Raw genomic sequence first — 72,089 nt, 5'->3', positions numbered from 1 at the left:
AAGGGCATGGAATACAATATTCCAGAAGTCAAAGGAACTATGACTAAAACCAAGAATCACTTACCCAGCAAAACTGAGTATAATACTTCAGGAGAAAAAATGATCTTTCATTGAAATAGAGGACTTTCAAGCATTCTTGATGAAAAGACCAGAGCTGAAAAGAAAATTTCACTTTCAAACACAAGAATCAAGAGAAGCATGAAAAAATAAACAGGAAAGAGAAATCATAAGGGACTTACTAAAGTTGAACTGTTTACATTCCTACATAGAAAGATAATATTTGTAACTCTTGAAACTTTTTTCAGTATCTGGGTAATTGATGGGATTACACACACACATACACATATATGTACAAACACACACAGAGAGAGACAGAGAGCACAGGGTGAGTTGAGTAAGATGGGATCATATCTAAAAAAATGAAATTAAGGGGTGAGAGAGGAATATATTGGGAGGAGAAAGGGAGAAATGGAATGGGGCAAACTATAACATAAAAGAGGCAAGAAAAGACTTTTCAGTGAAGGGCAAAAGGGTAGAGGTGAGAGACAAAACATGAAGCTTACTCTCATCACATTTGACTCAAGGAAGGAATAAAATGCACTCTCATTTTGGTATGAAAACCTATCTTACAATACAGGAAAGTCAAGGAGAAGGGGATAAGCAAGGTGGGAGGGGCATGATGGAAGTGAGGGCAATGGGAGGAGAGAGCAATTAGAAGTCAACACTTGGGGAGGGACAAGGTCAAAAAAGAGAATAGAAGGAACGGGGGGCAGGATAGGATGGAGGGAAATATAATTAGTCTTACACAACATGACTGTTAAGGAAGTCATTTGCAAGACTATACATATATGGCTTATATTTAATTGCTTATCTTTCCAATAGGGATGGGTGGAAAGGGAGGAAGGAAGAGAATTTGGAACTCAAAGTTTTAGGAACAATTGTTGAGTATTGTTCTTGCATACAACTGAGAAATGAGAAATACAGGTAATGGAGTATAGAAATTTATCTCGCCCTACAGGACAAAAGAGAAGATGGGGATAAGAGAAGGGAGGGATGTTAAAAGGGAGGGCAGATTGGTGATAGTGGTAATTAGAATGCTTGGTGTTTTGAGGTGGGGGGAGGGGAGAGACGGGGAGAAAATTTGGAACTCAAAATTTTATGGAAATGAATGTTGAAAACAAAATAAATAAACTTAAAAAAATGTCTTGTCATGAAATGGTACTCATTCCAATCTAACACTGTGTCTTTATGACAGGACCAAACCATCACTAGGACAAGGTTTTTGTTTTTGTTTTTGTTTTTTTTGACATTCTTGTTGGAATACAAAATATGTGAATGAGGCCTGTATCCCTGCGCCTCTTCAAAAGAACTTACATTAATTCATAGTTGGAAGGAAATCTCCCACTGATGTATTGAATAGGAACTCTATGGAAAGTTTCTTACCTGCCTTCTTTATTGCTGTCCAGTTGTTTTCATTCATGTCTGATGCTTTGTGACCCCATTTGGGTTTTGAGGTGTATGTGTGTGTATGTTTTGTTTTTTGTTTGTCTGCTTTCACAAAGGTACTAGTGTGATTTGCTATTTCCTTCTCCAGCTCATTTTGACAAATGAGGAAACTGAGATAAACAGGGTTAAGTGACTTGCCCAGCATCCACATAACTAGTATGTATTTGAGGCCAAAACTGACATCAGGAACATGAGTCTTCTTGACCTCAGGCCTGGCACTCCATCTGCTATGCCCCCTTCTTTGTACTTTACTGTAACCTATATATTCTTCCATATTTCCACTTCACTGGATACTGTTTTTCCAAACTGTTGTATAGCACTATACACCAATGAAGTCTTCAAAATAAACTCTAATCCCATTCTGAGTAGTAATTTCTTCAGGACTATCTTCAAGAAAATGTAACTTTGCAACAAAAGTAATATTAGACAAGTTAGTTCAATAAGAGTGATACTGCAAATGGGAGATACCTATTGAAGCAGTCAAAAGTTGGATTCTTAACAGAAAGAATATCATAAGTCAGCCAGCACAAGATGGCTTGGATATTCTAACAAACCCGAGGTGACGTGCCAAGTCATCAGTGAGAGCCCTGAAGCTCTTTTCTGGCTGGCAGGAGAATAGGGTACTATTAAAAAAAGTCAGATGGGGAGGGTATGGAGGGAGGAAACAGGGAGAATAGCAATTAGAGAAACAATAGAAACTGTCCTCACCAGGAACGTCCTGACCTCTAATTTAAGATCCAGCTAAAGTAGAATGATGTAGTTCAGGAGTGTCATACTCAAAACAGAAATGCTCCTTGGTGAGCCACACACTGACTCAGAAAACAAGACATTAACATATCCATATTGTATTTTTATTTATTTTATTAAACATTTTTCAATTACCTTTTAATCTGGTTCCACAGGATAGGAGAGCAAACAACCATTGGGCTGTATTTGACACCTCTGGTGTCTGAACTTGGAGTAAGGAAGACCAATGTTCCAGTTCTACCCAATACCCTTAGTAGTTGTATGAATTTGGAAAAATCAATTAACTCTCTAGGCCTCAATTGCTTTATCTGTAAAATAAGGAGATTGGATTCAATAATCTCAAAAGTCCCTGACAGCTCTAAATCTATGATCCTCTAACAAATTTAAAATAACTTTGGACATGGTTTCTTAGAATAAGATAGAATGTCTACATCTGGGGAAAGTACAATCCATCAACCCAGAGAAACAGACATTTCTGAGCTTTAGTGCAATGTGTGGGAGGAAGAGGATAATTGATTGGAGCTAAAACTTGGAATTTCAGAGAGCAAATTTCCCTAATTCCACATTTTCAAAATAGGAGCAAGTAAATAAGATGCTGAAATGGAATTTGCAGGAAATTAGCTAATTTTTTAAAAACTAGATTGAGTTAATTAGAATTTGTATCTGTTTTTCTTTCTTTTGTATTACAAGAGTAGCTAGATGGAACTATGAACTTGGTGCTTTCTTTCGTGAGGATAGGGCTACTTCTGATAAGGTGTCAATATCAGAAGACCAGTTTCTCTCCATTACAAATATTTAAACAGCCAATATAGAACAAAAAATCGAGTTAGGTCTAAAGGCTGAGCTGCACTCTAGGAACTGGCTAATGGACATTATGGTGGAGAACTCTGACTTGAGGGTTAAATTAATTATAATGAATTAATTATCTATTGAATAAATAATAGACAAGGATAAAAAAAAAATACTGACAGAATTGGAAGGGACCTCAGAGGCCATCTAGTCACATCCCCTCATCTTACATATGAGGAAACTGAGGTCAAATGACTCGGCCAGGTTTACATGGGGTATTTCTGTATCTATAACCAATCTTTCTATAGTTGACCAAATCACTCATGTAATCCATTGAGATGGTAGAAAACATCAAACAATATGCACAGTGTAGAATTTGTGGCTATATAAATGTAGTTTCATGAGACTACATAGAATTCAGATCCTAGTATATTTCTCTCCTATTCTAAAGGCCCTATCTAGAAACAAAGTAAAGCAGATTTTAGCACAAGAAAATGTCTCTGAATATTATAAATGTCATATGTGCTTGCATATAATCAGCTCTTTATATACGGCTGCTAATTAGATCAGCTAGATTTGCATGATGGATGCATGATGGTAGTACCATTTAATTCTAATTTGTCTTCAGTGTCATTGCGAAACACAATTCTAGGACTGTCTTTTCTTGGTTTCAGAATTATGGAATTTTAGAGGAAGAGGGGACCTCAAAGATCATGTAGTCCAAGCCTCTCATCCTGTAAATGAGGAAACTGATTGCTAATGGTGTTAAGGTATTTCTCATGGATTTGCTTCCTGGAAACTGAATCTTTAGTTAGCCAAGAGGAATGAATCCCTCCTTATCATTAAGCATTAACTTTCAACCAATTGACTAACCAGTTGGTTTGGAATATTTTCCCCTTCTGTTTGAAGTGATTTAGTGATTTTAAAAAATATATATTCTTTTTGAAGGCTTACTGACAGTCCCCTCCAATCTCAGGATAAAATAAGTCAATAAAAGTAAGTAATATCTATCCTGTTTTAGCTTTTTGACTTAACCATTCTGAGTTTCAGTTGTTTTTGTTTCGTTTTTAGTAAAATAGTAAAATGAATTATAGTTGCAGTTTCCTACACATGGTTGATATGAGGAAAATGTTCTGTGAAACTTAAATGTGAGTTGTTATAATATAGTATAACATAATAAAGGAAATTCAATCTTTCCTTGGAAATCATCATTCTGCATATCAGTTAAGATTATGAGACAACATTATGTTGGATTTAGTCAGCACATCCTATTTCAGACACTTACTCATTGTATAACAGGAAGCAAGTCTTAGTTCCTCAGGTTTCTCACATGTAAAATAAGGATGAGACCTGTGATGAAATAGTGTAGCCTAGTGAAAATTGGAGGCCTCCCTTAGCCTCAAAACAAACAAAACAAAAACAGGTTCAAGTTCCATCTCTGAATACGTCATTTAAACTTTAAGTGCCATGAACTGCTCCATAAGACTATATATTTGAGAATAGTTGTTGATTTGCACTGGTAGAAGACATTTCTTCCTCTAAAAACTACACTGTATAAATCACAAATACTTACCACTCCTTAAAAAAAATCCTGTAATACTTCAATTCTTAACTTACAAGGAGTGGATCAAATGAGATTATATATGTGCATGTATATATACACATATATCTTTATGCATCTATTTATCTACATGTATATGTAACATATATATGTATGTATGCATGTGTGTATGTATATGTGTATAGCAAGTCCTCAAAGTGATGGGAGTACCAAATCATCTTACTTGTCTCCTGAGCAACCTGTACACAAACTAAGAAGCAACAGTTAGAACCAACTATGGAACAACTGATGTGTTAAAGATTGTGAAAGGAATACAACAGGGATATAGATTGTCACCTTATTTATTTAATTTAAATACAAAATATATCATATGAAATGCCAGGCTGGATGAATCAAAAACCAGAATTAAGGGTTGCTGGGGAAATATCAACAATTTCAGATACACTGACGTTCCTACTCTGATGGTGGAAAGTGAAGAAGAATTAAGAAGTTCCCTGGTGAGGGTGAACAGGAGAGTCTAAAAGGTGACTTGAAGTTTAATATAAAAAAACCTAAGATCTTAGCAACTGGTCTCATCACTTCTTGTCAAATAGAGGGAGAAGAAATGGAGGCAATGTCATATTATACACTCTTGGGATCAAACATCACAGCAGATAGTGACTGCAGCCATAAAATTAAGACACTTGCTCCTTGGAAAGAAAGTTATGGCAAATCTGAACAATATAACAAAAAGTAAAGAAATCACCTTGCACAAAAATGTCCATAGAGTAAAAGTTAAGGTTTTTTTTTTTTCCCCAGTAGAAATGTATGGTTGCAAGAGTTGAATTGTTAAAAAACAACAAAAAACAAAACTAATTGCCATAGAATCAATGCTTTCAAATTGTAGTGTTAAAGAAGATCTTTGAAATTTCCTTGAATAGCGAGGAGATTGAATCTGTCAATATTAAAAGAAATTAATTCAGACTACTTGTTGGAAGGACAAATGCAAAAGCTGAAGCTTAAATATTTTGGCCACAAAATGAGCATACAGAGTCATTCCCAATGTCAGGAAAGATTGAAGGCAAAAAGAAACAAAAAGAAGCAAAGAACTGAAGCAAAAAGAGCAGCAGAGGATCAAATGGATGGATAGTGTCACAGAAGCAAAGAACATGAGCTTGAACACAGATTTCAGGAGACAGTGGAGGACAGTGGGTGGAGGATAGAGGTGCCCTGGCATACGATGGTGCCTGGGGTCATGAAGAGTCAGACATAACTAAATAAATGAACAGCAGGAACAACATACACACATGTAACTTTATATACAAAATGAGATTATATCTATTATAATCTAATATCTAATAATAATCTAATAATAATCTAATCTAATAATAATATCTAATATAATAGATATGATCTTATTTGACCCACTAAATAGATCATTAGATCCACTAAATCCACCAAAAAATCAAGGCATTATCCTCTTAAGGGAAAACTTTGACTTTACAGCCATTTATCACCAAGATAATACACTATTACCAGGTGGGATTTATGGCACAAATGCAGAGCTGGTTCAACATTAGGAAAACTACCAGCATAATTGACTATATCAACAACAAAATTAATAGAAATCATATGACTATCTCAATAGATGCTTTTGATAAAATACAACACCCATTCCTATGAAAGACATTAGAAAACATAAGAATAAATGGAGCTTTCCTTAAAATGAAAAGTAGTACCCTATCTAAAACCATCAGTAAACATTATCTGTAATGAAGATAAGTTAGAATATTTCCCAATGAAATCAGGGGAAAATAAGGATGCAGATCATCACCATTATTCAATGTTGTATTAGAAATGTTAGCTTTAGCAATAACAGAAGAAAAAGAAAGTGAATGAACTAGACTAGGCTAGGAAACAAAACAATTGCTCTGCAGATGATATAATTATATACTTGGAGAATCCTAGAGAATCAACTAAAAATCTACTTGAAATAACTCATAACTTAAGCAAAGTTGCAGGATATAAAATAAACTCACATAAATCATCAGCATTTCTATATATTATCAGCAAAGTCCAACAGCAGGAGACAGAACAAAAAATTCCATTTAAAATAACCACAGACAGTGTAAAATATTTGAAAATCTACTTGCCAAAACAAACTCAGGAAGTATATGAACACAATTACAAAAAACACTTTTCACACACATGAATTCAGATTTAAACAACTGGAAAAATATCAATTGCTGATGGGTAAGTTGAACTAATATTATAAAAATAACAACTCTACCTAAATTAGTTGATTTATCCAGTGCCATACCAATCAAGCTCCCAAAATATTATTTTATAGAGCTAGAAAAAATAACAACAAAATTCATCTGGAAGAACAAATAGTCCAAAATATTAAGGCAATTAAGAAAAAAAAATGCAAAGGAAGGTGTCTGAACTGTACTAGATCTAACACTACATTATAAAGCAACAATCATCAAAACTATCAGGAACTACACAGTGAAACTGAGTATAATCCTTCAGAAAAAATGGGCTTTTAACGATATTGAGGATTTTAAACATTCCTGGTGAAAAGAATAGGGTTGAACAGAAATTTTGATTTTCAAATATAAGACTCAAGAGAAGCATAAAAAGGTAAACAGGAAAAAAGAAATCATAAGGAATAAAATAAGGTTAAACTGTTTACATAAAATCCATACATGGGAAGATCATACTTGTGATTCTTAGGGTACTTAGAATGAATATGCATAGACAGAGGAGATGAGTATGAGCTGAATACAATTGGTTGGTATCTAAAAAATTAAATTAAGTGGTGAAAAAGAAGAATGCCCTGGGAGGAGGGGAAAAGGAAAGGTAGAATGGGGTAAATTATCTCACATAAAAGAGCTACAAAATGTTTCTACAGTAGTGGGAAAAATGGGGTTGGTAGCAGGCAACACTTGAACCTTATTCCTAGTGAAATTGACTCAAAGAAGTAATAACATATGCAACTCAGTTGAGTATAGAAATCTATCTAATCCTACAGGAAATTGGCAGGGGTAAAAGATGGGAGGAGCTGATAAAAGGGAGGGTGAATTGGGGAGATGGTAGTCAGAAGCAAAATACTTTGAAGATAGACAAGGTGAAGGAAAAAGAAGAGTAGCATAAACAGGGGTGGGAGCAGAATAGAATGGAGGTAAATACACAGTAATCCTAAGTGAAAGAAAATTTCCAAGAAATTTCTCTCATAAAGGCCTCATTTCTGAAATATATAGAGAATTGAGTCATATTTATAAGAAAACAATTCATTCCTCACTTGATAAAATGCTTAAAAGTTATGAACAGGCAGTTTTCAGGCAATGTAATCAAGCTATCTATAATCACATAAAAATTTTCTAAATCACTATTAATTAGAGAAATGCACATTAAAACAACTCAGAGTACCACTCCACACCTATCAGTTTAGCTAATATGACAGAAAAGGTAAATGATAAAATTAAAGGGGATGTGGGAAAAATTGAGACACTAATGAGCTATTAGTAGAACTATGAAGTGATTCAACCACACTGGAGAGCAATTTAGAAGTATGTCCAAAGGGCTATAAAATTGTTCATACCCTTTGATCCCACAATGCTACTACTAGTTCTGTATCTGAAAGATACCAAAAAAAGGAAAAGAAACTATATATATACAAAAATATTTATAGTAACTCTTTTAAGGGTGGCAAAGAATTGGGAATTGATGGATGCCCATCAGTTGGGGAATGGTCGAGCTAGTTGTGGTATATGATTGTGATGGAATACTATTGTCTTCAATACATTCTTTATGATGGAATACTATCATGCTATATGAAATTACAAGTGGGATATTCTTGGAAAACCTAGAAAAATTTACACGAAATGATGCAAAGTGAGATGAGCAGAACCAGAACACCTGCACACAGTAACAGCTATAGCTTACAAAGATCAACTATGAATGACACAACTATTCTCAGTAATACAATGATCCAAGACAATTCTGTAGGACTTGTGATGAAAAGTGCTGTCTTTCTCCAAACTCAGAACTAATGGAGTCTGAACACAGATCAAAGTACACTTCTTTTTAAAACTATGTTTATTTTTCTTATTTCTTTTCTTGGTTTGTATTTTCTTTCACCTTATAGATAATATAGAAATACATTTTGCATGACTACACATATATAACCTATATCAAATTGTTTGCCTTCTCAATGAGGTGAGAAGGATTGGAAGGAGGGAGGGAATTTGGAATTTAATTTTTTTAATGAATGTTAAAAACTGTTTTTACATATAACTAGAGAAAAATAAAACAGTGAATATGTATATGTATATATTCATGTATGCATGTATTTAAAAGACATAGGACTAGTTGGACTTATTAAAGGTAAAAGGAAACTTTTTCTTGACCCCTTTAAGAATTTTGGCAAATAATCTGTCTCCTTTTCCTTGGGGATCCTTTATATAATAGACTGTACATTTCAAAATATCTGGTTGACTCTTAAAGAGATACATCCTCTCTCATTCAATCTAATACTAAAAATGGGGATGAATATCTAGTTTCCTGGCCCCAATTAAATACTAAAAACAGTTGAACACTTTCAATGTTGAATATGATCAATTAAGGGAATTCTTTTCCCTTCCTTTCAACATTATAGCAAGGCTATTTCTATGCCATTACTACATTCACATTGAGTAGAGTTGTATGAAAAACTTTTGCAGTCTATTCTAAATGATCTGTTTTACAACTTTGAAGTAAGTGCTTTTATTGATGGAAGTTTTTGCTATTCCAGAAGCAAATGACTTTACACATCCATAATATTTCCTCTCACACACACTAGATGTCACTCTATAACTTGAAATATAGGTTGGGTTTTGTGCCTTTCCTCTGAGACAAAAACCAACTTAAGAACATATTCCCAAAGTAAGAGGTTCAACAGGTTACTTTGATTGTACTTGGGCAAGTTCATCCTAACAGATAAATTTCATCTGAATGCAATTCCCTATTTAGCACCTCAAATCTTAAAGGTTACTCTATATTGACTCTATCCATCACCAGTGCCCTTCTCTTACAGAAATTATTCACATCAATTAGACATATTTGTATTTAGAGATAACTGATCATTGTCCTGTAATTTAGGTGGAAGTAATCACTAACCTGATACTTAAAAGAAATTATGGTGGCCCTAATGAAAACCAATGGCTTTACATGAAACAGACTCAACTCTCCTGACAAATAATCAATAAATAAGTGTTTCTTAAGCACTTACTATGGAGCAGATACTGTGCTAGGTACAAGGGCCCCAAAGAAGAAAATGAAATGGTCACTGTTCTCAAAGATATAGATATAGGGATAGGAAATGTGATAAGGACTGGTCCAGAGATTTCATTGATCTACAATTACCAGATAAAGTAAGGTTTTCTACCAATGCAAGTCAGCACCTTCTCTACAAAATCTTTAAGAATTGCCCAGAGCATTGAGATGTTAAGTGACTTTCCCAGGGCCATTCTACCAGAATGTGACAGAGGCTGATAGTGGGAAAGGCACTAGCAGTTGGAAGAATCATAAAAAGTTACATGTAGCCACTGATGCTTGATATGAGTTTTGAAGAAAAAAAAAAAAAGGATTCTATGATGCAGAAATGAGGAAGGAAAGACACCAAGACAGCAAAATTATGTGAAAACAAGGAGGTCAATTCGCCTAAAATGAAGAGTGTATAAAGAGGAATATTAAAATACAAGGTCATCTACAGTAATCTATAATAGGCAGATATGTATGGTCTCCTACAGAGGAAAGTGGAGAGTAGGATGATATGCAGGTCACTAGGGCAAATGGAAGAAAAGGAGTTAACCCAAGTGTCAAAAGCTGGACAAAATTATCATAAGCTTAGCAATCCTAGAATAACAGAGCTCAAAGGGATCTTAGAGATAATCTTGTCTACTTCAACTCCTTCATTTTATGGGGAAGGGATATGGGGAGAGAACTGAAGCCCAGAGAACTGAAGTGACTTCCCCAACATCACACAATCAGTTAGTAGCATTGTTGGAAGCCTCACTCCTAACTCCTAGTCTAGTAGCTTTGCACTATGCCATGTTGATTTTCAGTATTAAGAAGAGCCAATTGTAAAGGTAAATATCAATAGATTTGAAGTTCAATACCTTTCCAACTTTGAAGTTAGTGTATTTTATCTTGGAGAAGAGAAAGGAAAAAAACACTTTAACTTTGTCATGAAGCTCTAGATTTGATAGCACTGAATTCTAGATATAGGTGGAAGGATTAAATTTAGTAAGTCCTGAAAATTACTAATATTTAATTTCTAGAACTTTAGAGTTCTAAAGGATGTTGCAGATATCATTAAGTAGCTCCCTATTTTACAGATGTGGAGATTAAGGTCCCAAAAGACAGATAAGTTAAAGTATTGAACAGAATTGTGTTTATATAATAAAGTGCTTCTACTGCCAGCGATTGTCTGTCAGAGTGGTAGAGATTTTCTGTGGTTATAAGTGTTGGTGTTTAAAATTGTGAAGCAAAAAGTTAGCATTGCATAGAATGAAGAGTGATAAAGTAAAAAATGGCATCTCCTTGTTATCTAGAGACCATTCCTTTTACTGGGTATAGCTTTATAAATTTAGGAACCAGGGTCAATGCAGTTGTGGATGAGGACTTAATCACTCAAATATCATTGTATAAAAAGAAAAGCTAAGGAAAAATGCTGGCATGACAGAGCTTGCCTCATTGTGTTTCAAGTATCTGCAGAAGGAAGATATGAAATAATGGATGCAGTACTGGGTATCATATATCAGATAGATCTTTGACAAGCTGGAGTTTCCCTAGAAGACATTGACTTATATGGAGACAAGATTTAAAATCATGTCATACAAGAATCAGTTAAAAGTTAGGGCCTTTAGCCTTGAAAAGAGAAGATTTGGTAAGGGCATCACCATAGTTTTCCAATATTTAAAATATTGTTTCAAATATATAAAGTCTTCTCATTGGTCCCAGATGACAGAAGTAGGGTGAATAGAGGAAACTTACATGGAAGAAGATCTGAGTTTAATATAAGTAAGAAATTTCTGACAGTTAGAACTCTCCAAAAATGGAATGGGATGCCTCAGGAAATGCTAATTTCTTTATACTTAGAGGTTATGAGGGGCTGGTTGACCCTTTAATGAGAGTGTGATAGAGAAGTTTTACATTTCAGGGATAGTTTGGACCATGAGGTTTCAAAAGCCCTTACTATTATTCAATGTTTGCCTTCAATCCTATCACTAAGTGTAGTCAATTTGATTGTTCAAACACAAGGCTTGGTGTTATAGTATATGGTAAAACTTGACTAGAATCAAAGATGGCCAATAGTCATAGAGGCAGTGAGGAATCACTTGCATGGAGTGTGTGTGTGTGTGTGTGTGTGTGTGTGTGTGTGTGTGTGTGTGTGTGTAACATCTACATCTATACAAACATATATGTATATATATCTATATATATCTATATCTATATATATAGATATATACGCATTTGCATATGTGTTCCTTGTAGTGCCTCATACCTCTAAAAAAGTGTATAGATACATACTTAGCCTCTGGTTCATTGACTATAATGAATCTCAGATGAGCATATCTAGATTCTAAAAGAATACACCATATAGTTACACTCACTCAAATTCGTTCAAAGTCCTAAGGACAATCCTATTGAAAAGAAATCTACTTTTTCTGCTTTCCACTCCAGTACTTGACCCTCTACTAATGCATTTCTATTGATACAGTCATTTAAAATCTTGAACATAACCAGTTACTTAATAATATTAAGAAAGAAATAATAGAAATAGTATAGGAACTCACAGAGTAAAGTCATTGCATAAATAACAAAGTGTCACAAACTTCAACTTCAACTTCAACCAATCCTAGTTTAAACTAGGTTATATTGCTCCATCAAATGCCCTTAGTATCTATGCAGGATACTGGTCATGTACTTGAAGAGAGCTACCAATGAGGCATATGAGGAAATCTCATGTAATCAGTGGGAGTCCTGAATTCCATAACCCTTAGTTTCAGATAAACTGCATTCGGTGACTAATCAAAAAGTGGTTTTGTTGTCCATATCTCACCATATATAATAGCTTATTGAATGCAAAATTCAGCAACAAATATCTCAGAACACTCAGATGGGAGCAAGTGATTCAGCAATTGAAAATATCTTAAGACTTTGAACAGACTTAACTCACAACAAATCTTAAAGTGATAGTACATTATACCCACATAGAACATAAAATGGCCAGAGAAATTCTGAGAAGTCAGAATTGACCTCCTACAAGTCACATGGTGGAAAGTATTTGGATCACAAGATTCAGAGCTGGAAGGGACTTTCAGATATTATATAGTTTACTTCTGAACTTCACAGATAAAGAAAATGAGCCCCAGAGGGCTTATGAGTTAGACAAGTTCACACAGGTAATAGGTAGCATGGCTAAAGATTCAAAGCTAGTTTTCTGTTTATACTACATAAATTGCCTCTCTCCTTTGAAAACTGCTTTTTAGGCTTCAAGGTCACAGGGGAGAGAGAGAGAGGGAAAGTGAGAGGGAGACTGAAGGAGAGAGAGGGAGGGAGGGAGGGAGGGGGAGAGAGGGAGGGAGAGAGAGAGAGAGAGAGAGAGAGAGAGAGAGATACAAAAAATCAAGATGGTCCCTACGATCATTCTAATAATGGAAAACAGCACTTCAGAAATTAAGGTGAAGGCATGACTCCAGGTAAAATAAGATGAAAAATCTCCTATCAGACAGTAGATTATGATTAGTATGGAGTTTTAGTTTAGCAAAAAACAACAACAACAACAACAACAAAACAGAGGGAGAAGGGACCAAGTAGAATGGTTTGGAGCTGGTGGCGAGGAAGTGAGGTGAAAGTCCACTAATTCTTCCTTTTCTCCATTTTGATTTGAAAGAAAAGTCAGAGGCTTATACATGCAAAAACTATGTACACTAGCTAGAGGCTTCCTTTGGACACCATGTAGTTACTATCAAAGCCTGTAACCTCAGTAGTTAGAGCCCCTTTTCCATAGATTGCCCAAATAAATTTAGTATTTTGTCATCTGATCCAATTTATATAAAATGGAGAAGAAACCAAAAGGAATTACCTATTTTCAGGAAGTCTACTCAGAAAGCAGCTGACAATGCAATGCTTTAATAACTTAAAATTACACTTAGACTTTTGGGATGACCTGTAAAGGGACTAGCATGGACATTAATACCAAAAAGTCTTTCTATTGTGTCTACACGCCTTCTGGAATTTAGATAGTTTTCATGTAACACAGGGTAAAGCTCTACTTTATGAGTAATAGACATATCTAGTAGTAATAACTCATATTTATAAAATTTCTTAAAGTTATGAGGTACTTTCATAATGAGAATCAATTATTCCTACTTTGTTGTTGTTATGTTATTTCAATCATGTTTGACTCTTTATGACCCAAATCTTGGCAAAGATACTGAAGTGGTTTGCCATTTCTTTTTCCAACTCCATTTATAGATAAGGAAACTGAGGCAAACAGTGTTAAGTAATTTGCCTAGGGTCACAAGTTAGTATGAGTTTGAGGCCAGTGATGAACTCAGGAAGATGAGTCTTCCTGACTGCCCAACTAACTGCCCCAAATTCCAACTTTACCATCAAGGAAACTGAGACTCAGAAACTTATTCATAGTCACAGTGATACTACTAAGTGGTAAAAGTGAGATTTGAACCTAGGTACTCTGCCATTCTGAAGAGTATACTATGCCACACTATCTTTCATCAAAAAGCATCAGAAACAACTGAAAATTTCAAAAAAACAAAGAGTGCTTTCATTTAAGTGGATGTTTTTGAAACATGTATAGTATTTTTTGGGTTAATGCCAAGTTTCTTCACAGTCATTCGCTGAAAGCATAGGCAAAGCTCAAGGTCAAGAGTATTCTAGAGTTTGTCTTCCTGGTCTACCTGAATGTTTATAACTGTCCAAAGTGCACCCTCACACTACACTTTTCATTTAAATTTCTGAAGTTCCAGTGTTTGTATTCATATTAAAAAAAAAAAAAAACAACTGAAAGGAGGTATTGAACTGAATCTGGCTGACAGGCTAACATGGCTGAATAAAATCATCACAATATGGGTCACTCACATTCCAACAATTTTAGTAAAACATTTGCAAAGCTGCTCAGCATCTGTGAATAGAGAATTCTATTTTCGAAGGACTGTGGCTGTCATCACTTATGATTGCACTAAATTCCCATCATAATAAGTACAAATGCCCATAAATGGTGCTATGTTACAGCTTAGGAAAACCATGAAGCATTCAGCCTGGCTTAGAAAAGGAAAAGGGTATAGGGTTTTTGGAAAGGTCTGAAAGGCTCTAGGGATTGTTGTAATAAGCCTAGGGAAAATTGAGGTCATGCACCTAACTGCATAGAGTTAAGTGAACACCTACACATATATGGCTGAAGATTTTCATCTGGTAATGAAAACTGTCACCAAGCATTACTTCTCAGGCCACACACTATCTGATGACAAGTAGTTGACTTGAGAAGTAGAATGTTGAATCAAGATAGTCCCCTGGGGAACTGAGAACACAGACATGTGCTAATGAGTCACTAATCTTAAAAACAAGTTAAAGGTTTAAAATATAAAGCGTAAATTTCTCTATGCCAAAAGTATACGGAGAGATACAATCTGAATACATTTGCTAATGCTTGGGGACCCTGAGCATGAAAGATACCAAAGAACCCAACCTAGGAGTTAGAGTATTAACACTTCTCTATTTATAGTTTCTTCCAACTTAATCAAAGATACAAGATAGAGTGTTATCAAAGACCACCAAATTTCTACAAAACATACTATTTAATGCAGTGTTCAATCCAGCTATTTGAATCTTGTAGTTTTTCTCCTCCCTCAGGGTTACTCAGATAGCTATAATCAGCAAGGAGAAAAGACAAACGGCAAAGGAGGCCATGTCAAAGTAAAGAAGCAAATAGTTAATAATACCTGTATCTTTTTTCTTAAATGTTTAAATGTTTTCCCAGCAATTCCTGGTATTGCAGAAGAGTCATAGATCTGTTACAATTACACATAGACTGGTAGGGAAATTTTGTTGATTTTATTTTTTGCTTCAGAGTTCCTCCTCCTAAATTTTCAACTATGCCATGGCCTATGAAAGAGATTTAAATTTACTATACATATGTCATTCTATTTCTTAAAGAACTCAAGCAATGTCATTATACTAGTCCCACTTGACAATTACCATTTAAGATAGGATTTCTAACAATGAGGTGCTCAAATGTGCCCAAACCATTAAATTTAAGCAAGACTACAAAAACGTTACTTGTATAGGATATGCAGTGAATAGGTGGCAAGAAGATATTTCTACCTAGAGACTTTGGAGAACAGATTCTATGAAGACACAGAAAAATACAACTTGAAGTAATGCCTCATGGCTTTGGGGTTCCTGGTAAGAAAGAATTTAAGAGAAGGATGACTAAGTAGAATACAAACTCCTTGAGGACAGAGACTGTTTGTATGTACAGGACCTAGAATTAAAAGACCAGCAGCATTACAAGTCAAGTCAGTAGGCCCTTATTAAGTGGTTAAGATATGCCAGCACTGTGCTAAGCCCCAGGGATATAAAGAAAGGCAAAAAATAAAATGTCCCTGCCCTCACATTCTAAAGGTGGAATCAAGACATCAGATCAAGTCAATAAATATTGATTAAATATCTGCCATGTGTTAAGTGCTGGGAATATGAAGAAAGGCAAAAGATAGTTTCTGCTCTCAAGAACCTGCTCACAGTCTAATAATGGGGCATAATATACAAAACACTATGTAGAATATTAATAAGACATATGCATGATAAACTAGAGATAATCTCAGAGGGAAAGCACTAGGATTCATGAAAATAAGGAAAGTCTTCTTGAAGAAGGTGGGACTTGAAAAAAGCCAGGGTGAACAAATAGGTAGAGTATGTGTGTATGTACATGTGTATGCATGTGTGTATGTTTTAAAATATAGGTAAATATACATATATACATACATTTGCATGTATATACACATACATTTATGTATGTGTATATGATCAGAGATGGATGGATGGATGGAGAGACAGACAGATGATGATGATGATGATGATGATGATGATGATGATAGATAGATAGATAGATGATAGATTTTATACATACTTAGTACATACATAGATTATAGGGAAGGTACTCTGACCAGGGAAGGAATCAGCAGTGCAGGACTAGCTTTTTAGAGGAAGTGGGATTTGAGCTGAGTCCTGAAAGAAATCAGAGAAACTAATAGATGAAGGTGGGAGGGCAGAATATTCTAGGAATGTGTAATATTAATGAGAGTTAAAGATCTTCCCCACCCATTAATGGGAAGATTGATTAGGGGAGATTTGTTTTGTAGGAAGGCCCACACCTTTTGTTAATTCCTAATGAGGCACTGGTTCTCAAAGGTCATGATGCCCTCTGGCTCTGAAAAGAGTATATATACTCTGAGATAAAGTTTTGTTTTGGGGCTTACTCGTTGGGTGTGTATGTTTGGCCAGATGAGACTCTGGGTAGCCTCCAAGGAGCCCCGTGGCTTTGAAAGCCCAAATGTTGGTGCTTCTCTCTCTGGTAACTCTGTTTGTATGGTTAGACAGTTATCTGTCTATTAATCTGTGATGTATATATTGTTTATGATCAGATAGTTAGAAGCCCTATCTGTTGATCTTTATTTCTCTGTATTTTCTCTGAAGTTCAGGGTGCTTTTTCCCCTGAACTAAGTGAATGATAAATATGTTTGATTAAAGCTCATAAAGTAGATCCCTCAAAAGTTGCTTTCCTTTTAGAAAAGCAGGTCTAAGAACCTGTACAGCAGGCCCTCCTGTGTATGCTGGGGTCCTTGCTGTTATAGGATGGGAGGTAGTTAGTATAAAGACAGAAAGAAAGTGTAAAGAAAGAAAGAGAAGGGAGACTGAATGTCTTACATGAAGGGCAGCAAACAGAACAGTATAGCTACTGCATACAGTGAATAAAGAGTAATTAAGTGTCTGAAAACTGGAAAGGTAGTGAAACAGAAGATTACAAGCTGTAGGTACCAAACAGAGCAGTTTATACTTATCTTTGAGATGATAAGGAGTCACTGTTGTTCATTCATTTCAGTCATGTCTGACTCTCCATGACCCCCATTTGGGCTTTTCTTGGCAAAGATTCTGGAATGGTGTACCATTTTCTTCTCTAGCTCATTTTACAGATGAGGAAACTGAGGTAAACAGGAGTAACATACTCAAAGTCACATGACTAGTAAGTGTCTGAGGCCAGACTTGAACTCAGGTCTTTCTGACTCCAGGCCCAGCATTCTATCCACTATGTCATCTTGCAGCCTCAGGGAATGAGTAGGGTTACTGAATTTTGCACTTTAAAAAATTACTTTGACAGCTGAGTAGAGAAAGGTTTGAAATAGGGAGAGACTTGAGGAAGGGGGAACAATTAGACTATTACAATGGTCCGGGAAAAAAAGTGATCAAAGCTTGCACTATCTAGTAGAATCCATATGAGTGGAGGAGGGAAGGGTCAGATTTAAGAGATATTGTGAAGATAAAATGATAAAACTGAAAAAAAAGAACAATACTTATACAATGCTGTGGGCCAAGCACAGTGTTAAACACTTAGCAATGATTATCTCACTTGAGCTTTACAACAACCCTGGGAGGTAAATCCTATTATTATTCCCATTTTACAGATGAGAAAACTGAGGCAAGTAGAGGTTAAATTACTTGTCCAAGGTCACATAACTTCTGGCTAAGACTAGATTTTCAGTCAGATCTTCCTGACCCCAGGCCTAGCATTTTATCTACTATGGCATTTAGCTGCCTCCATCTCTGGATTCCAGGCATTTAACTGGCTGTCCCCAATTCTTGGAATGTTCTTCCTCCTAAGCTCTGCTCCCTAGATTCTCTGATTTTCTTCAGTTCTCAAAACATAGATGCTTAATAAATGCTAATTGAATTGACTTGACTAAGCACTTTTGAGCAGGGGTTTGGGATGGTTAGAGCTTTGCACTAGGAAAATTATCTATATTGTTGGGAGTGAAAATGCAAAGGAGGACACATGACAATAAAGAAATTATGGAAGGAATGGGGAAGAGTCAGAGAAAGCTCCAAAATTTCATATCTTACTGACTGGGAGGATGGTACTGTGATTTAAAAAAGGCAACAGGGAAGATAGGAGGAAGGGACACTGTAAGGAAAAGGTTAGATTTTAGATACAAATAGGACATCTGAACAGAAATGTCTCATAAGCAAATTAAAAATTCAGGACTAGTGCTCCAGCAGAGTCGAAGTTGAAAATGTGGCTCAGATAGAGGATGATTGAAACTGAAAATGCTAGACGTCATCCCTCAGACCTGGTAGGCTCTGCAGTAATTACCAGGCTTGGGTTTAATCTCCTGGTGTTTCCAACTCGTTTTTGGCCTAGGTTACTTCTTTGACTTTTTCTTCTCACACAGTTTCAAATCTATATTTTGCTCTTTCCCTTGCTGTGAACATGACAGTTGCTACCCAGATGTTGTTGAAAGTGTTCTGGAACACTGAAGGTGCTTTACTTCCTACATCCTGCCTGGTTCTTTCTCTCTTGTGTCTTCTTCATGGTCTGCCTGGGCAGCCCTGATATACCTAAATACCAGTGGAGCCCTTCGTCCTATTGTACCTCTATTGGGATTCTATGGAAATTGGGGACTGAGCTGTCTGGATGTCAAACTGCCTGGTTGCTTTTAGCCATGTTTCCTGTTTTATATGGTCAACTGCAAGATTTTGTAGGGTTCAGGCTGGGTGCTTTTATTTTCAGAGCATGGATAGAGGAACTGAAAGAACTTTGTCTTTGGTTTTCTGTAATGTTGTTGTTTCCAGTGAGGTTCTAGAGGTATTTCCAGATGGTTTGTGGTTGATCTGGGTTCCAATAAGTCCTAATATGTGGTTATCTTCCCCACAGGAATCTGTAAAAGTGTAAAGAGAGAAGATATGATAGTCCATGTGCCATATGTAAAAATCTGCTTTGTTTTCATACTGTTTTATAAATTTTAACTGTTTTATAGTAAATCCATAAGGTTCAGCAACATTGGCATTACTATACAATTTGGTCAATAAGAAACTGAAGCAAAATGATATCGTTACTTGCCCAAGGTTAAACGTTGAATTCCTGCATAAAGTGATTTTATGGAAGGCTTTATCTCTACTCACATCAATAGGGCCAAGAATATAGCAAATGTTTGATGATTATCTTGCTTTAATACTTTAAGGATCTATAATTATACAGTTTACAAATTATGTTATTACATCACTACAACTAAATAAGTCCATGGCCATGCTGATAGTGAGCCTCTTTGAATATAGCTAGGCTATTGGTGGATGGCAAACATAGTCTATGGATGACAGCGTAATCAAAGATTACAATAGTATAAGTTACTTAATAAAAGGATTTGTTCTGTGAAGTTTGTATTCATTCAAAGGGCCACACTTGAAGACCAAGAGGGCCACATGTGACCTTGAGGCCGCAGGTTCCCCACCTGTGTAAGACCTATCAAAAGCCTCAGAAACCCAGGGTCACCTCCCCTCTGGAAGAAAATCTCAGAGGAAGTTGATGAATACTATAATAAGTAAATAAAATGGCTGATCAGCAGAAACCATGCCAATCTTACTTGACCTCTAATTGTGTGTACTCTCTCTTGTTTCTATAAATCTAGTCAATACAGATCCTTGCCTCTTAATCATTTCAATAAATTTGCAGAAGATGGAAAACTTGATGAGTTTAAATATATAGTTTTGTTACATAAAATACAGTGGGATGCCCTCCTCCCACCCCTATCACTCCCTGAATGATTTATTCTTCATACTGTCCATTAAATAGTTGAAACAAACAATAGAGCCTTGCAAAGTGTAACAAGAATATGACATCCTGCCTCAGGTTTAATTGCGGTAGATTTGGGGAGGGAAAGTGAATGTTATAATTTTTTTCAATCTTTTTTGCTCAGGACTGTTTGTAAACTTCAGACTTTAACCATGTTGAAGTCTATCTGAGCAAACACAAGCTCCCTTTCTTTATTACACATAAATGATGGATCAGCAACACTAACTGCTTTAAGCTGCTCACTGGCTTTTTCTCCTCAGGGGCTCAAATCAAGCAAACTCTAGAGATCAGCTCGAAAAATCACAAAGTGAAAATAATGACAACAATTTCACAGAGGTGAAATTGCCTATCCTGCACATCTAAAAATAGGATGAGGCAATGTTGAATTGAACGCCATCATACTGAAACCTCTCTTCCATGGATAGTCATCAGAAGTATTTTTAGTTGAACATGGCGGGGTGATTTATTCCAGGTTGTACGAGGTACTTCATCTCCTCAATGGAAAAAAAAATGTACATGAAAAGAAGAAGGCACTGTGCCCCAGACTCATCTGAAGCATTTCATAGAATGCCCCAATTAAATAAAGAACCGTGTCAGGCTACCCTGTGTGAAACTAGAAGGTTAGAAAGAATCTCTTTGTTTTTCCTAAGATCATAGGATCAAGGCAGCATAATTTAAGAAGAGAAAGATGAATGGACATTCTTATACTCCCCATGTTCACATTGCTCAGGAAAATACCTCAAACACTGCTGGATTTGGCTCCTTATTTAGCATTATCAGACTGGATTTTTTGAATGCCAGAGTAAAAATTACATTTTGGCAGCTCTATATAATCAATGAAAAAGGACTGCACTCCTTAGAGGAACTTACATTATAAAAACACAATGTGCAGATATGTACATATTAATGTTGTTTCACTTATCTAACATTGTAGAGAATGAGTTATTCTGCATGAACTTTCCAGGTAAAGATAGGTAGATGCATACATATATTCATACACACATGCATAGATATACACATACAGATAGAATGCATACCGACATATCTAAATCAATGATAGATGCATAGATATAAAAATATATACATAGATGATGATGATTAAAGAGAGAGGAAGAAAGAAACTATGACGAAAAAAAGAAAGCAGTTTATTCAGGAAAACAATTTATTAAGCACCTGCTATATGCTCAGCACTGAAGTTTAACCACTTTAAAAATTAAAAGTAATTTTCACTTTAAAAATCATTCTGGATGAGGATCTTCAGGACCTTCTTGAGAAGTCCATTCATCAAAGGTCTAAGATTCTATCAGGGCTCGATATAATGAGGCTACAGACCACTAAACTCCAATATCAACAGGCATATTCTAATCATTTCCATTTCTACCTAAACAGAACCTTGTTCTCAAGATCACTAGTTGGCTCAGTAGGCAGAGCACTGGGCCTGCAGGCAGGAAGCCCTGAGTTCAAATTCTGACTCAGATACCATAGCTGCAAGTACAGCATACACAGGAGAGCCTGTTGTATAGATTCTTAGATCTGCTTTTTCAAAACGAAAGAAACTTTTGAATGATCAATAATCTACTTTAATTACATTCACCAACAGAGAAAATACAAGCAGAGAAATAAAGACCAACAGACAGGGCTTCTAACTATATGTCCATAAGCAATACACACGTCACAGATCAATAGACAGATCCAACTGTCTGACCATTACATACATATGAGTTTTCAAAGGGGTGGAGAGGATGAAAGGGGGGAGGGGGAAATGGAAGGGATGCTCCTTAAGGGTACCCAGGATCACCACCCCCTAAAGTAAAACTCAGCTGTTATATATACTTTTCAGAGCTGGAGGGCATCACAACCCTCATGACCCAGTGCCTCATCAATTAACAAAAGCTGAGGGTCTTCTTTTAAAAATAAGTCTCTCCAAACTAAGCTCCCCTTAATGGACTCCAGGTGAGACCTAGTAATGGGTGGGGAAGATCTTTAACTCTAATTAACATTAAAGTTATTTATTAGCTGCATGATCCTGGGCAAGTCACTTAACCTCTGCCTTAGTTTTCTCATTTGTAAAATCTGGATAATAATATCACCTACCTCATAAGGTTGTTTAGGGGTTCAAATGAGATAATATTTATAAGGCACTTAGCACAGTCCCTGTCACATAGCAGACCCTACAAAATACGTATTCCTTCCCCTCCTTTCCTCTTGTTACCTCTTTAGCCATTTTTAATCTCATCAGATGGAATCAGTAATGAAGATGGCCCACCTTTCATAGTCACAGTCATAATTCCTATGTCCTCACTGGTGAGTGGGTAGAAATTCACCCAATCCCTTATATATAGCTGGCTCCATATCATACTTCATATTCAGTCCAACAATCCACCTAGGCATCTTGCCAATTACTCTTTGCAAAACACAAAGACCCTACCCCTAACCCTTTCCCAATCTACCCACTAACACTATCCACTTCTAGAAACAATCGTTGAATCAATACTATCATTGTTTCTGGAATGGACACAGCAATCCATTCTCCCTTGGCTCCATTGACCCATCCCCATGACTTCATAAACTGAAACTTATTATTTTGCCTATCACTCATCCATATGCATTATTTCTCCCAGTCCTAACACAAACTCATTGAGGGCAGGGATTATCTTTTACTTGTTTGTTTTTGGTATTTGTATCCCTATGTGTTTGGAACATTGTAGATACCACATAAATGCTTTGCCATTTATTTAATGTTATACTATGTGAATTAAATCAGGCAGTACTGCATAGCACATTTTTATATGGACACCTCTGAGAAGTTGTCAGTGTTCTTTGTACCTCCATTTATTTTTATTAAGATTTATTTCTCAAGCACAATTAAGTATTGGAGTTTTCCTTGGAATTTTGGCATAAGAATAACAAAACTGTCCACAAAGAGCAAATGTATGAAGTGTTCATGATCGATATTGTAGAAATATCATACTAAAAATAATTAAAACTTTTCTTGATGACTCAAGACATCCCTTTGGGGAAAGGGCAGGGATGTTTTCTCTTTTACTAAATAGACTGCTAAGCTTTCCAACTTTTTCCCCTTATTTATGATTTTCTATCTCCTTGCTCACTCACTTATCATTTCATTCGTTCCTCCAATAAACATGTTAGATATCTTCTTTATGAAGGTACTCTGCCATAATCTAGGACTAAGAAGGCGACAAAGATTCTACTCTCAAGAAACATCATCTAAATATAGGCAAGGATAAATACACAAGTAACTAAAATACTAAAGGGTGAGTAGATAAGAGCAAAGGAGGAAAGTGCTATGAGAAATTTGAAGGAGTGTCCTTACATTTCAGATCTAGGAAAAACAATGTCCAGGATGAAGACAGAGGAAACAGAAAATCTAGTTTATCTGGAGCATCAAAAAATGTAAAAGATGTAAAATAAACTTGGAAGATAAGCGATTATGAAGGATGTTGAATGCCAGAATCAGAAATTTTAACTTTAATTATTAGGCAATGAGGAGCCATTGAGGGCTTCTAAGTAGAAAAGGGCATGGTTTAAGTAGTGCATTAGGGATCAGAGAATTTAGAGCTAGAAAAACCTTATAGATCATCTAGTCTAATTCTCTCATATAATAGAAGAAACGGGCTCCTGAGAAATTAGCTGATTTGCTCAAAGTCACAAAAGGTTATAGGCAGAACATGTGGGATTCCAATAATAGCCTTCTAATTCTAGATCCAGAGCTATTAAATCCAAATCGAGTACTCTTAAATCACCATGCATAGAGGACTGGTAGAGAGGGGATAGATTGCCAGTAAGAATTAGGAGGTTGTACGGTGGTATTTCTGTAACTAGCACTTGGCTATGTCCTCTATATCTGAGGACACGATGTTAAGTAGATATGCAGATATGCTTATGATAGATATGACATAAAATGTGAATGAAAAATACCTGATCCTTTCATTTCTCAGTTATTTTCTATTAATTAAAAATATTTTACATATTGCCTTTTCTTAATGATTTCTCACACCTGTGAAATTCTTTTTAGGGGCAGAGGAATAAGAGAGTACAGAATGTGAACTATGTTCTCATGTAAATTTCCAAGAAGGAAAAACAAATGGAAAATCACAGCCCTGTTTAAATGATCTTCCATTTCCATAAGGAAACATGATAGAAAAGGAGAGGTATGTGGTTCCTAATGTAAAACGCAAAAATAAAGTAAAACAAAAAATAAATATCCCAATTCCCAAGAGAAAATACACTTATTAAAAAAATGTTTCTGTATATACTATATACTTCACGTAGAAAGGAATGAACTATTTCTAAATTTTGTATTTTCGCCAATTCCTCATATACAATAGGCACATGATAAATGTTTGTTGAATTGACCCAAACCATCCTATTCAACAATGTCACATGTATAGCAGGTTGTTAGTTTGTAGTTAAATATAGAGAAAATAAAATGTCAGTTGCTAGAGTACCATCTAATTTTTTTTTAAATGGGAGGTCAAACTTACTTTGAAGAAATCCTGGCATTTACCTTTCATACTCATGGTGTCTTCCTTTGTCCCTCTTTCTCTCCTTTTCAACTTCTGTTTGCCTCCCTCTCTATCTCTGTCTGTCTCTGTGTCTCTATCTGTATCTCTGATTCTATATATTATATATATCTTTCTCTTCCACCTCTCTGATTTCCTGCCCTGTTTACAATTGCTTCTTCAAAGCCAGTTATCAAGTTTAATCTTCACAAAATATAATTTTCATAACAAAGTCCCCTACTATGGTATAGGAGAACTATTCCAAGGCCTTACCTCATGACTAAAAGGCTCTAGCCATTGACATAGCTTCTCTCCCTCCATATTGTCCATGCCAGTATACTAATCAGAAACCTGAATAAAATATATCTGGCTACTTGTGGTCTGGTTTTTGTACTGAGCACATCAGAAAATCTCCCTTTATTTGACCCTAGTACACAATATTTCCTTTGGCCATTTAAAGATTTGAATACCAAAAAACTGAAGTGAAATATATGAGGAGTAAAATGATAAGCATAACAACAAATCCACAGAGCTTTCATATAATTTCATCTTACATGCAAATGCATCGAGAACTAAGCTTAAATCTTTCTGCTTCTTCTCTCTGGAGAGAAATGAGGAGGGAGAGAATTCCAGACATGGGAGATAGTCAGGGAAAATGCCCCAAATCTGGAGATGGAGTGTACTGTGGGGGGAACAACAAGGAGGCGAGTGTCACTGGATTGCAGAGTAGGATGGAAGAAATCTAAGAAGGAAGAGATAATTTACAAGATCCCTTCCAGCTTTAGCAAGCTACAAAACCTAAGGATACTGCAGAATTGTGATTTGTACTCTTTCCCGGCAAAAGCCAATCTCCATAAAATTTACCCAGGTTTTTATAACATAACAGAATGAATGAAAACATACAAATTAAAGATATTTTTAGGCTTAGTCCTTTCTCTCTTAGAGAACAAAACTTTTTTTTTTACGTATTCTAAAAATATTTTCCTTGTCTTTTTCATCTTTAATGGTTTAGATTTTTGTGGTTGGGAGAGGGGTTCAGAAGTGTGTGTGGAAGGAGGGGGTGGCAGAGACATCCAGGAATGAGAAGAGGAAGCAACTACGGATGTAAATTTTGTAAGTTGTCTTATTAATTTTGTTGTCCTAGGTGTAGAGTGCACAATTGACATTAGCACACAGCTCGCCCCTGGAGGTGAATGTCCAGGTATCAAACTCCTAGCATGTTAAAAAAGAAGAAGCCTTCATCTATTTCAAGTTTGCTGAAGTAGGGGAACCTTCCCTCAGGTATCTGCTACAACCAGATAAGCACAAAGAAAAAGAGAAGAAATCACCACTTGCACTTCAGTCTTCAAGACCACCTGGCAGCAATTCATATCACTGCCAAGATTTTGTACTATTAATCATCTGTAACACAATTCAAGCAAATCAGTATATGGCTATGCTACAGCAAATGTACAGAATCCCCATACTGCTCATACAAAATATGCATGCATTATTTATATTCTACAACTCACTCTAATTGCAGCTCCTAATTCATGAGCTTTGGGAAACTGCCTGGGTCCAAATATGGCTGTGAGTACAAACTGAAAAAGAAGCTATGTACATGAAATAAAGCATAACAGGAAAATAAAAGGAAGAACAATACAGCGATCCATTGTGATGTCAATATTTTGGAAAATATATGGTGCTCACACAAAATAAAGCAAAAAATTACATATATTAAAACCAATCAATTAAATATGAATGCGATGGAATTTAATAAAACTATTAATTAATCACAGAAGGCAGAGTCAGAGGGTAAATTAGAAGTCAAAACACACTAATAGATTCTCAAAATACCTGAAATTTAACAATGATGTTCAAATATGTTAAAATAGTAGTGCTAAGATGTAGTGGAGTATTAAGTAGTAATGAAATGTTAATAAAGTGTTAAATAGTAATGGAGAAATAGGTAAAGTTATTTTTCTCTTAAGAGTGGTATTAGGTCCCCAATAGTCCATCCAATATAAATAAATGACCCTTAATACTTACTAAGCTTTTTCAATATCCTAATTACAAACTCTTTTCAGAGCTTCTAGCTTAACTTAAAACAGTCATAGCAGAAATTTAGTCATAAACTTTGCTTGACCAGTATTTAGTTTTGCAAAATCTTTATTGGTTACATTTTATAATAATTTTTATACAAAACACTGTATACTTTGTTAATAAATAAAGGGTATTTTTTCATTTATATGAGCAACTGAAGACTAAAATAAATCAGGGAAACCTAAAATAAGTAAATATAAATCAGGCAGCTAACACAAAAGGGTGAAATCATCAACTATAATAATCATAGACTTGGAGATGAAAAAGATCTAAGAGAAAACCTAGTGTAATCCCCCCTTAAACAAATTATTTAAAATGTAGTTCAGAAGGGTCAAGTGACTTAGTCAATGTCACAACTTTACAATGAGTTTTAGTTGTTTTTTTTTCTTGATTATTTTTTCCATTTCATTTTGCTTTCATTTTCATATTTGTTGGATGGGAGAAGGTAGTTAAAGGCAGAATCATTTATGAAAAAAATGATAAGCAAAAGGTCACAAGGAATGGCATTGCTGTGAAGCCAATGAAAATTTTACAAACCAAAGAGAATTTGAGAACTACTCTGTCTTTGATTACTATATTCATCGGTCTCTCTAACCATTACTCTACTATCTATCTCTCTCTCTCTTTTTTATTTTTTTAACACAGTTTATAACAGATAAAGCAATTCAAACTTTTGGTCAGGTGATACATCTTTTTAAAGCATTTACAATATGGACCACAAAAGAATTTTTTTTAAACATAAGCCAACTGAGACACACATAATATTTATGTTACTAACTTCACAAGCTCTTGACCTAATTGTCTCCACAGTATTATTAAGAATTAAAGAACCCTAACTTAATGTTGGTTTAAAGTCCTATGCCTAATTGCTTAATTTTAGACAGCCTCAGATGTTCCTCTACCCATAATCTATAACTGAATAGATCTGGTATTAAGTTTACAAACCTTTTGACTATAGAAAATTGCCACCAAGGGTAGGGACATTGCAGGGAAACAATATCTCCCTAACTTCATGTCATTTACAGGCAGGAGTAGATTGTCCACTTGCATTCAGTCAGGCTTAAAGTCTGCCAGGTGTCAGTGGGCAAATTCTATCTATTTATCTATCTATTTATCTATCTATCTATCTATCTATCTATCTATCTATCTATCTATCTATCTATCTATCTATCTATCCATCCATCCATCCATCCATCCATCCATCCATCCATCATTGTAGACTATTTACAAATTGAGTCTATAGGACAGAACAATTGTTAAAGCTCTGATCTGCCTCTTCAGTTAGGAGCAAGCAGACTTAATTCTGACATTCCCCAGCTTTTCAAGTAACTCCCTCATCATCAGCAAAATAAGGTGAAAATGTAAAAAATGTAGCCAAAGAGTTATTTTACAATGACAGAGAGGTTTTCTAACTAGTGGCAGCAATAATAATTTCAAACCATCATTACACCTTACATAATAAAAGACTAATATTTATATAGTTCATATTTATATAGTATTCTATTGTTATAAAGAACTTTTCAAATATGTCATTTCATTTTAAATATGCTAACATGGAAAAAAATCACTAAATTTGGAGTTAGAAGAAGTAGATTGAAAACCTGAGGGTGTTTTCAGGAAAAGAAATAAAAGTTATCAATAATCACATGAAAAAATGCTTTAAATCACTACTGATTAAACAACTGCAAATCAAAACAATTCTGACATACCACATCGCACCTATCAGATTGACTAACATGACAAAAAAGGATAATTATAAATACAGAGAGATGTGGGAAAATTGGAACACTAATGCATTGTCTGTGGAGTTGGGAACTGATCTAACCATTCTAGAGAGTAATTTGGAACTATGTCCAAAGTTGTGCATACTCTTAGACCCAGTAATACCACTGCTACATCTGTATCCCAAAGAAAAGGGAAAAGGAAATATTTGTCCAAAAATAATTATAACAGATCTTTTTGTAGTAGAAAAAAGTGGAAAATGAGGGGATTCCCATCAGGTGGGGAATAATTGAACAAGTTTTGGTATATGATTGTGATGGAATACTATTGTGCAATAAGAAATGATGAACAAGATGGTTTCAGTAAAAGCCTGGGAAGATTTATATCAACTTATGCAAAATGAAGTGAGCAGAACCAGGAGATCATTGTGCACAGTAACAACAATGATATAATAATGATCAACTTGAAAATGAAAAACTTAGCTACCCTGATCAAGACAATTCCAAAGGATCCATGATGAAAAATGCAATTCACCTCCAGAAAGAGTTTATCAACTCTTAATGTAGACTAAAGCATACTTTAAAAAAAAAAACAACAACTTTATTTTGGTTTGTTTTTTTTTTTGCAACAAGGCTAATATTGGGGTTGGGGGGAGATATCCTGGGCCTGGTACTTGATTGTCATATGACCATGGGCAACTAACTCACTAAACATCTCTAATGCTTGGTTATCCCACATCTACAGACTAAGGTGATTGGTCTTAGCTCCCTTCCAACTCAAAATTATGATCAACAATTCTAAGGTCTGTATTGAAAATAGGAGGAAATAGAAAGATTAATTGACTTGCTGCTCAGATTCATCCTACTAGTGAAAAGGAGAGTCAGGGCATAAGTCCTGGTCTCCTAATTATTTAGGGCCCTATTTAAGGAGTGGTTTGAAAATAGGTTATAGAACCCTACAAGAACTGAGCAGAGAAATCTCTATATTTCTTTTTTGGTTACCCCAACATTTTTCACTTTAAAAATATTTTAAAAGCACAGGTTGAAGTTAGATTAGGAAAGAAGAATTTGGGTCTGATGTTAAGCATGGACACTAAACTTAGGACAAGAATAGTTATGGAGATAGAGACATGCTCTTAATCATGTGTACAAAGGTAGAGATAGGACTCACAGAAGATCTAATCCAAAGAATGACCTGAAACCAAAACCAAAGTTGAATTTGTCCTTATTATGCCAAGTCAGATACATACGGTAACTGAGTATTGATCAAGTAAATATGTACTGCAGGTTGTGATGCTACTGATCATGTGTTGAAATGTTAGTGTGTATACATATACATATATATATATATATGGACACACAGATATAATAAAAGACAAGCTTTATCTTTCTATAACTGACTCTCTCCTTTGCCTTTTTACTACTTCCCATCTTGCCTCTTGTGGTGGAACTAAAGATTCTTATTTCTTTTGTGTTGTAGTTTTATTCCCTGAGCAAAGTCATCCAGGTTTCACCAACAATCAAGTTTTGAAAGCATACTGTGATCAGCCTCCAAGTATGGTGGATAAAATGTTTCATTTGTCCAGAAACCCATTAAACTTTCATTGGAATCCTACCTCTAACACTTTTGACATTAGGCAAGTCACTTTACCTCTGGGCTCTAATGTCCTCATCTGGTAACATGTTAAAATGAAAGGGGATGGAATTGATGATCTCAGAGGTCCATTCTAGCTTTAAATATAAGATTGTATTCACAAAAAAGACTTGCCAATTTAAAAATTTGATTTGGTCATTTTTCTTTTTTGTGATCTTAATAATTATCAACAAGTACAAACATTTTAATATATAAAAACAAGAAAGAAGATTACAAAACAGGGAACTTGTTTATTTTTAAAAATGATTGATGTCATCTTATTATATTAAATTTAAAAGGCAGTAACAGAATCTCTCATTTTTGTAACCCTTTCTAGCCTTCTTTTGTTTTCTTCTGTTTATTTTTTTTCAGGCATAGCTATGAAAGAGAATCTTGACCAAAGAAGAAATTTGTTATTTTAAGGAGGTAAGATACCTGACAGAATGTGTCAGCATCAAGGAGATCCTCACTGAGATCCCATAACCATCCCATCAGTATAACGAGGAGGGGAGAGAGGGAAGGATATTTTTCCCCTCATCCTCTACTGATGATAATGGCAGCTGTACATTCAGGGCAGGGGAAAAAACGCATGCTTGCCTAGATGAACCTGGGCCTAACTTAAAATAATCATATGAACAAGGGCAAGTCATTAAACACGTCTAATGCTCATTTTTCTCACATCTATAGATTAAGGTGATTGGTCTAGCTTCCTTCCAACTCAAAAATTATGATCTGATATTGTTTTCTGCCTGCTTTTTTTGGAAGTGGTGGGGTCAGATAGTCTCTTTCCCTAAGCACAGATGAGCTTTCCAACAACTTTTTGAAAATACATGACCACCCAGAGAAACCCAGAGGAGAAATGTACAGCTAAAGGATTAAAGTCACACCATTCTCTGGTTTGTCAGGAAATCAAAACTTGTGAGATTCTCAGCTAGGAAAGTGAAATATCTGTTGAGCACTCCTACAAACTTTATGTTTCCCAGTAGAGGAAAATAGGAGTGTTGTTACTGTTTCATGTTTGAAGCAAGTGTCAATATATGCTTATTTCTTTTGTGTTTTAAGAATTTCTTTTATGAGGGAATAAGTAAATAACTTTCCTCAAGTACACAGAATGTCTACTACTTTACATTTCGACTACATTTCTGGAAGAGTCCCTGTTAATTCTTTTTTGGAAAACCCCAGACATGAGCCATATCTAAGCTTTGTTTAAGAATATTTTTTTCCTGGGATCCCAGGATGGGATCATAAGGAACTAGAGAGAATAAGAAATGCCTGCTTTGCTTTGCTCCCTTTTAGAGGTCAGGCTGCCCTGGGCTGTACTCAGTTCTACTTCAGCCTGGAGCTTAAATCCACATATGGGAAAGGAAGCACCTTTGGGAAATGAAAGATTTGGAAATGGACATAACAGTTAACATCTTGTCTCCTCAACAATTATTACTTGAGAATATTTGAAAATCAGGAAATCTGAAAACACCGTTACTTCCCTATTTCCTGCTCTCAACCTCTTAACAGTCTGGCTTCTGTCCATAACAACTCCACTGATATGACTTTCAAAAGACTGAGCAGCTTATTTTTGGAAGCTGAAAAGATGATTTGTGTCCTCAGACAAAACAAACAATCTTTACATTAATGTTGATTGGCTAAATCTGTCAGAATATCAGAGATTAAAAAGATCCTGCTGAACTAAGAATGTAAGATATTATGAGATTATGAAATAGAGGTAAGCATGCCCAGTTCTTTGGGTACTTTCAGGGAAAGACCATGACTGATTGGCAGTAGGAAACGGAGCAAGAATCATTCTTTAATAACCACAATGAGTGTAAGTACAAATAGCAAAGGAAATATTAAAACAAGCAATTAAAAATAGGGATACAGAGGCAGACAATGTGTGCACAGAGGGAATGGGATAGTGAAGGCAGGCAGACAAAATGAGGAAGAGATATGGAGATAGATGAGTCACTTATGTAACTGCAGATTGGAGTTGGACACACCAGAACAGCATGGACCCTTAGGAGATGGAAAAGTGCTGAGGGGGAGAGACAGAAGTTTGAGGTCCCATTTTATAGGATTTATTTGGGGAGGGAGACAAAGCACCTTGTGCTGCCTTGGAGTTAATTCATTAACATATCCAAATCATCTCAAAGTTATCATGAAATTTGAAAAAATCAGCACTTTTTTGATGTTCTGCTGGTCTACAGGTCTGGATTTTTTTTTTTTATTATTTTATTCATTTTTGTTAATGTTTTGCAATCACTACCATAAAACTTAGATTTTTATCCCTCCCACCTACCTTCCACCCCTTCCTCCCCAACACAGCATACAATTCTATATAGGATCTACATATACTTTCTTATTGAATACGTTTTCACTGTATTCATGCTGCATAGAAGAACTCAAAAAATGGAAGAAATCAAAACATAATACATACACATACATACACACACACACACACATACACACACACACAAACATGATCTGCTACATTCTACGAATGAATTCCATAGCTCTTTCTCTGAGTGTGGAAGGCATTTTGCCTTAGAAAACCATTGGGAATTTTTTTTAAGTTCTTGCATTATTATGAAAATTAATATTACGAAAAAATATTATAACCAGAAAAAACTCTTGCACACTGTGGATCGTTGCTGTCCAAAAAGTTCTCCTGGTTCTGCTCCTTTCGCTCAGCATCAGATTATATAAGTCCTTCTAGGCCTCTCTGAAGTCTTCTTGTTCATCATTTCTTATGGCACAATAGTACTCCATTACATTCATATACCATAATTTATTCAGCCATTCCCCAATTGATGGGCATCCCCTTGATTTCCAGTTTGGAGCAACTAAAAAGAGTGCTGCTATAAATATTTTTGTACATGTGGGACCCTTTCCCATTTTTATGATCTCGTGGGGATTTAGTCCTAGTAGCAATATTGCCGGGTCAAAGGACATGCACATTTTTGTAGCCCTTTGGGCATAGTTGCAAACCACTCTCCAGAATGGTTGGATGAGCTCACAGCTCCACCAACAATGAATTAGTGTTCCAACTCTCCCACATCCTCTCCAACATTTATCATTTTCCTGTTCTGTCATGTTTGCCAATCTAATAGGTTTGACTTCATATCTCAGAGTTGTTTTGATTTGTATCTCTCTAATCAAAAGTGATTTAGAGCATTTTTTCATGTGATTATAGATATTTTTAATTTCCTCCTCTGAAAATTGCCTGTTCATATCCTTTGACCATTTATCAATTAGGGAATGACATGTATAGTTCTACATTTGACTCAGCTCTCTATATATTCTAGAAATGAAGTCTTTATCCCCAAGATAAAATTCTTTCCCAATTTCCTATATTCCTCTGAATTTTGGTTGCATTGGATTTGGTTGTGCAAAACTTTTCAGTTAAATGTAATCAAAATTATCCATCTTGCATTTCATAATGCTTTCTGTCCCTTCTTTAGTCAGAAATTCTTCCCTTCTCCATAAATCTGATAAAGACACTATTCCTTGCTCCTCCAGTTTGTCCAAGGTATCAATCTTTATACCTAGATTGTGTACTCATTTGGACTTTATTCTTGTGTATGGTGTCAGGCATGGGTTTATGCCTAATTTCTGCCACACTGTTATCCAGTTTTCCCAGCAATTTTTGTCGAACAGTGAGTTCTTATTCAAGAAGCTGGGGTCCTTGGGTTTATCAATCAGGAGGTTGCTATTCCTTGCCTACTGTGTCTTGAGTACCAAGTCTATTTCACGTGTCTGCCCTTCTGTTTCTTAGCCAGTACCAAGTGGTTTTGATAATTGCTGCTTTATAGTACAATTAGAGATCTGGTAGCGCTAGGCCACCTTCCCTAGCATTTCATTAGTACCTTGGATGTTCTGGACTTTTTTTTCCTTCCAGATGAATTTTGATATTATTTTATCCAGCTCTAGAAAATAATTATCTGAGAGTTTAATTGGTATGGCACTAAATAACTAAATTAATTTAGGTAGAATTGCCATTTTTATTATATTAGCTCGGCCTACCTATGAGCAACTGATGTTTTTCCACTTACTTAGATCTGACTTTATTTGTGCAAAAAGTGTCTTGTAATTGTGTTCATATAGTCCCTGGGTTTGTTTTGGCAGGTAAACTCCAAAGTATTTTATAGTGTCTACTCTAGCTTTAAATTGGATTTCTCTTTCTATCTCTTGCTGTTGGACTTTGTTGCTAATATATAGGAATGCAGAAGATTTGTGCGGTTCTATTTTATAACCTGTAACTTTGCCAATGTTGTTTATTATTTCACATAGTTTTTTACTTGAATCTCTGGGGTTCTCTAAGTATATCATCATATCATCTGCAAAGAGTGATAACTTAGTTTCTTCTTTGCTTGTTCTTATTCCTTCGGTTTATCTTGTCTAATTGCTACAGCTAACGTTTCTAGTACCATTTCGAACTATAGTGGTGATAATGGACATCCTTGTTTCACCTCTGATCTTAATGGAAATGCATCTAGCTTATCTTCATTGCATATAATGCTTGCTGAAGGTTTTAGATACTGCTTATTATTTTATGGAAAGTTCCCTTTGTTCCTATGTTCTCTAGTGTTTTTAACAGGAATGGGTGTTATATTTTGTCAAAAGTTTTTTCTGCATCTCTTGACATAATCATATGGTTTCTGTTAGTTTTGTTGTTATGATCAATAATACTAATAATTTTCCTAATATTGAACCAGCACTACATTCCTGGTGTGAATCCTACCTGATCATAATGTATTATTCTCGTGATAAGATGCTGTATTCGTTTTGCTAAAATCTTATTTAAAATTTTTGCATCTATACTCATTAGAGAAATTGGTCTATAATTTTCTTTCTCTGTTTTGTCTCTTCCTGGAGAACTCCTTCTTCCCCAATTTTCAAAAATAGTCTTATTAGAACTGGAATTAACTGTTCTTTAAATATTTGATAGAATTCACTTGTGAATCCATCTGGCCCTGAAGATTTTTTCCTAGGGAGTTCATTGATGGCTTGTTCAATTTCTTTTTCTGAAATGGAGTTCTTTAAGTATTCAACTTTCTCTTCTGTCAATCTAGAAAATTTGTATTTTTTAAAATACTCATCCATCTCATTTGGATTATCAAATTTGTGGGCACAAAGTTGGGCAAAGTAATTTCTAATTATTGTTTTAATTTTCTCCTCATTGGAGGTGAGTTTACCCCTTTCATTTTTAATATTAGTAATTTGATTTTCTTCTTTCTTTTTTTTAATCAAATTGACCAAAGGTTTATCAATTTTATTAGTTTTTTTAAAACCAACTATTGGTTTTATTTATTATTCAATAGTTTTCTTAATTTCAATTTTATTAATCTCTCCTTTGGTTTTCAATATTTCTTATTTGGTATTTACTTGGGGATTTTCAATTTGTTCTTCTTCTAGCTTTTCCAGCTGCATGCCTAAAGTCATTGATCTCCTCTTTCTCTATTTTATGTAAACATTCAAAGATATAAAACTTCCCCTAAGAACTTCTTTTGCAGTATCCCATAAGATTTAGTAGGTTGTCTCATTATTTGTCATTCTCTTGAACGAAGCTGTTTATTGTTTCTATGATTTCTTCTTTAATCCACTCCTTCTTTAGGATTAGATTATTTAGTTTCCAGTTGATTTTTGGTTTATCTTTCCATGGCCTTTTATTACATATAATCTTTATTGTATTATGATTTGAGAAGGACGAATTGATTATCTCTGCCTTTCTGCACTGAATTGTGAGGTTTTTGTGTCCTAGTACATGGTCAATTTTTGTAAATGTGCCATGTACTGCTGAGAAAAAGGTATATTCCTTTCTATTTCCATTCATTTTTCTCCAGAGAGCTATCATATGTACCTTATCCAGAGTTTTATTTACATCCTTAACCTCTTTCTTGTTTATTTTGAGGTTAGATTTATCAAGTTCAGAGAGGGGGAGGTTGAGGTCCCCTACTAGTATAGTTTTACTGTCAATTTCTTCCTTCAACTCTCCCAATCTCTCCTCTAAGAATTTGGATGCTATACCACTGGGAGCATCCACGTTTAGTAATGATATTGCTTCATTGTCTATGGTGCCTTTTAGCAGGATATAGTTTCCATCCTTATCTCTTTTGATTAGAGCTATTTCTGCTTTTGCTTTGTCTGAGATTAGGATTGCTACTCCTGCTTTTCTTACATCAGCTCAAGCACAATATGTTCTGCTCCAACCTTTGACCTTTGTCCTGTGTGTATTCCCCCGTTTCAAATGTGTTTCTTGTAAACAACATATTGTTGGATTATGGCTTTTAATCCATTCTTCTGTCTGTCTCCATTTTATGGGAGAGTTCATTCCATTCATATTCACAGTCATGATTACAATCTGTGTATTTCCCTCCATCCCTCTTTCCCACTGTTTGTGCTTTTAGCTCTCCCATTTCCCTTCCCCTTCTCAATAGTATTCACTTTTTACCACCTGCTCCTGCAGCCTTCCCTTCCTTCTTTTAGCCCACCTCCCTTTTACTCCCCTTTACCCTTACTGCTTTTTTCTTCCCTTTTAGCTTCCTATTCCCCTTTCTTCCCCCTTCCCCTCCTACTGCCAATAGAGCTAGTTATCTACTTAAGTTTATTGTTCCCTCCTTGAACCAAATCACATGAGAGTACCTCTCAAACAGTGCTCATCTCCCTCCCCTCTTTCCCTCTACTAAAATTTTGTACTTCCTGTGATGTAATTTACCATTTTCTGCTTCCTCCTTTTCACACCTCCTGTTACAATCCCTTCACATACTGAAATCATATTTTTAACATGACATCATTTACTTTATACCTGTTCCCTCTATGTATATCCCTTTTATATTTCATAATAGATGCACAAGTCTCAAGATTAACAGGTATCATCTTCCCTTATAAGGAGGCAAACAGTTTGCCCAAGTTGAGTAACAAGTTTGGTTTCTTTTCCCCCCTGTTTACCTTTTTTATGCTTCTCTTGAGACCTGCATTTGAAGATTGAATTTTCTATTAAGTTCTGGCATTTTTGTCAGGAAGGTCTGGAAATCCCTTACTTCATTGAATGACCATCTCCTTGCCTGAACTGTTACGCTGAACTTTGCTGGGTAGTTGATCCTTGGTTGTAGTCCCAACTCATTTGCCTCATGGAATATTGGATTCCAATTCCTTTGATCTTTTAATGTAGAAGCTGCAAGGTCCTGTGTGATCCTGACTGTAGCTCCTTGATATTTGAATGGTTTCTTTCTGGCTGCCTGTAGTTTTTTCTCCTTCACTTGATAGTTCTGGAATTCATCAACGATATTTCTTGGAGTTTTCAGTTTGGGATCCCTTTTGGGAGGTGAACAGTGGATTCTTTCGATGACTATTTTGCCCTCTGGAACTAGTACTTCTGGGCAGTTTTCCTTGATGATTTCCTGGAATATATTGTCCAGATTCTTTTTTTCTCATGGCTTTCTGGCAGGGCAATAATTCTTATATTTTCTCTCCTGGATCTATTCTCCAGGTCAGTTGTTTTCCCAATTAGATATTTTACATTTTCTTCTCTTTTCATTCTATATACTTTGTTTGACTGATTCTTGCTGTCTCATTGAGTCATTAGTTTCTACTTGCCCAATTCTAATGTTTATCAAATTGTTTTCTTCAGTTAACTTTTGCATCTCCTTTTCCATTTGTCCAGTTTTCCTAGTTAGGTTTTGTGCTTCCTTTTCCATTTGACCAACTGTTTGTTTTAGGGAGTTATTTTCTCCAGTTAATTTTTGTACTTCATTTTCTGTTTGTTCAATTTTTCTTTTCAAAGAGATGTTCTCATCAGTGAATTCTTTCTTTATACTTTCAAAATCATTGGCCAATTTTTCTTCTATTTCCTTCTTCAGCTGTTCCATGAGAGCTGTTTGTGCATGTCAGCAGTTCATAGTCTCTTTTGAAGTTTCAGATGGAAGTACAGTCTCAGTACTGACCTCTTTGGTATTTGTGTTTTGGTCCTTATCCCCATAGAAAGATTCTATGGTTTTTTTGCACTTATTTTGCTTTTTTTTTGTTCATTATGATGATTGTGTTTTGTGGCTTCTGGTTCTTTCAGTTAGAAGCTGCAGAACTTGCTGTTAAGCTGACTTGTGTGAAAAAGCTAAGAGCAGGTTTTTGTTTTGTGCTTCCCTGATCAGCCCTGGGATTAGCTTGTTAAGTGTAGGGGAGGGATGGTCTGGTCACAGGAGACCTCCTCAGCTGAACTGAGGCAAAGGCAAGCTCAGAGGATGGTGATCCCAGCTGCCCTATTGTCTTCCCCTTTCCCCCAGAGTGCTGAGACATGCCTAGATGCTAGTGTGAGTTCCCACCCCTCTTGGGGCTCCTCTCCTGGTGCTAAGGCTTGCCTGGATCCTAGTGCAAGTTTCCTCTGCTCTTAGGTTTGCCTCTGTCACAGTAGGAGGAATTCCCCTTAGTTATTTTCCTAGCCTCAGGTGTTATGAGACTATTTTTCCCTCTGCTGTTCCCACTGATTCAGGATTTTTCTGGGGAAATATTTTATGGTTCTTTCAAGGTCATCAAGTGGGGAGGAGAGGGCATTTACTGATCACTCTGCCATCCCGGTTCCTGTAAGTTCAAGTAGGTGACTTGCAGATGTTTAATCTGCAGGCTGAAAGATTCAGCAGCTTCTGCGCTGATATGTGGCGCTCAGCGGCCACCACTTATTTGACTCTGCTGGTCTCCCACCCTTGGCTGTCACTCAGCCAGTTCTTCCTGCTGTTGTCTTAGTTTTCCTGGGGCCCTTCTGCTCCACTGGATGCGCTGCGGCATCAGCCCTGCCGAACGGATCCTTCTCGTGGACTTTCCAGTCTGTCCTGAGCTCTGAATCCACCACAGTCTGTCTCCTGCTGGATTCCACATCTCCAAAATTTGGTCAGATTCTCCTTTCAGAGGTATCTGAAGGAGTTTGTCCAAGAGCTTTGGTGAGACTTACTCTAGAATTTGCATGTCATGGGATCAAATTTTGACCAGCAATTTTGATCTAAATGGTTTCTCCTGATTTGTCACATATTAGGGCGTGAATTTTGGTTAATATATGATGGAATTTGAAAATTATGCTCCTTTGATCTTTGGGACAGTTTGTACATGACTTCCAAATTCTCTTTTTTAATCTAACTTCCTGCGAATACCCTCTTTACTAGCTACCCATACTGACTGAGGGGAGAGGTATTAGTGGGACCAGATCTTGGTACAATTTTAACAGAAATGTAAACACAAAACTTGTGTATCCTGCTGAAATTTATTGAAGAAGGATGTTTACAGTGACTGTACTATGTCACATGAACTAGACATAGGCATTGGGTTTTTCTTCCAGGTGTTTCTACAGGGAAGAATTTGCCTTTGAGCCTGAAAATCTAGTCATGCTAACCAGCTGTGCTACAAAAGTACCAGCAGCCCCCCAAAAATTCACAATCGTAGCAGCTGTAGCACAAAATGGCTTCCCAACTTTCCCCCTTATATGCAGAAAAAGTTCCATCTCTGATATGTGTTGTGACATTTCTTAGAGGCTAAGGATAATTAGATATAGTGAGCGTTTACTGATATACTGTGACCCAATATTAAACAAATTCTAAGAAAATGTTGGAATTATCCAGATTGCAATAATAATGACTTCCAAATTTCTCAATATTCATATATATGTGGGTGTGTGTGTAATTATTATTAGGACATAATTATTTACTTGTCTCTCTCATTAAACTGTGAGATCCTTCCAAGCAGGGACTGTTTTTTGCTTTTCTTTGTATCCTCAGTGCCTAACATGGTTTCTGACGCATAGGGTGTGTGTACACACACACATACACACACACACACAAAGAAAAATATTCTCTGCCTTCAAGGAGCTTACAATCTAATGGGAGAGGGAAACCCACAAAAGAAACTAAAAAGTAGGAGGAGGAGAAGGTACTCAATGTGGGGGCAAAGGTGGACAAGTCAGAAAAGTCCCAAAGTACTGCAGCCAGGTAAGAAATGAGGAGATTTCTGAGCTGAACTCACTTCTTACATGGAGGTATAGAGTTCAGACCCCCACTCTCCAATCAGAGAGGCAGGGGGTAACAATGAGGTGGACTACCAAGGCTGAAGAGACTTTGCAGGATGATGAGGCTGTCCTGATAATGAGCTTCCTGAGGTTTGGTGGAGAAGTCAGTTAGAGAAGTCTCAAAATTATATAGCCAGGTGAGAAAAGACATGTATGAGCTGAGCTCTCAGCTCTGACATCCCACTTTTAAGATCTTTTGCTAAGCACAAACGTCACTTGAACAATTTTTTTATTTTAATTGAAGACTAAGCAAATGATTGAAAAATTTATTTAAGTAATCCATATTATATTTTATACATTGCTCCAGAGAAATAGGGAATGAATTAAGAAACAGGCTATAAGGGATTTTTTACCATCAGGCAGGGAGAAGACACAAGAAATAAATGGATTAAGAAATTATTTTTAAATAAGCATTTATTTAGTGCTTATTATGTGCAAATCATTATGCTAAACTCTGGGGATACAAATAGAAAGGCAAGACAGTCCCTGCTCAACAAGCTCACATGTTAAGGGGGAAGATGAAACATATGGAAAGTTCAAGCTGCAAGTTAAATGGAAAAGTCCCATTGTCCCTAGGGTAAAATATCAAAGCAGATGGTAATGATTCTTCTTTAATGTGCTTTTCACTGATTGAAATCTTATCAGTTTCTAACATGGAACTATTTTACAGAACCAAGAACTTTGATGACAAGAAGTTTCCTGAGTCTTTAGTAGCTGTGGCTAAGGCACCTGCAAGAGTGCTTCTCCATAAGGTTTGCTTTCCAAGATGATGGCGGAGGTCATTGGACTACAAGTAATGATATTCTCAAAGTTGTTGAGTTCAGGGTTATGGATTTTCTTCAACACTGTTTGAAGGGAGATGGTGGTTTGACTTGCTTGACATGCTGCCTCCAGTCTCTCCCTCAGAATGCACTGACCAGCTAGGCTAGCTTGTCTTCCCTGTGTGTGATATTTGATTGATAGGCAGTTGGAATGGTGGTAACCTTCTCCTCAGGACTTGCTTCCCTAGATGATGGATATGAAGGTTGGGTTGGAAGCAGGACTTAATTCAGGGATACTGATATTCTCAGGGCTCCTTCACATTTCTGACATATTCATGACTTATCTATGATTCCTTAAAGAGGACTGTTTTTGTTTGCTTTATGTGTGCTAATAGGATCAAAATGACATCATGATGTCTAGGTCAATGTACAGCATAGCTGATCATGTAAAATAATAAAACTCTAAAATTATTGAAAAATAAAATAATGAAATGGCAAAAATGGTATGGGTGACGCCTTTTGACTTGTTCATAAACTGGATTTAAGCAAGGCAAAGTTGCACAAAGTCATCAACCTCATTCTATCTTTCAGAGTAATGAACCCAGTGACAAGACAAAAATAAAGTTGACTAGCAATGACTCTGGATGCACTGGTGTTGGTGTCTGACCGAGCTCTAAGAGCACATGAGTGTGGCTGCCTTCCTGATCCACTGAAATGAAATATTTACATCAACCTATGCCAATGGAGAAGTGTTCACATGCTTGGGATAGATACTCCATAGGTATGCAAGCATAGAGATCCATTTGGTTTCATGTGTGTATATGAATATATATTGTATATATCTATATATAAGCATATATTGTATATACACATATATTAATATAGTTCATTAATATAATACTCATACATATTAGGTCTAAGTTCCTTTTAAGAATAAAATATATACCTTTATAACAACAAAAAAAAAAGCTCCCAGAATGAAGCAATGACCCACTTATTTTAAGCACTAGTCAATAAAATGAAATTCTTAAACAAGAAAAAATATCATGAATCCTGGGAATTCATTGAAGAATAACTTGACCTATACAATGTCTGTAACAAAGTACTTAACAAATGCTTGTTGACTGATAGACCCTTATTATCATGAAGTTTGTTATAGTTTCTTGATGTGATAAAATAATCATCTATTACATACAGAAATGATTGTTTATGTGGCATAGAGCATACTGACTCGCATATGATCTGGAATAATGATTATGTGGTTCAAATTCTAACATGTTTGGATAAGCTGCATATTCAGATTTTATGTACTATGGTTTGCAAGTATCTCACATGATCAAAGATTTGAAGAGGAAACTTAGAAGCCATTTAAGTGCAAACCTCTCATTTTACAGATGAAGACTCTGAAATACAAATGTATGTGTATGTGTGTGGTTTAATATGAAATGACTTGGTCAAGGTCACACAAACAAGTAGTAGTCTTTAAATACATACCAGATGAATTTTTACAGTAGTATATCCTTGGATACGTGGGAATGATTCAGTCTCAAATTAGGGGATTCTAGGTTTTACTTTATTATGCTGAATTCTGATTCGGGCTCAGGCTACGCTTCTTACAAAGAATATTTAATGTTGCACTTCAGTTTCTCTCTTCAGCTTTAGCATTTAACAAACATTTAGATAAATGAAAGTTACCTAAACCCTCCCCAAAAGGGTCACTCTACAAGGGCAGAGGAAGTGTTTAGTTATTGTAAGGTAGACATACACACACATCCTCAGAAATTTGTAATGACTGAACAAATGACAAAAACATGAATAATGCAATAGTACTCTGCTATAAGAAAAGAAGAGACTATTAAAAAAACAAAAAACCTGGAAAGACTTGTATGAACTGATGCAAAGTGAAATAAGCAGAGGCAAAAGAACTATATATAACATCAAAATTGGCAGAAAAAACTAACAATTCTGAAAAAAATTTAAGAACTCTGATTTAATCAACCATAATTATGGAAGTCTGATGAAGAAGAATGATGCCCACTTCATAGTAGATAACGGATATTTGTTGTCGGCTATGCTTAAATGAAGCAGGGCTTTAGCATTTCTTTTCAGTGGTAGATGGAGAGGGAGAAAAAAATAATATATAAAGGAAAAAATAAAATTATCAATAAATAGCACATATACATATTACGTATATGTGTATATATAATATATATATATATATTTCACTAAGACTAGATTAATATGGTGATCATCAAAAGACCACAGGACTCAGAACCGAAAGCAGCTCAGAGGTCATCTAGACCAACTGACTCATTTTAGAGATGAGAGAACTGAAGCCCAAGGTTGTTAAGCAACTTTTCCCACTCACAACTTTAAGAGGTGAGAAATGAACTCAGGCCTTCTGACTGAACAGCTAAGACTGCCTGCCATTCCACCCACCACTGTTTTATTCCTTTAACCTTTGAAGTTAGGAAACCTGTAAAGGATATTGTAAGGTTCAAAAATAGTCTGTTTTCTAAGAAATTGGATCACCTCGTTCTTCATTTAACTGAAATCCCAACGGAAGTCAAATGAACTCTGCAAAAACCTTTAAAAAGTAAATTTTAAAAATCTGTATTTTTTAATGAAACTTACTTCTATTCCTCAAAATCCTGCGAGTTCGTCAGTAGGGTGCGGAGGGGCTGGGGGCAGGTAGGTACCGGCTGACTGCACTGACATACTTGGCGTCTCTTTCCTGCTCTAACAGATGGTGCCCTGGGTGGCTGTAGCCCAAAGTGCCAGGACGGTGGCGGCTTCCGTCTGGATGAAGAGGAAAGCGGAGGGGAAGTTGTAGACATTGGCCACGCAGGGCGTGTAGTTGCCAACGTGGGCTTTGTTCAGGTCTCCCCGGGTGTAGGCGATCACCCACCACATGGACGCCATGAAGAGCCACGCCACGGTGTAGGTGAGGATGAAGATGAACAGGTTCCAGCGCCACTTGAGGTCCACCAGGGTGGTGAAGAGGTCGGAGAGGTAGCGGCTGGTCTCGCTGCCCAGGTTGCCGTGCTGCACATTGCACCTCCCGTTCTTGTCCACGAACCGCTGTCGTTTCTTCCTGGGGACCAGCTGCTGCTGCTGTTGCTGCTGCTGCTGCTGGGGCCCCTGGCTCTGCAAGCCCGCGCTGCTGGACGAGGTGGTCACTACCTGGTAATCGTCCCCAAATTTCCTGCGGAGCGCAGACATAATACGGGGGAGCGGGCCAGATTCAAAAAGGAAGGAGGCGCAGGAGCGAAGCGCTGCAAACCAATACCAACGAGTGTTGGGGGAAAAGGGGTGTAGAAAAGAGAAGAGAACCCATGGACCTATTTCCATTTCCGTCCTCCTCTGCTTAACCTTCTGCTTTTCACCTATCTGAAAAAGAAATTTTCTTTCTCTTAGGTGTCCTGGGGCAGGAGAAGAGGTTGGGGGAGAAGTGTGGAAGAGCGAGTCAGGTGCTTAACAACAGCAGGAGTGAAGCAGAACCTCTCCAGCCGATTTCCCTCTGAGCCCCGCTCTCCTCTTCTTGCTCTGCCTTGGACCACCCACCTTCTATTTCCTTTCTTGGCTCCCCCTTGCCTGATACACCACCATATTTCATTCAAATAACGAGGTGAAAAAATACCTACCCCCTCCCCGCAAACTATCTGAACAGATTAAGGCAGATATACCCGTCTGAACCCTCTCCCAACCCCAACCTGTGTCTCTGTCGTTTGCTCCACTTCAGTTCCTGTCCTTCAGACTAAACTTGGGTAGAAAGGGATGGAAAGAAAAGGAGGGGAAGAACTAACGAACACCCCACCCCAAGTAGCCAAATTTGAAGCCCAAGGCAACCAGCCCAGCCAGCTGTCTTCAGTTTAACCAGTCACACATACCACGCTCCTTCCCTCACCTCACAGGGAAACAAGATAGATTGGGTAATACCATGCACCTGGATTCGGAAAAAGGTGAGCCAGTGGAGGAAGGAGAATTAAAAGGCAGAAGCTTCCTCTCCTATGTCCTCGCAAGCCTCTTTCTGGAATTGATGTTACCCTTATCCCCACTTTTCCTGATTTGCTACACAGGGTGCCAGTGTGAGTCCCGCAAAGCCAACCCGAACACTTTCACTTCTCTAGCGAATAGAGTGGATGAGCAGATACTCAGGTTAAAAAGCAGAACAATTCCAGTTTTGCTCTCTCCAAAAAGTTCACAAATCAAAAAACCTTAAGTTTTTGTTTCCTGCCTCTCCTCATCCTGGTCATCTTTCTCCTCTTGCCAGCGTGTGTGTGTCTGTGTGTGTTGCAACAGGGATATAGCAGACCTTGGAACATGTAAAAGGTAGTACAGCAGTGGACTGATCCAACTTTCCTCACCTAGTATTCAAATAGCACTTCTGCTGCTCAGATAAATCTGCATTTTCTAAGTGTAGAAGACAAGGCCCCTCAAACAAGTAGCGCTTCTGAAAATACTTGACATCACTTGACTTATTCTTGTTTTTTTACCCTCCTCATAAACCACAAACCCCCAGCAAATAACACAGAGCTATATATAAAGAGGACTCTAGATGACTGAATTGGGTGAACCCCAGAATCCTTTCCAGTCCTAAATTGTTACGTTTTATTAAATGTGCCTTCCATCTGTTTGTCATCCATGTTCCTTCTTTGCTTCTGTTGATTAATTCCCAAACAGAATCCTTAAATTGAAAAGACAAAATATCAGGGAGAACTAGAAAAGTTCTCTCCCTCTCCTCCCTGTAAGACAGATAAACACAGTATACTTGAGGGCTTCTAGCACAAGTTCACTCTTGATTTAGTCAGACAGGAAAGACATTAAGAAGGGGTTAATAATCTTACTTTATTCTAGTGTAGATTTCTCAGAAGAGGATTGCTGATAACGGGAACTCAAACTCAAATAGAATTCCCCAATCACCCTTCTCACAGAGGCCAGTGAGAAGGGGGGGGAACTACTCTTATATCTCGATGGGGTCTATCAAGACAGGCACAACTTGTGCATTCCCCTAAATCCTCTCAAGCCTCAATGGGGGTCAGTTGAAGCAAACAGAGATTCCCCACAAGCCTAAATGGGGGCTGATCAAGGCACTCACAGCATTCCAGCCTGTGCATAGAACCCTAAGGTTCTCCCCAAGCCTCAGTGGAGGCCAGTTGAAGCACACACAGCATTTATGCATTCAATCCTAAGGGTTCTCCACCTCTAGTGACCACCTATCTCATAGGCCAACAGGCAAAGAAGGCATGCTGCCAGTAACGGCCTTATAAGTTTATATTGCCTCGTCCCTGTATCTTACTGTGCAGCCCCAGTGGATGTTTATATTATTTACCACTATATAACTCTGCACAACTGTGATAGAGATGTTTTGAATCTTAACTGTGAGAAGTCATATCCAGTACTTGGGAACAGAAGATTGTTATGGCCATGGATCCTGGGAAACTGAACTCTGAGAAATAATAACAGGAATTCACTTCACACACACTAAAATCCACCTTACTTACATTTCCTCAATAGGGATTTGCTTACCATATCCTTTACCTTCTTCCTGAAAACTTATAATAAAAATTTACTGATTGCACCACTGCCTAGAAAAAGGATTTCTGGTATGGCTTTGTGGAAGAAATAGTGGATTTGAAGCTAGAGACCCTAGATTCCAGTACCAGCTCTGAACTCCACATCTGCTTCTTATTTCTTTTGTTACCTTGGAAAAATTACTTAGATTTCTTGGCTTTCAGTTTTCTTATTTCTAAAATGAGGATGCTAAACTAGATGGACTCCAAATTCCCTTTCTCTTCCTAATCTATATATTTACAAGAGTTTTTATTCAAAATCTATATAGTACTATGCTCTATTTGCTATTGACCATGCTATGTGGTTAACACATACCCAGAGAGAAATCACATATCTTAAAAAGTAAATAAATAAAGGGCAGCATGCAGTGAATTGATCAGTCCAGTCATAAAAAGGTAATACGGATCATGTGGCAACCTGTCAGGAGAAATGCCAGATGTATTCACAAGTAGTAACAGAGATGGAGATTTTACTTGTAAGGCGACAAAATAAGGAAAATTGCTTAATACAAAGTCATTATTAGCCTTTGCATCCAGAGGAAATCAATTGTCATCCATAAAGAGCCATACTAGTTGAGAGGAAATCGTTAACATTACCTCACTGAGCAAAAGCTCAGTCTGATTTCTCTGGGAAATGTCTTCCCTCTCTAGCGTGACAGATCTCGGGTGTGGACTTTGCAATCAGAAAATACTGTTGTGAATTGCTAAGACACAGCAGGAGATACAGCTGTTTGATGGGCAGCAATCAGAGTCCAGGCAGCTTTTTTGAGTGCAGGCATCATGCAGCCTGTAAGATAAACAGGGATAGGATCCTATTCCTGTTTGCTTCACAGCCGAAATACTTGCTTCTCTTATAGAAAAGGGATCACAGTTTTTTTGAGCACTACTAAGACCCAGATAATAATTAGTATCACTTTTCCATCTGTGAATAAAGAAGACAGAAAACAGTAAAATGATCAGTTCTCAATTATATGATTTGTACTTATAAAGGGAGAACAAAGCTATCAGGCGAAGAAGCCAAATGTGATTTTCCCAAAGTCACAAAGCCAAGAGGCAAACCTAACAAACCTAACCTTCTGACTCAAAATCAATCACTCTAACAGGAGATTGGAAGATTGTAGGGTCCTTAATAGTAATAAGGAAATTCAAACAGGGAAGGGTGTTTTAAGAAAGATAATAAGATTAATTTTACATTTGTTGAATTTTACATGATTATGAGATATGCAATTCAGAATGTCCAAAAGGCAATTGGTTATTTAACACTCAAAAGCAAAAGAGAGATGAAGGAATAATCTGCATAGATATGATAACTGAACCCAAGGGAGATGATGAAATCATGAAGTAAGAGAGAGTAGAGTGAATGAAGAAGACCCAGGACATAACCGATGATTGGTGGGCCTAATATGGATGAAGAATCAGTAAAGAAGTCTGAGTTGTCAGACAGACAGAAGGGAAAATTGTTGTATTCAACTCATTGTAATCACATGAATCACAGCTCATCAATACTGTCCATGGGGTTTCCTTGGCAAAGATACTAGCATGGTTCGCCATTTTCTTTTCTAGTGAATTAAGGTAAACAGAGGTTAGGTGACTTGCCTGGGTTCCCATAGCTAGGGTTTGAAGGTAGATTTGAATTTGAGTCTTCCTGACTCTAGGCTCTTTTTTGTAATCCATTGAACCATCTAGGTCCCTAGAAAGGGTACCAGGAGAGCGTGAATAAATGAAAATATTGAAAGGAGAGAGGATTCATGAAAAGACCAAATGTCAAATGCTGCAGAGATGTCAAAATGGATGAGAATTCAGAAAAGACCATTCAATTTAGCAATTAAGTGGTCATTGGTAACTTTGGAGAAAGTCTTTTCAGTTAAATGATGAACTTGTAAATTGTATTACAGAAGTTTTAGAAGTGACTGAGAGGAGAGGAAGTAGAAGTAAGTATAAATCTGTCAATAGTCAATAAGCATTTGATAAACAAACACCTACTATGTTTCAGGAACTCTGTGATATGTTAGATACAAAAAGAGTCAAGGAAGGAACACACAATTTTATGGAGGAGACAGTAAGTAAACAAATATACAAACATGCTAAATGTAAGATAGACAGGAAAGTATTAAAGAGGGAAGGCCCTAGAATTAAGACTGGATGAGAAAGGCTTCCTGAAGAGGATGAGATTTCTCAAAGAATTTAGCCAAGAAAGGGAGGAGATAAAAATTCACTTCCAAATTTCTGTGCTGCCAAAGTAAGGATAATGGTATCATTACTATTAATGCTGTCCCCCCTTTCCCCTTCATTAATGGCTTTGGATAGGTAAGAATCTTTCTGGGCCTCAGTTTCATCAACTGTAAAAATGATGGAGTTTATAACATCTCACATCATATACCAAGAAAAATCCCAAATAGTTATATGGCTTCATCATAAAAGGTGACATCTTAATTTTATTAGAGAAGCAAGGAAAAACTTTTCTTTCAGATTGGTGGATATGACTAAAGAAGCAATAGAGAGGATCACAGATTATGTACAATTCAAAAATGTATGCTAATGCAGTTAAAATTAAAAGGGAAATAGGTAACTGGGGGGAAATCATTGTAGCAAATTTCTTTGATAAAAGGTTTATCTAAGATCTATTCAGAAATGATAAAATATATGATTAGTCCTCAATAGACAAATGGTAAAAGATATGAATTGTTTTAGTAGAAAAATCCAAGCTATAAATAACCATGTGGAAAAATATTCCCAATCACTAAAAATTAGAAAAAGGAAAATTAAAGCAACCTCACCTCATCATATTGGCAAAGATGACCAAAAAAGGAAAATGTCCTGTAACAATCACAAGGGAGGTCTCTCTCTTAGTCATTGCTGGCAAGATTCTTGCTAGAGTCCTCCTTAATAAGCTAATCCTTCACCTGCAAGATGGTCATATACCTGAGAGCCACTATGGCTTCAGAAAGTGCTGAGTAAACAGTTGATATGGTGTTTGCTGCCCGATAACTCCAGGAGAAATACCAGGAGCAGAAGAGATGTCTGTACAAAACATTTGTGGATCTGACCAAAGCCTTTGTCACTGTTAGTCAAGAGGGCTTATGGAAAATTATGTCAAAATTTGGTTGCCCAGAGAAATTCATCAGTATTGTACATCAGTTTCATGATGGCATGTTTTCCTGGGTTCTAGATAGAAGACAGTTCTCTTATACCTTCCCAGTCACCAATGGAGTGAAACAGGGCAATTTGCTTGCTCCCATGTTTTTTAGCATGATGCTTTTAGCCAGGTTGTCAAATGCTTTCAATGAAGAGGAACATGGCATCAAGGTCAACTACCATACTGAGGGTAAGTTCTTCAATTTGAAAAGGTTACAAGCCAAGACCAAAGTGGAGGGAGTGTTGGTGCATGATATTCTGTTTACAGATGATTGTGCACTCTGCAGCCTCTGAAGCTGAGATGCAGCAAAGTATGGATCAATTCTCTGCTGCCTGTGCTAATTTTGGACTAATAATTAACACCAAGAAAACACAGCTGCTCCATCAGCCACCACAACACCATCCATATGTGGAAACATCCGTTACAACAAATGGAGAAGTTTTGAATGCTGTGGATAAGTTCACTTACCTTAGTGGTGTACTTTCCAGGGATGTACATATTGACATAGAGGTTGATGCACACGTTGCCAGAGCTAGCTTAGTGTTTGGGAGGCTCTGAAGAAAAGTTTGGGAGAGAAAAGGTATTAGACTGACTACCAAACTGAAGGTTTACAGAGCTGTTGCACTGACCTCATTGTTGCATGCCTGCGAAACACAGTCTACCAGAGCCATGCCAGGAAACTGAATTGCTTACATTTAAACTGTCTTAGGAAGATTCTGAGGATCCCCTGGCAGGATAAGGTACCAGACGCTGAGGTCCTTGCTTGAACTGAACTGTCATGCATTCAAACTATGCTGCAGAGAACGCAACTCCAATGGGCTGGCCACATTGTTCGAATGCAAAATGTACACTTGCCAAAAAGACTTTTATGGAGAACTTGCATGGGGCAAGTGATTACATGGTAGTCAGAAGAAGCAATACAAGGACACTCTCAAAGTCTCTCTCAAGAACTTTGGATTTGATTGTACAACATGGGACACACTGGCACAGGACTGCTCAGCATGGTGTGCCCCCATTAGAAAGGGTGCTGTGCTCTATAAGCAAAGCAGAATTGAAATAGCACAAAGGAAACGTAGGATGCACAAATTTGGAGTATCCACCCCAAATATTCATATGGACTATCTGTGCCCAACCTGAAGTAGAGCATCCCAAGCTCATATTGGTCTGATCAGCCACAGTCGTACACATTGAAACTTCACTTTATCATGGTGATGTCATTTTTGTCCTCTTCGAGAACAAAGGACAGCAACCAACCAACTAGGTACTTCACTGGTCTTATTCACCCTACCTCTGTAAAGAGCTTGCAGTATCCATTGAGTATTTCATTGTTTGCCTTTAAAATTCAAGTTTTGTGCTGGAATTATCATGCTCCACACCCCCAAAGCATTGTACAAGTCCTTTAGGCTCTAAGCCAAACAATGAAAAATTAGAGATACAGTTTAGTGAGAAAATAAAGGTGTTAAATAAACTTCATGCTGGAATGTCTGCACCCAATGTAGGTTGTGAGTTGAATCTATGATTCCATTGTCATCCACCAGCTATGCTAGAGTGTTGGAGGTAATGTCAAGACCTCATTAGTTTTGGTGTCTTCCAACAGCAGCAACTAAAGTTTCATCAGCTTCTCTCTCTGTTTCAAGAGGTCAGGCAAGGTAAAGAAGTTTACAGCAGTATAGAATACAGAATATCCCCACACTGTCATCTGATATAATAGAAGGTAAGACTCAGATTAAAAAATGCTTTAGTTTCCCCCCTCTCTGTCTCCTCTGCTCTGCCGGCAGCTCTTCAGCTTTGCCCCTCACCCTTTGAGAATGTATGCCTGCACCAAGCTCATCTCTGCCCCTGCCCTTGTGAGGAGCAGCTCTCAGCTACTGAGTAGACCTTTATCTGCAGTGGTACTAAAACGGCCAGAGGTTCGGACAGATGAGAACCTCAGCATTTTGGCAGCATCAGGTCCCTTGACCTCACTTGTCCCCAGATGTGGATTCCAAACTAGCGCCATCTCAAGGGACATTGACACAGCAGCCAAGTTTATTGGAGCTGGGGCTGCCACTGTGGGGGTGGCTGGCTCTGGAGCTGGTATTGGGACAGTATTTGGAAGTCTCATCATTGGTTATGCCAGGAACCCCTCCTTGAAGCAGCAGCTCTTTTCCTACGCCATCCTGAGCTTTGCCTTGTCTGAGGCCATAGGGCTCTTTTGCCTGATGGTGGCCTTCCTCATCCTTTTCACCATGTGATGGAGCCATTTCTATCCCCCAACGTTTCTGAATGTTCTTCCTCGTCCTGGTCCTTTCATGTCTCTTGCAGCCTGTGAATACCTCCCCCTCCATCTTACCAGGTGGTCCTGGGGAAAGCCACAGGCTCAGGGTTTGACAGAGGGAAGACAAATAAATACTGTATTAATAAGCTGAAAAGCTTAGTTTTAAGAATTTTATTTATTGTACAATATTTATGGTACTATAGATTTTCTGTGTTATAAAAAGTGAATATGGTCTGAAATAAATGTTTTTTTTTTTTTAAGATGTTAGCCCAAAAGATTACAGAATTCCAAGGAATTACAAGCAAGAAAAAAGTTTTGCACATTATCAATTCTATTTTGGTATTGCATTTTTGGGGTCATTTCATAGTCACTGTGTTAGGAAAAGTGCTTATTATCAGAATTAATGTTTTGTTATAAAGAATTGCATGCATAAAACTATTTTTAGCAATCTCTAGCAAAAGATCACAATTTTTGGTGCCCATGGGAACCTAACTCCCTATTTTCCATAAGTCAAATACATCAACATTCAAACACCATTTCCTAGAAACGTTATCCCCACAATAGTTGAGGATGAACTATTTTATTGTATTAGTGCATGTTGTCCACTTGACTGCTTATCACAATCTGGAGAATAGGCACTCTTCATCCACTCACCTTAGCCACAATTTCATAGATCTAGAACTGGGTGAGACCTTAAAGGTTGTCTTGACCAAACCCTTGATTTTACCATGGAGGGAGGATCAGTACATGATTTTGTTTGCAGGTGATTGTATACATAATGCAACCTCTGGGGCTGAGATGCAACAAAATATGAATATATTCTCTGCTATTTGTGCTAATTTTGGCCTAACAATTAACACCAAGAAAATACAGTTGCTCCATCAGCCTGCACCACATCAATCATGTGTGTAGTCATTGGTTACAGCAAATGGAGTAGTTTTAAGTACTGTGGATAAGTTTACTTATTCTGACAGTATACTTTCTAGGGATGTGCACACTGATAATGAGGTTGACACACACATTGCCAGAGCTAGGTCAGTGTTTGGGAGGCTCCAAGTATTAGATTGCCTACCAAACTTTAGATCTACAGAGCCATTGTGCCGATGACATTGTTGTATGCCTGTGAAACCTGGACAGTATATTAGTGCCATGCCAGGAAGCTGAATTGCTTCCATTTGAATTGTCTTTGGAAGATTCTGAAGATCACTTGGCAAGATAAGGTACCTGACACTGAGGTCCTTTCTTGAGCAAAACTGCCAAGCATTCAAACTCTGCTGCAGAGAGTACATCTCAGATGGGCTGGCCACATCGTTTGAATTCCAAAAGTACAGTTGCCTAAAAGACTATTTGACAGAGAACTCATGTAAGGCAAGTGTTCACATGGAGGTTGGAAGATGTAATAGAAGGACACTCTTAAGGTCTCTTTTAGAAAATTTGGAATTGATTGTGAGACATGGAAGACTCTGACACAGTAAGTACTACCCAGCATGTTGTGCCCTCATCAAAGAAGATGCTGTACCGTATGAGCAAAGCAGAACTGCATTAGCTCAAAAGAAATGTGAGATGCACAAATTGAGATACATCTCCATTCCAAATGTTCTTTTAAATTATTTGTTCCCAACCTGCAGTAGAGACTTACAAGTCTGTACTGGTCTGATCAGTCAGACACACTGTGCCTAAAATGGTGATGTCATTTTGATCCTTTTTGAGAATGAAGGATAATAACCAATCGATTTTATAGATAAAAAACTAAGACTTGGAGAAATTAAATGACTTGCCTATAGTAACTAATGAGCATCAAAGGTGGGATTTAAACCCAAGTTCTCTGGCTTCAGAGTTGTGCACTTCCCACGTTAAGCCTAAATTAATAGAATGTTAGAACAGCAATAGACCTTAGAAGTCATCTGCCCCAATTCTCACATTTTCTTACAAGATGATTATTTCTTTTTGCTCCAGAGAAGCTAAAGGACTATTTAAATTTGTTATATTAGATATTTCCTAGAATGACATTTCTGACACTTTTTCCAGGATGTCACAGAGCCTTTTCTTTTTGCTTCCCAAATTATTTATATCAATGAATAAAATAATTGTGGCAAGCTATCAGTTAATTTTTTGGGATAAACACAGCTCCTTCCACCATATAAAAATAATAATAAATGAATCAAATGAAGTAAAAGTAAAATAATTAAAATAGCAAAAAGAAAATAAGTTTTCTTTAAATAATGATGAGATGAGGGAGGTATTGAGAATCATACTATACACTGAAATGCTCTGGCAACTGAAAACTCTAGGGAAGTTTAGAAGTAACAGAAGTTGGGTGTAACAACCTGAGATCATGAACTCAAGATTCCTTATGAATAGTATGTAGGACCTCTATAGGCAAGAGAACCTTGGAGATAACCCATTTCAAGTGCTACTCTTCATTCATATAGGAGTTAAACTAGGAAGCTCCTGAGTTAACTTCCAATACTCAGATTCCATGATGATTTTATGAGTTTGTACAGAACTGGGAGTTATTGATGTGAACCAATGGTGTCAAACTCCAATAGAAACAGGATCACAGGTGACGATCCCTCCTGGCAATACAATGACTTAGAGAATCACTTATTAACATTACCTATATTTTATTGCATTTATTTATTTTGTTAAATATTTCTTAATTACCTTTTAATCTAGTTTGGGTAGTATTTAGGGGTATTGCTATGTAGCGGTCAACAGCAGGCTTTACACCTCTGAACTTCTGGTGAGGAAATTTCTTTTACTAATAAATATCCACATCTTCTCCACAATGCATGGTCCTGAGAGTTGCCTGGGAACCGAGTGACTTGACCAAGGCAACACAGTCAATATGTGTCAGAGGCATATTAAACCTGGATTTTTATGACTCCAAGGTCAGCTTTCATTCCACAGTGCCATACTACCTTTCTCTGTCAAAAAAATTTCTGGAAAATATTAATTAGTAGTAAATAAGATAGAGTAATATATAAGAATAGTTGACCCAATTCTGTCCATACATACATAGAACTAGTGTTATGGATGACTTTTAGGATTTCGCAAAATTTGCTTCTGCAGTGCCAATAATCTGAACCCTCCAGTAAAAAGAAACACAAGAAGTAAGAATTATAAACATTATATAATAGCCAACCTAATAGTGGGTTCATAAAATAAAATGTTTCATTTCAGCAAATGAGGGCATTTCATCATAGAAAAAAGTAATTTTGGGGTAATGTAAGACACATTTTAAAGAAAATTTTCACCTTTAATTCATCATGCAATTTTAAATATATTACTTCATTTCATTAGTCATTCAATTAACAAGTATGTATTTAGTATTATCTGTCAGGTATGTGAAATATTCTACCATAAAAAGTATATTTCAAAAGTACTTAAAAGACCACAATTCAACCATTCTATCATCTTTTACTGTCTCTAAAAATAGTAGCTTTATTGAAACCTTTTTGTTTTTACATAACTTAGATTTCTCTCTCTCTTAGATATCTCTCTCTACTACCCCTCCCAAAGAAGTATCCCTTAAGTAATTCTAATCTATGGTCTCAGTAATATTCAGAATGCACCCAGCACCACAACTGACAAGTTTATTCTTGCTGTTTCCATTTCTGGTACGACAATGACATCATTAACATACCTAGATTTCATCCTCTTGGTCAGTCATTTCTGGTCCCATGGGATTCAAGATGTCAGGGGGTCTATCTGTTCCTCACCTTCATTACCATACAGCAGCTTTTAATATAATCAACTGCCTTCAATATGGCTGCCATCCTTGCTCTAGATTGGGATTCTTTATTTGTCATGTTATTATACAGAAAGAATTTGCCAATTGTTCTTTCCATTTGTGCTGGATGACCAAAAATGTGCACCCTTCATAGCTATGGACAAACTTTCTGACATGAAAATCATTATAGCTAGTACCATGAAGTAAAACATTTCAACCTGACAGTCAAAGGGTCCTTTTCACCTGTCAGCATTGCATAGACAATGGATTTAACTGATCCAAGTGATTTTTTTGCTTTGGGGCCCATCCTGCTACCAAGTATTATTTTAACCAATCAAGTGATGAAATAAATATGCTGTGATGTATCTTAAACTTTTGAGCCACCACTTACATGTATTGTGTTTTTCAGGCAGGTTTCACTGTTTCCATACTTCATATAACTGTCAAAACAGACAATACTAAAATATAACTAGAAAGGCAAAAGAATGGTAGAAAATTTTTGCTTTTCAGTTAGTTCAAGTCAGGCTGAGTCTTCACCAAATACATGAATGAAATTTAAGATGTAAAACATTTAGTTAATTACCTGGATGTTTCAGTGTACAGAAAAATAAATCCAATTGAAAATAGAAGTTTCTCTATTGTCTTCTTGAATTATGTCAATAATTTAGAGCACTAGAACTTCCATGACTGTAAAACAAGACTTCTTTTTCATCAGTATACATTTAACCATTTTAAATGCCAAGTCATCCTGAGACCACTGCTGAAATTATCTCACAGTTCTAATTTGTCCTAATGCTACAATATCCTCTATGTCTGAAGATACCACAGTCTCTAAGACCTATACAGAGCCTTTGGGAAAGAGATATGGTCTTGTTCTTTCCTACTTAGAATACAAAGATTGTAGCTCAGGTCTTTCAAATTTCTTCCTTATACCACTAAGATAATGTCGTCTTTCTGATTAATAATGACAACAATAAAATAATAAACATTATTATGCATTGTATAATATAATATGATATGGATATTTTATTATTATATTGTTGTAGTTCATCATTATTATCATTATTACATTGTCATAGCTAGCAATTATATAGTGCTTTAAGGTTTGCAAAAAGCTTGACAAATGTTATACCATTTTATCCTTATCGAAATCATGGGAAATAGGTGATCTTATTATCCCTATTTTTCAGATGAGAAAACCAAGTAGAACAGAGGTTAAATGACTTGCCCAGGGTCACCTAGCTAGTTAATGACTGAGATAGGATTTAAACTCATGCCTTAAAGAACCCAAATCAACTCTATCCTTTCATCACTGAGCTGACTAATTAACTGTGGAATCCTATTACCTGTGGAATAAAGAAGAAGCTTCTCAGTCGGGTATTTTGGTCTTTCCACACCATGGCACCAAACTTCTTTTACAGTCTTCTATGATTGCTTTTAAGGTACTTTATTCTCACTATTCCTAGTACCAATATTGTACCCTCCTACCTTTATTCTTAACATATGTACACACACACACACACACACACACACATACACACACACACACACACACACACACACACACACACACACACCCTATATCTGGAATGTGCTTCCTCCCATCTATATGGAAATTTCCCAACCCTCATCCTCATTTCCATAGTAAAGTCTTAAATAAGTTTGTTGCATTAAATTCAGTGTATTTGAACAATGTTTTAGTGACACAACTACTGATTTTTAAAAAGCCCATTGACAGCCTTCCTGAACCACAAGATACATGTGGAATCATGGTTTCCCTGAAGAAAAACCATGTGTAAAAAATATGTCATTATTTCTGGAAAAAGGCTCAGTGAATGATTTTTTTTTTTCCTTCAGGACTGTAATGATGCTGGAGGTTAAATTCTGCTGTTGTTTTTCTTCACAGGTTTTTCCTCAGGAGGATAATTACTGGCCAACAAACTCCATTCTGACACTTGTCCCCATCGCACAGAGACTGGATTAGTCTACCTGGCAGCAAAACTACTTTTCTTACTGCCTTCAGCTGTGATTTCCCTATTTGGGCATACATTGCTGCACAAATGCATGCATGAATAGCTTTGAGAGAACCTGCCCTTCCAGGAAAGCAAAAGGGCAAAGCTGGATGGCACTTTGTCCACATCTTCACTTATAGCTGCAATGAAGAAGTTTTTATATGCAACAAAGAGATTTATATGCAACAAAAAGATTTTATATGCAAAAAAGAGATTTTTACATGGAACTCATAGTGGTGAGTTCAGTGCCTTAAAAAATATACTTGTCTAATGTTCTATGATTGCTATGACAAATTCTTGGAGATTAGGAGACACTTTGTAATGCTCTAATTTATACTTGAAAAGTTTAAAAACAGATTCCCATTCTAATAACACAAAAATTTTGGTATTATCAGAGAATAAGAGCAATTGATCTCTGTTATTACTGTCTGGACAATTTTAAAGACCTAGACACTGAACATGGATAGAGCTAGGTTTGATATAAGCAGAGACTTTAAAACAATTAGAATAATTCTAAGAAGGAATGGGTTTTCCTGGAAGGTAAGTGGGTCTCCCCTCATTGGATGTTTTCAAGAGAGGCCTAGATGACCACTTTGTGGGTGCATCATAGAAATTATTCTCATTTAGATAAAAGTAAGATTACAAGGCTTTTGATGTTCCTTCAAATACTGAGTTTTTTTTTAATTCTTATTTACTGAATACTCACTTGGCATCGCATAGTATGGTATACAATGCTAGTAACAGGAGAACTCTAATATAAATATAAATATATATACATGTATTTATGCATGTATCATAGGAATAAAAGACAGGATTTCCAAAGCATACCATTGTATTCTGTACATTTTGGGACTACATCTATTCAAAAGTACATCTGCAAAAACCATTGTTATTGTTTGGAGTAGAGAATTTCAGTTAATAAATCAATAAGCATTTATTAAGTGAATATTATTTGCAAGACATAGTGATGGAAAAGGAGACTATAAAGGCAAAAGGTAAATAGTACCTGTTTCTGCCCTCAAGCACCTTACATTCTATCGGAGGAGAAAGTTTTTACAATGTATAGATTTAGAGCTGGTAAATACACAATATATACAAAATAAATAATAATTTTTAGAGGTGGGCATTATGAGTTGGAGGAGATCAAGAAAGGCTTCTGTAGAAAGTGGTACTTCAGATAAGTCTAAAGGAAATAATAGGTCATAGAAGAGAGAAGATGAGAAGAAATGACATTCCAGGTATGTAGGAAGCCAATTACATGGTATAAAATTTAATTTTATTTTATTTTTTATTTAACTTTTAACATTTATTTTCACACAATTTTGGGTTACAAATTTTCTCCCCTTTTATCCCCTCCCCCCCCAAACCCAAGCTTTCTAATTGCCCCTATGACCTATCTGCTCTCTCCTCTATCCTCCCTCCCTGCCCTTGTTTCTGTCTTCTCTTTTGTCCTGTAGGGCCAGATAGCTTTCTTCACCCCTTAACCTGTATTTCTTGTTACCCAGTGGTAAGAACATTACATTTGGTCCTAACACTTTGAGTTCCAACTTCTTTAGCTCCCTCCCTCTCCACCCCTTCCCCTTGGAAGACAAGCAATTCAATATAGGCCAAATCTGTGTAGTTTTGCAAATGATTTCCATACTAGTTGTGTTGTATAGGACTAACTATATTTCCCTCCATCCTATCCTGTCCCCCATTACTTCTATTTTCTTATGGTCCTTTCCCTCCCCATGAGTGTCGACCTCGTATTGCATTTTCCTCCCCATGCCCTCCCCTCCATCCTCCCCCCCACCCTGCTTGTGCCCCTGTCCCCCACTCTCCTGTATTATGAAATAGGTTTTCCTATCAAAATGAGTGTGCATTATATTCTTTCCTTTAGTGGAATGTGATGAGAGTAGACCTCATGTTTTTCTCTTGCCTCCCCTCTTTATCCCACCACTAAAAAGTCTTTTGCTTGCCTCTTTTATGAGAGATAATTTGCCCCATATAACTTCTCCCTTTCTCCTCCCAATATTTCTCTCTCACTGCTTGGTTTCATTTTTTTTTTTTAAGATATGATCCCATCCTCTTCAATTCAGTCTGTGCACTCTGTCTCTATGTATGTGTGCGTGTGTGCATGTGTGTGTGTGTAATCCCACCCAGTACCCAGATACTGAAATGTTTCAAGAGTTACAAATATTGTCTTTCCATGTAGGAATGTAAACAGTTCAACTTTAGTAAGTCCCTTATGACTTCTCTTTGCTGTTCACCTTTTCATGGTTCTCTTCATTCTTGTGTTAGAAAGTCAAATTTTCTTTCCAGCTCTGGTCTTTTCATCAGGAAAATTTGAAAGTCCTCTATTTCATTGAAAGACCATTTTTTCTCCTGAAGTATTATACTCAGTTTTGCTGGGTAGGTGATTCTTGGCTTCAGTCCTAGTTCCTTTGACTTCTGGAATATCCTATTCCATTCCCTTCTATCCCTCAATGTAGAGGGTGCCAGATCTTGTGCTATCCTGATTGTATTTCCACAATACTTGAATTGTTTCTTTCTAGCTGCTTGCAATATTTTCTCCTTCACCTGGGAATTCTGGAGTTTGGCCACAATGCTCCTAGGAGTTTCTCTTTTTGGATCTCTTTCATGCGGTGTTCTGCGGATTCCTTGAATATTTATTTTGCCTTCTGGTTCTAGAATCTCAGGGCAGTTTTCCTTGATAATTTCATGGAAGATGATGTCTAGGCTCTTCTTTTGATCATGGTTTTCAGGTAGTCCCAGAATTTTTACATTGTCTCTCATGATTCTATTTTCCAGGTCAGTTGTTTTTCCAATAAGATATTTCACATTATCTTCCATTTTTCGAATCTGCACGGTATGTTCTGAGATATCTGTCTTTCTCATAAAGTCCTTAGCGTCCATCTGTACCATTCCAGTTTTGAAAGATCTATTTTCTTCAGTGAGCTTTTGAATCTCCTTTTCCATTTGGTTAATTCTGCTTTTGAAAGCATTCTTCTCCTCATTGGCCCCTTGCACCTCCCTTGCCAGCTGAGTTAGGCTAGTTCTCAAGGTGCCAATTTCTTCAAGATTTTTTTGGTTCTGCTTTAGCAGGGAGCTGATCTGCTTTTCATGCTTCTCCCTCATCCCTCTCATTTCCCTTCCCAGTCTTTCCTCCACCTCTCTAACTTGATTTTCAAAATTCCTCTTGAGCTCTTCCATGGCCCAAGCCCATTGGGTGGGCTGGGACACAGAATCCTCGATTTCTGTGTCTTTGCCTGATGGGCAAGCATTGTTCCTCCCCATCAGAAAGGAAGGGAGGAGGTGTCTTTTCTCCGATAAAGTACCCTTCAATAGTTTCATTTCTTTTCCCTTTTCTTGGCATTCTTTCCAACCAGTGACCTGACCTCTGAATGTTCTCCTCACACCCACCTCGCCTCCTGGTCCTCCCAGCCAGCTTTTGGGGACTGAGATTCAAATGCTGCTTCCAGCCTTAGGGTTTTTGGTGGGGGCAGGGCTGCTATTCAGTGTGACAATTAAGTTCAGATGGTCAGTTCCTGGCTCAGTTCCCTCAGGGGGTTTATGCACAGACCTTCCACAATGGATCCAGGCTCCCGCTCGCTTGGGGAGCCCCCGTCCGCAGCCACCTCTCAGCCCCCACCTCCCGGGGGGGCCCGAGCCTTGGGGGTACCTCACTCCCCTCTCAACCTGCCAAAGAGACTCTCTCACCTACCCCCGTCAGTCACCTGCTGGTGGGGGGGCCCGTGCTGCCGCTGAGGATCCCGCCTCCGGAGCCCTCTCAGATCTGTGCCTCTCGGAGCCGTGGCCGCCCACAGGTCCGGGCTGGGCACCGCGTCTGCAGCGCGACGGACCTTTTGCGAGAGGTTTGCTGGTCCCTCTGTGGGTGGGGGGACCCGCGTGGCCGCTGGAGATCCCGTCCTGTAGCCCTCTCGGATCTTTTTCTCACAGTGTCGCTGCCGCGGTATGGTTGCTCTCTGCTACCCACCCTGGCGCCCAGTCCATGGCACGAAGGACCCCCCGTGAGAGGTTTGCAGGTCTCTCCGGAACAGAAATCTCCCTCGCTCCAATATTCCGTGGTCTCTGGGTGCAGATTCGCCCTGGGTTAGTCCCCTCTGCCGTTCTGTGGTTTGTGGGTTCGGAGCTATGTGTATGTGCGTCTTTCTACTTCGCCATCTTGGCTCCGCCCCCTCTGTTTCACACTTTGATAATTTTTGCAGTGTTTCAAATGTTCTCATTATTATTGTTATAATATCTGGTATGGTGATCTGTGAGCAGTGATTATTGATGTTACTATTATAACTATTTTGGGGCACAACAAACTGTGCCCAGTGAACATAACTGATAAATGTGTGTGTTCTGACCGCTCCCCACATGGGCCATTCCTTATCCTTCTCCCTTTCCTTGGGTCTCCTATTCCCTAAGACAAACATCAATGTTGTCTTATTTTAAGAACTTGCCACAGCCACCCAACCTTCAGAAGTTACCACCCCGATCGGTCAGCAGCCATTAACATCAAGGCAAAAAGATTACAACTTGCTGATAACTCAGACTATTTTTTAGCAATAAAGTATTTTTAAGGCATATATATTGAGTTTTTAGACATAATACTATTGCACACTTAAGAAGACTACAGTACAGTGTGAACATAACTTTTATGTTTTTATAACTTTCCACTAGAAAACCAAAAAAATTCATGTGATTTGCTTTATTGCAAAATTCAGTTTCTTGCAGTGGTCTGGAATTGAAATCACAATATCTCCATGGTATACCTGAATTAAGGTTATACCACATTGTTATGTAACAAAGGCAGCTAGGTGGCAGAGTGGATAGAGTTCTGGAACTGAAGTCAGAAAGAATCATCTTTCTGAATTCAAATTTAGTCTCAGAGATTTATTAGGTATGTGACCCTGGGCAAATCACATAACCCTGCTTGTCTCAGTTTTCTCGTCTGTAAAATGATCTGGAAAAGGAAATGGCAAACCACTCCAGTATCTTTGCCCAAAAATTAAAAAAAAAAAATGAAACAAAACAAATGAGTTTAGAGTTGGATACAATTTAAATGACTGAACAAAACTTTGTTGGAGGTAGAGTGAGGCGCTCTCAGCAACTTAATAATATAGAGGAAAAACAATAGGAGATAATAGTGTTCAAATATACACAAAGAAAGAAACAGTCCTCCTTAGTCATATATACATTAATATGAATAGTAGACTTGAATATATAGACTAGCCAATATTAGTACCTCTACTATAAGTTCCCTAGAGGTGGTAAGTTCTTCAGAAATTGTATGCAAAACAATTAATATAAATTTAAGCAATTCTAATTTTATTTTAGCAACATGTCTTTTTATCTTGTTATTTCCATAGCAGGTGGCAGCTATAAATATTAGCTACAATTTATTTTTCCCAACAAAAAAAGAGGAAAAGCAGACAATAGGAATCTTTTAGCAAATGACTTTCACCCTTCCTGTTACATTCTGGAGCTTCACACGTCAACGAAGTTTGGACTGTGTTCAGAGAGGGTATGGTTAATGGTTGCATTTGTTAACACAACAAATACACACTCAACTGGTAAGAGGGACAGAGTGCAAGAATTGCTTAGAAAGTGTGGGCTACAAGGAAAGGATATATGTATGTATGGAATACATAGGCTCCTGTATGAGTCAGTCTTAGAATTTATCTTGTCAATTTCATCTCTAAACTAGGAACAGAAATGGCAAACTGAGGCAGAATTTTTGTTCATTTACTTGGAGTCTACAAGCTAAGTTTCATAGCAATGGAAAACATTGATTCTGCTTTTGAAAGAATGTAAATCCTTACCCTTCCTTATAATTTTTCTCCAGTTAGCTGAAGAAAAAGAAACTGAAGCCCTCAAGTAACTGAAAGCCAGAAGAACCTGATTTAATTATTTTCACAAGCAAATTCCAGGTCATGTTTGTGACCTAGAGCATATATCCTGGTACTCACACAACCCCACAAATACACAGGTATGTGGAAAACTTTATTGAGGACCTTCTTCTTCCAGTACGCTAATAGGAATAATACTATAGAGCTGATTTCCACAAAGGGAAGCCAGAGCAAGAGATTCCAGTGTCAAACACAAGGGGAAGGAAGTAATGGAACCCCGTGGCCCCACAGAATGAAAGCCACTTACTAATATCAGCCGTGTGATATATTGTTTTCCCAGAAATACGTACCATTTAAACTATAATTACTCTAAATTTTCTGAACAATGGGCTGGTATTCTAATGATCATCAGTATTAATGGATTGTTGGCACTTCTCTTTATGTGCATCAATAATTACTGCTGGGTATGTAATTCTTGGCAACTGACTGCTCTCTATTGGTCTAGTCTCTTGTTCCTATATACTAGCTATTCCAGTTTTAGCCATTTATGACACTGACATAGTAGCATGTCTACACCAAGACGTGTGACCTCTGCATACTCACTAATCCACCTCGACATAACTACAACTGACCCATAACTGGGTCTGTCTCATTTGCCTGTGCTTACTGACAGGATAGAAATATTTGATAGCTATTTGATAGCTTAAGGGGAAGGTTAAGTTGCCTAGGCATTAGCTTACATATCAATGTACTGAACCATATTTTTTCCAGTCCCAGGATATTTTACATAACCTTCTCATCTTTTCCCTGTAGATTACACAGTAGCATACAAATCAAGATGACATTAGAAGTCTATAAAAATAAGATCTCGTTATATTGTCAAGCTCATTCAATAACCCCCAGTGCCTTTTAGCAACAGTCCTGTGACCCACATTCACACATCAGAGTATGAATGAAAACTGCAGCTGAGAGACTCACTTAACCCTCATCTATTAGTAACCATGAAGGAATGGAATTTATTTCTATTTTATTATAAATCACTAACAATTTAATAAAGTGGGAAATATAAAAGAGTGTAATTTTTTATTTGGCTAAGTTATGAATGAAACTGTTTCCCTTTAAATTCCTTTCACATAGACTGTTTTTTTTATAATTGGTTCTATCTCATGATTGATTTGCTTTCACTAAATCCCTGAGCATAAATTTCCTGACTTTGATTTTGTTATACTAGATTGGTTTCCTCCACTCTGTCCTACCCCTGTGCGCACACATGTACAAATAAATGTATTGTTTTCTACTATGTTGTTGTAATATTTTGTGGTCATTTCAAACTGTGCCTAATTAATTATATAGATTTAGAAGCGGATAGGGCTTCTGAGGGCACTAGTCTAACTCCCTCATTTTATAGAGAAGGAAATGAAGTCTGAAGATATTAAATGAGTTGACCAAAGTCATACAAGGAGTAAGGTGGATAGCTAAGACTTCTCAGTTCCTCTGAGTCCAAATTCAGCACTTTCCACTGTCCTGCACTCTGTAGTTTCTAGGAATGTTATATACAGCTAGGTTACTGTTGGTATAAATAATGATGATTCCCACAACACGTTTACATTATCTGAATTCTCACTGCATATTTCCATTCATGTGGAAACAATTGCCATAATTTACATAATTATAACTTGGAAAAGTATAAAATGTGCGATTACTTTACAAAATTCATTATTTGCATTAATCAGGATTGAGCTATACAAAGATGATCACAATTGAATAAAATGCTGGAGAGAAAATGTGGTGGAGTAGAAGGAATGATTTAGACCTGGGTACACCTGAAAGACCATCTAGTGCAATCTGCTTATGTTACAGATCGGGAAAGTGAGATTTAGAGAGGTGAAGTGACTTAGTCATGCAAACACAGCTAGTTTATGTTGGAGGAAAGACTTGAACTCAGATCTTTTTTCCTCCAAATTCAGTGCTTTATCCACTAGAAATCACTGCCTCACTCTGGGCTCCTTTTCTGACTCTAGTACTTGCTAACTATATAACTGCCTTTACTTGTAGAAAACTCAGTCATCTTCTCTATAAAATGAGGCTAATCATACCCTCCCTCTCAACCTTATTATGAGAATTTAGCCCTCTCTCACTCAAAACAAAGTCAAGTGCAAGTCATGTCATTATTTCTCCGATGACATGGTCTTCTTCAGCAACGAAGGACAAACACATACACACACATTATGAGGATTAAATGAAATAGTAACAATGAAAGCACTTTGTAAACAATTCAGTTGGAAGATATTAAAATGGAGATAATACAGCTTATAGTATGTCATAGAGCTGTCACAAGGATCAAATGAGATAATGTATGCAAAGCATTTTGCAGAACTTAAAGTATTAGTATGTTAGCTAGGGTAATTCACTAAAATAGAGCATAGGTAGCAAAAACATGAAAAAAGAAGATGAATATCTACAATTACTAAAAATTCAAGTTAGAACACAATTAAATGTAAAACATAAGGGAAATTAGACGGCATGAGAGACTCCAGGGGAATTATTTCTAGACATTTCTAGACAGAGACACTGGGGAGCACATATCAGAGGATGAGGCAACCGATCTTGGTTGTTAAACAGGAGAACAATGTCAATAAGCTGAGTCAATAATTAAGAAATCAAACCCAAAATTAGTAGTTGGTGTGTGCAAATGCACAAAGGTAGAAAAGCTTAATTTACTGAGTACTCAAATTGCCTGGAACATAGAGTAGACAATGGGAGTACTTTAAAATAAAACTGGTCACTTAGATCGCATCCAGACTGTGAAGACTATGAATACCAAACTAAGGAGTTTATATTTTATTTAGTAGACAATAGGGAGCCAGTGAAAACCTTGGAGAAGGAGGATGATGTAATAAATTTGCACATTAGAAAAACTACTTTAACAGCTGTGTAAAGGATGGATTAAATAAAGAGTGGGAAAAGTTATTAGAGGAATGCAATTTCAGTTTTCACTTATTGGTGTTTTATTGGTTCATAGGTTATGATGTAATACATATACATATATATAATGTATCTGTATATATATCATGTATATATATATGTATATATATGTGGTATATATGTATGTGTTTATGTCTCCCCTCATCTCACTTACTGTTATCTTTCTTCTGTTTAAGTCACATCAGTTGCCACATTCTCTGACAAGTTCTCCAGTGTACCCATCTATAAACAATTGATTACCCTGGAGTCTCTCAGGTCTCTGTTTCACTTTTGTTTTATATTTAATCATGTTCTGACTTGAATTTTAGTCATCTGTAGATGTATTTCATCTGTTTTTTCAAAATTTTGCTTCCTGTGTTCTCATTCTCTCTCTCTCTCTCTCTCTCTCTCTCTCTCTCTCTCTCTCTCTCTCTCTCTCTCTCTCTCTCTCTTTCTCTCTCTCTCTCTCTCTCTCTGTATATATGTACATGTATACGTGTATGTATATTGTACATAGATAATATCAGAAACCAGATATAAATATGTATATACATGAACAAATCTCACCTAAACTAAAAAATGATAGTTTAGGAAGAAGGTATCAGTGAAATATAGAAATTTACTGCCATTTTTAAATAATTAGAATTCAGGAAGGTATACACCTCAAGATTATATTCTAGGTTGATATGTTTTCTCATTGTGGGATATTAACATGATACCAGGACCATGGAGCCTAGATTCATCAAAGCAAAACCATCAGTAAGAATTTCCTTTCATGTAGTGTAAAAAATATATACATATACGAAGAACTAAAATACAAGTAATAGATATTTATGATCTGTGCAATAGGTCATGCCATAATTGTTTCAGCTTATTTAGTGGACTGAAGAATAGAAATAGAAAAATTTTGCATACCTCTATGGAATTTTAAGTTCCTGTTTCTGTAAAATGGGGATAGTAACTCACTTCATAGGGTTGTTGTGAGGATGAAATAAGACATAACATGTAAAATATTTTTTGCAAACCTTAAAGCACTGCATAAATGTGGGCTCTTATCAGTATTTCATTTTGCAGAGTATGCCCATGCCAGCCATGCCTTAATTTTTCTCCAGGTGGCACTTTTGACCCTTCCTTTTTATCTTTCTTTTATTTATTATTTTCTCCTTTAGAATTTCCAATGCTTCACACATTACCTGGCCCACACTAAATGTTTTATAAATGTTTGTTGATTAATAGATAGAATGCAAGCTCCTTGAAGGCATCTTTCTGTTTTTTGGGTTTTTTTCCCCCAATATTTAGCACAATGCTTGATACATAATAAACATTTTTTACTTGTTGGCTTTATTTCCTTCAAGGGAAAAATATGGATATTTAATGATATTGAGAACTTTAAAGCATTCCTGATGAAAAGAGCAGAACTGAAAAGAAATTCAAGCATAAGATGCAAGAAAAGAATAAAAAAGGTAAACTGGAAAAAGAAATCATTAGGAATTCAGTAAGGGTAGACTGTTTACATACCTGCATGTGAAGATGATACTTGTTACTCCTAAGAAGTTTTTCATTAAGGGGTATAAATGGACAGAGGGCATAGGTGTGAGTTGACTATGATCATATATATATATACTTACACATATATAAACACTTATTAAGCACCTATTATGTGCCAGGCTTTGATTTTTAATATATATATGTATATGTATATGTATACATATATATACATATGTGCGTATGTATATACATATTCATATAACTGTGTAACATATATAATATATTATATATCAATTGTTATATAATAGATTATATTAATATATGCATATAATATGTGTATTATATAACTATATATATTATATAATTAACATATAATTATATAATATATATTACATAATTATATTTCTTATATAATTATATATAATTTCATTAATCCTCACAACTCTGATAGTTAGATACTATTGTTATCTCAATTTTATATTTGAGGAAACTATGGCAGACAGAGGTAAAATGATTTGCTTACAGTCATAAAATGAGTCTCTGAGGTCATATTTGAACTCAGGCCTCCTGACTCCAAGCATTCTATCCATAGTACCACCTAGATATCTATGGAGTAGTAGCATAATGTTTGAATTTTCCTAGAGCACTTTAGCTACATCCTTTGGTCTAGTATTTCCCACCTTACATTTTTCTGTACTCATGTTGTACTCCTGTTTGAGGATAGGGATTTTTTTTTTATCCCTGAGTGAGATATATTCTCCTGTCTTTCTCTGTATCATGCTTTGCACATAGTTAGTACTTAGTAAAAAGTTTATTGGAATTGCAATTAAGATTATTGAATGACCTCAGTGGATTATAGGAGAAGGCTATGGAATATCCTCCGAAAAGCCAAATTCTTTATTTTATTTTGTTTATTTTATAAGGACAAATATCTCTCTATGTAGTGTGACTTGAACCAAAGATGAACTATTATTTATGGAACTTTAAATGCCCCAGAAGGCCATTGACCGTTGTGGGATGATATATTGAGTGATTTCTATTTATAATTAGATAGAATTATATTATGTATACACACACACACACACACACAGACACACACATATATATATATTATGATCTCTTCTAACATAAATTAGAATTTTACTTATTGCATCCCTATTCGTGTACCATGATGGATATATGTGTTTTTTAAGCAATGACATTTTCCTCAATTATTATAACAAGATGTATTATGTTTTGTCTTGCAAATGAGAGTTGGGTGAGGTAGGTGGTCCTCAGAATCTTTTGCTGTCCAAAGCCATCTGTTAGTTTCATCATTGTTAAACTTGCTGACCTTTCAAAGTTTTTCAGGTCCCACCAATTCTATTGTAATTTCCCTAACTGGCCTTAATTTATATCCAGAAGCAGCACTTGTTTAAGAACATTTAGTAGTATTCTTGAGATATTCCAGAAGAATTGCAATAATCATGGGGTATGATGTTCTCTTTTAGGTATTCATATGGGCTCTGAGGCACCTTCCAACTCCAAGATTCTGTAATCTACATAAAATTATAAAAGAGAACAGAATAGGATACTATTTGGTATTTATCTCTATTCATCTTATTCATTCTCACCTCAAATATGCACAGAGAGTCAATGTTTATTTTGTCCTAGTTTCTCAGCTTGAGTGAACAGTTTAACCACAATTAGAACTAGAGTAAATCCAAACTCACCAAACTATGTTGTTTGCCTGAAATTTTACTTAAGTAGATCATCAAATATTTATCAAATTCAGACATAGTATTTGAGTATAATGTAGAATTAGATACAGTTTTTACATATGCAAATCATGCTAAATAAGTACTAGATCACTGATGTCCCCTTATTCTCCTGCTTCTGGCTATCAAAATATGCTACTGTCTTGATGGTCTTTTCTTTGTAAATGATGTTAAGTGGTTGAAAATATCATGACACATGGACAAAGTTGGATCTAAATTCAGTTAATTTTTATAAAATTAAATATTTTATTAGTATTTATATCATTAATAATATTAAAATAAAACATTTTATTGACAATCTTTTAGTGGTTTTTATTATTTCATATAACAATGTCTGTCCCTTATCCCATGCTCACTAATTTATCTTTTGTAACAGAGAATTTAAAAGAGGAAAAAGGGAGTTCAACAAGCTAAACAATTCATTTACTGAATCTGACAGAATATGCTATTTTCCAAATCCATGTTCTCCTGTCTCTACAGAGAAATGAGAAGATGCATTTTTTTCTTATCTCTTTTTTGAAGTCAAAGTAGGTCATTATAATGGATATTTTTTTTCACTAGATGTTGATAATATTTGAAGTAATGAATGAAAAAAAGGATGGGATTGATGACTTCACATATAGACAGTAACAGTTAAATACACGTTCTTATATAGTGCACACGTAGAACATTGCTTGTCATTCTTTTCAAGAGAAGCTCATGTATGTAATTTGTATAGTGTTAGCAAGTATTTTTTTTAAGCATTCATTTTAAGTCCAAATTCTGCTTGGGAGTCTGAATCTATAGCTTTGCACTGTATCTGAGAAAAATGAAAGCAAAAAGTTATACCACTCTTGTCATCCTAGGGTAATTTGAAAGCAACTGGGTAAGCAGAATGTGTCAGCTATGAAAAATGCTCACATATTGTTGCTGTTAGGTTTGTTTTGTTGGAAAAAATGCTTTAAAATCCATATGAAAACATGTGAAACAACTGTATACACACACAGAGCGCAAAGAATTTTGTGAATTATATTTTGTGATTTGTTTCTTTGAGAAATCAGTCCTGTGGCTATTCTTGCTTTCTCAATGGCTGGTTTTAGGCTGAAAAAATAGTCATGCATAGATTGCATTGGGATTAAACATCTGTCAAGCTCTCTTGTGGGAATGCTACTTTTAAAAGTTGAGTAAGCCAAGATAATGATGGTATTCCAGGAGGAGAGATTTTTAGTATATGCCATATATCCTTATGAAGTAACACAATTGCTTCATATTTCTATTCTGATGGCATGCTATCATCTGTATCCAGAAGATTAGTATTCTCTCTATAATACTTTCAAGGCTTTTAGGCTCACTTTTGCTCCAGATTTCTATCAATATCCTCTTGGCTTACCACTTTATTTTGGAAATACAGTCCATAATTCAGCTCATGTGCCTAATTGATGTGATGGATCATCTTTTCAGCCTGATGGTCAGATAATAAATCTCCCTTTTTACTGGCTGGCATTTCCCTAGGTCATTTCCCACCTCACACCACTCTTAGATTAAGAAATTCCTGGGGAAACAAAATATACAAATGTCCTAAGGAAGCAGTTTAAATGTTTACAAGTGCATTTTAGCCCTCTGGAATAATTCTTAATAGGGCTTTGCACTCATGAATCATTTCGTAGTTTATGGCTGTTACCAAACATTCCCCAGTCATCTGTCAGTAAGCATGCCAGAGGGTCTGTGGGAGCTTCTAGATCTGTTGAGCATTTTAGGTCAGTATCAAGTTGAGCTGGGAAATCTACTCTCAAAGATCATTAAAAGCGAAAAATTATTGGAAGATCAAGTTTTAAATCCCTGTATTAGAATTCAAGTTCTTAGAGAATCTGGTCTCATCAGTACCATGAGATAAAATTTGTAAAAGCACTTAGCACCATCTCTGGACTGTAGTAGTACTACATAAATGCTTATTCCTCCACTCCCCTACTCAGCAGTCAAACCTGTTTGCCCACTCTTTCCTCAACATATCATTCTTATTTTTGCTTGCAATTTGGGTAATGTTCTTTGTTAATATCTGCTTTTCCTGATCCTATTCGTCCTTTCTAGTCTTAGCTCAAATGCCA

The 72,089-nt window shown here is 36.6% G+C and overlaps 1 protein-coding gene, 1 long non-coding RNA gene and 1 pseudogene across 3 annotated transcripts; 2 read left to right on the top strand and 1 right to left on the bottom strand.

Moving 5' to 3' along the window:
• Window positions 1-19,397: 19,397 nt before the first annotated feature.
• On the bottom strand, window positions 19,398-50,508 carry LOC140505728 (uncharacterized). Its single transcript, XR_011967634.1, has 2 exons — window positions 50,426-50,508; window positions 19,398-19,581 (listed from the first exon to the last, which is right to left on the bottom strand). It is a non-coding gene; the product is annotated as an uncharacterized lncRNA (long non-coding RNA).
• LOC140505726 (uncharacterized) lies at window positions 43,560-45,083 on the top strand. Of its 2 annotated transcripts, none has more exons than XM_072611999.1 (2): window positions 43,560-43,627; window positions 43,995-45,083. In XM_072611999.1, the coding sequence occupies exons 1-2, from the start codon at window positions 43,570-43,572 to the stop codon at window positions 44,564-44,566; spliced, it is 630 nt and encodes a 209-aa protein (XP_072468100.1). In that variant the 5' UTR covers window positions 43,560-43,569; the 3' UTR covers window positions 44,567-45,083. The 2 variants fall into 2 exon arrangements, 1 of the variants encoding a protein (XP_072468100.1); XR_011967633.1 differs by lacking the exon at window positions 43,560-43,627 and adding an exon at window positions 43,764-43,844 and having other exon boundaries at window positions 43,995-44,078.
• A 1,205-nt stretch (window positions 50,509-51,713) lies between the features above and the next one.
• On the top strand, window positions 51,714-52,360 carry LOC140505727 (ATP synthase F(0) complex subunit C2, mitochondrial pseudogene; annotated as a pseudogene).
• Window positions 52,361-72,089: the final 19,729 nt, after the last annotated feature.

This window comes from Notamacropus eugenii, chromosome 5 (assembly GCF_028372415.1).
Source record: "Notamacropus eugenii isolate mMacEug1 chromosome 5, mMacEug1.pri_v2, whole genome shotgun sequence".
Taxonomy (NCBI): Eukaryota; Metazoa; Chordata; class Mammalia; order Diprotodontia; family Macropodidae; genus Notamacropus; species Notamacropus eugenii.
This window is presented reverse-complemented; position numbering and strand designations above follow the sequence as displayed.

Excerpts from the sequence above, each read along its gene's own strand:
- LOC140505726 (XM_072611999.1), top strand. The coding sequence starts at position 43,570 with ATGAGAGAACTGAAGCCCAAGGTTGTTAAGCAACTTTTCCCACTCACA. Across the intron at positions 43,628-43,994 it reads CCCACTCACAACTTTAAGAG|ATGGTGCCCTGGGTGGCTGT; the intron begins GTGAGAAATGAA and ends CTGCTCTAACAG.